The sequence below is a fragment of the Talpa occidentalis genome, unplaced genomic scaffold (genome assembly GCF_014898055.3).
Source record: "Talpa occidentalis isolate TD23 unplaced genomic scaffold, MPIMG_talOcc4v2.1 talOcc4.7, whole genome shotgun sequence".
NCBI classification, from domain to species: Eukaryota; Metazoa; Chordata; class Mammalia; order Eulipotyphla; family Talpidae; genus Talpa; species Talpa occidentalis.
Genome location: NW_023605083.1, coordinates 35,161,326 through 35,233,414, shown reverse-complemented (window position 1 = coordinate 35,233,414; position 72,089 = coordinate 35,161,326). Strand labels below are relative to the sequence as shown.

General features: G+C 37.1%; 1 protein-coding gene and 1 long non-coding RNA gene across 7 annotated transcripts in view; one reads left to right on the top strand and one right to left on the bottom strand.

Annotated features, from left to right (window-relative positions):
• Positions 1-34,017: 34,017 nt before the first annotated feature.
• Positions 34,018-43,591, bottom strand: LOC119232934 (uncharacterized). Its single transcript, XR_005122220.2, has 4 exons — positions 43,381-43,591; positions 37,041-37,147; positions 34,562-34,613; positions 34,018-34,204 (listed from the first exon to the last, which is right to left on the bottom strand). It is a non-coding gene; the product is annotated as an uncharacterized LOC119232934 (long non-coding RNA).
• Positions 43,592-67,888: 24,297 nt separating this feature from the next.
• LINGO2 (leucine rich repeat and Ig domain containing 2) overlaps positions 67,889-72,089 on the top strand; it is a 1,109,656-nt gene continuing 1,105,455 nt past the window's right edge. For 5 of the 6 annotated variants that reach the window (XM_054689320.1, XM_054689315.1, XM_054689312.1 and 2 more), the window contains exon 1: positions 67,889-68,455. The gene's annotated coding sequence lies outside the window, so the exon portion shown is untranslated. Of the gene's footprint in view, positions 68,456-69,169; positions 69,309-72,089 lie in introns of those variants that run through there. The other variant, XM_054689316.1, reaches the window with a different exon arrangement.

Here is a 72,089-nt window from a genome sequence, read left to right as displayed (position 1 = left end):
CTGAGACTCTGTTTCTACAGGCTATGTTCTGAAGTGAGCAGGATCTTGAATCCAACCTCTCTTAGGTAGAAAATTAGTCTTTCAAAGTTCAGGAAAATCCTGTCACCCAAAAATTTACTTCATGGACAAAATTCTTTCCAAATCATTATTTAAAGCTGCCATAAGTCGTGTCTCTATTTCTGAGCTAAGTACCCTGCTTGTATTATTTCATTGAGTAATATAGACTTTTATAAAAATTATCAAATAGATACTACTGTTACTATGATTATCTTGACACTATTGTTTTTTAAAAGATTTTATTGATTTATTCTTTTTTAAATATTTATTTTATTTATGCATACAAGGGCTGGGGTGCAGGCCAGAGGTGTGTTGTGGGGGAGAGGATTCTCAAGACAGAATGGGAAAAAAAACAGGCAGACTGACTGAAATACACTGGAATACACTGCTAAGGGGAGCAGTGGGTGAGACAGGAGAGGTCTGCTGCGTCATGTGGGTCAGCAACCTGGCCAGGGATCAAACTTGTGCTGCAGTGGCTATGGATAGCTTCATAATGCTGACACTTAACCCCTTGCACCATCAGGGAGGCCATATTGATTTATTCTTGCACAGAAAAACTGGGATGCAGGCCAGAGGTTGGGGGGTTAGAGGATTCACCAGAGGCAGAGTGGGGAGCAGAATAGGCATATCTACTGAAATATAATGCTAAGGGGAGCAGAAGGCCAAACAGGGGAGCCTGAGATTCAACTGAGTTCATCATGGTGGGTCTTCCAGGTGGCAGCAATGAGACTTAACCCCTAAGCCACTAAGGAGGCTCCCTCAAGTAGGTACTATTGTTGCTATGATTATCTTGATACTACATATGAAGAAACCAGGACATAGAAAAGTTAAGTTACTTGCTCAATGCACTAAGTGACAGAGATAGAATATGAGCCCAGGTCTACCTGATTCCTGAGTTTGCATTCTCATTGTATTCTCTTACCTTGTGAGCAAGAAGCATGGCCATGGAGGTCAGCACAAGAAAACAGTCTGGACAATTTCTGAGAACTAATTAATACGTTGGAAGAGTAGTGTAGTTATCTCCATTAATCAACAGTTTTAAAGAAATTATAGTGGTTGCTATGTGGATTTCTTAGGAAATGATGTCAATGTAATTGTATACAGTTCAGTCATTTTTAGAGACACAATTTCAGGTTTCAAATATGTTCTGTGTGATCTGTGTGTTAGGGAAACTTTTACTTGTTGTAAAAAGCTGTGGCTACACTGGTAATTAGGATTATCTATCTAAATTTGTACAAAATAAATGGTACCTAGCCAATGAAAGATGGCTACATCAGGGGGCATTCTGATTTTGTCCAGCTTTGGCCTTTTGGTACACCAACCTTCTGCTTCTACCCCAAATTTGAACAGAGTATCAGCTCCTTCCCTGAACTTCTCTTTCTCCATCCCTAAATCTACCTCAAATACAGACCCTAGAATCAGATGTTATCCCTGTTTGCAAACATCCTCATAGGAACTTTGAACATGCCAGATTATCTGTTGTTTTCTGAGCATATAATAAAAGCTGATAGCAGCTGAAGAATCATGTAAATTTCTTTATATCTTGAATACATTTTCAAATATCAAGGTGATAATATGTGTACCTATCGAATGTTAAGTCACACCAATAAAACCTCATTTAGATTCCCTACAAAGGCACAGAGAATGAGCATAGGAAGACATGTTATATTTTGAAATTTTAAAGATTTTATTTATTTATTTTTGCATGGAAGAACTGGGGTTGTTGGCTAGGGGTTCAAGGGGTGAGAGGATTCACCAGAGAAACAGTGGGGAGCAGAACAGGGAGATCTAGTAAAATATACTGCTGAGGGAAGCAGCAGGTAAGACAGGAGAAGTCTGCTGTGCCATATGGGTTAGCTTCCTGGCCATGGATTGAACTCAGGCAGTCTTGGTGGGCCATTGTTGTGATAGTGCTGAACCTTAACCCCTAGGCCACCAGGGAGCCCCGTATTTTGAAAGTCTAAAGGATCTCAAGTTCCCAGACTTGCCTTGATCATAATCCAACTGATCCACTGTTTCTTCCTTTACATAGTGTCTAAAATCATATGATTGTCAGTTTGCTTACTCTGTCTAATAAATATTGTGAACATACCACCCAAACTGAAAGATTATTTTCTTTTTTAATTTTTGTCAATTCTGTCGAGGTATCATTTGTAAAAAATAGAGTGCACCCATTATATACAGTTTGATAAATTTTGACAAAAACAGACTTGGGTAGCCACCACCACAATCTAGAAATAGAGTACCATCTCATCCCAAAAAGTTTCCTGCTGCTACTTTGAAAGTCAATATACTCCCTTTCCTTACTTTATCTGCTTTCTCTCACTACAGTTCAGACTTTTGTGTATATGGAATTATATAGTAGGTACCTGTAACATTTCTTTCACCCAGATTCTTTTGAGACCTATTGTTAAGTTACATGGTTACAAGTATCAATGCTTTATTTTTTTTCCTTTTTATATAATATTGCATTATGGACACAGCAAAGTTTATTTACCTGTTAGTGGACATTTGGTTTGCTGCTACTTTTTGTCAATTCCAAATAAAATTGCAATGAATATTCATGTGCAAGTCTTGTTTGCACAAATTCATTCACTTCTTTTGGCTTAATTCCTGGAAGTGAAATTGTTGGGCTGTATAGTAAGTGCTTAAATTAGATTTTGTAACATGTTGATTCAATATACATATACATTGAGAAATGATTACCACAACCAAATTGCTTAACACATCTATCTCCTCACATAGTTACAACTTTGTGTGTATGTAGCAAGAATATTTAAAATCTATTCCCATGGCCTCCCTGGTGGCAGAGAGATTGAGTCTCAGCACTATCACCACCAGGGTGCCCCACGGCCTTAGTTCAATGCTTGGCCAGGCAGCTAACACACTTGGCACAGCAGACCTCTCCTGTCTCACCCACTGCTCCTCTCAGCAGTGTATTTCAGTGGATCCAGCTGTTCCGCTCCCCACTACGTCTCTGGTGAATCCTCTCACCACCCCCATCCCACGGCTCCTGTCTACACCCCAGTTATTCTATATATAAATAAATAAATCCTTAAAAAATTCCCCATAGGTAATTTTAAGTATATAATACAGTATTAACTATAATCACTATGCTGTACATTAGATCTGTAGAACTTATTCATCTTATAACTGGAAATTTATATCCTTTGATCAAATGGAATTGATCAAATGCCCTCTTTACTTTCCCCAACCCCATTCCCTGGGAACTTCCATTCCATCATCTGATTTTATGAGTTCAACATTTTTAGTTTCACATATAAATGAAATGATACAGTATTTGTCTTTCTGTATCTCACTTAATTCACCTAACATACTATGTTCCCGATGCATCCATATCACAACAAATAGCAAGATTTTCTTCCTTTTGTAGCTGAATATATAATCTCTCTCTCTCTCTCTCTCTCTCTCTCTCTCTCTCTCTCTCTCCACACACACACACACACACACACACACACACACATTACATTATCCATTCATCAATATACACTTTGGGCATTTCCATATCTTGGCTGATATCAATAATGTTGCTATGAAAATGGGAATGCAACTATCTCTTCAAGATACTGATTTCATTTCCTTTGGATATATATACACATAATTTACAGTACTGGATCACATGCTAGCTCTAGCTTTAATTTTATGAAGAACTTCTATTCTGTTTTCTATAATTACTGTAACAATTTACATTTGCACCAACAGTGCAGGTGGGTTCCTTTTTCTGCACACTGTACCCAGCAATTGCTATCTCTGCCTCTTTTTTTTTTTTTTTGTAACAGTCATCTAGCCCTAACAGATGTGAGGAAATGTGTCATTGTGTTTGATTTGTATTTCCTTGATGATTAGTGATGCTGAATCAACTTTTTGATAATGGAAGATACAATAGACTATATTTTGGAACTTGTTTTTCAAGAGAAAGAGGGGGAAATATTTCAACAAAATGAAGGGCTATTACAGATCCTAAGAAAGGCAGCTTGAAATCAGGAAGGCCATATGCTTACTATATAGAACTTTATTCCACCAAAACATCCAAAAATCAACATCTGTACTGGGTTTGTACTTATTTCTACAGTCTAAGTTTCCCTATGGATTAAAAACCTACAACAAAACACTCACAGTTGCATACCTTTCCACATTTTTTTCTGAACTAGAAATAACCCAATACACTCTATTATTTCTTAAATTCCCCAGGAAGATAACCCTTAAAAATTAATCTTGATGGCTTTCTTGACTGTTCCAAAGCAACTGAGCTCCAACTGCACAAAAGCCAACAAAGTCATACAGGTCATTTCTTATTCACATTTGCCATCCTTGAAAAGTTATCCATTTCAATGGAAGAGATGAGCATTATTTTCATGGGAGCCACACACTGCTTATTATGTATCTTTTAATTGGAAAAAAAAAAACTACTAAGACTCTGAAATTTGACTTTTTATAAAAACCCCAATGCTACTTGCCAAATAGTTTATTTACTCCAAATATAAAACCCTATGCTTATAACTTAAAAATACTCATTAGCTATGGGATATGGTGTGAATTCACTTTATAATACAGCACCCCAGAAGCAGGCTGCATATGTGTATCTATCACACCTATTTTCCAGGAGACCTGATTCAGCTATTACTGACTGCTCTGACACTGAACCCTTTGACTTCTTGAGAAACTACCTCTTTGGAACTTTCATTTCCACAATTTTTTAAACCTGCACCTTAAGCTCACCTCATCTTCACAGCCCTTCAGCCTAATTCCATCCAGTGTAAAGTAATCTCATCTGAGAACCTGCAATCACCTTTTATCAAATACATGACAAACCATAGCAACATACCAACTGTTAGAATCTTGTCTTGGCATAAGTTTACATAACATGATAGTTTGCTGACTTTGTGGAAGGGAATCGAAATGAAATCAATGTGCTTTAACAAAGCAAGGTAGCCAAGATCAGGTGCTTCTGTTCCAAGTGCAAAAACAACTGATCTTAAGCTTAAGGCAGAGACATTAATGCAGTAGATGTATTTGTGCAAGCAAACCCTTGGACACTGGTGAGAAACCACCCCCAAAATCCAGAGTCAACTATTATTATATAACATGCGTACCTATACATATATATATTCTTGTATAAATATGTGCACGTATATATATATATATATATATGTATATATATAAACAAACATCACAAAATCAAGACAACTGAGAACCATCAATGCTGACATCACAACAACAAAAACAAAACCGGTAGGTTCAAGATCCTATTGCAAATACTGAACTGAAATCTCTCTTTGCAGGTGTGAGAAGAAGGCAGCTGCCATTTACAGTCCTCTAGTCAGGTGATTGCCTTCAGATTAGTGTGATGCCTCCAACTTTGTTCTTTCTGAATATGACTTTGGCTTTTCAGGGCCTTGTGTAGTCCTACATATATTTTAGATTTTTTTTTTCTATTTCAGTGAAAGATGCCAATAGAATTTTGAAAGGAGCTTCATTGACTCTTTACATCACTTTGGGTTATATGGACATTTTAACATTTTGAATTCCTCCAAGCCTTGAGTATGAACTATTTTTCTTCAATTGTTTCTTCAATTTCATTCATTAATATTACCTAGTTTCCAGTGTACAAATTTTTCACCTCCTTGATTAAATTTATTCCTAAGCATATAATTATTTTGGAGAGTATAACTGAGATTGTTTTATTGATTCCTTTTTTTTGAATACTTCATTTTCAGTGTATAAAAAAGTAACTGGTTTTGTATATTAATTTTGTATCTTGCATCTTTCCTATATGTGTTTATTGGTTCTAACATTTTGGGTTGGAGTCTTTAGCCAGTGCAATTAAACAATAAAAACAAATACAAAAGAGGAAGAATGGCCTCTGTATATGAAATTATCTAAAATAGATAGAAAATCCCAAAGGTTAGATTCTTGATTATAACTCACTTCTTCATGTATGCTCTTTCCCTTTGCTATTCCCCTGCTTCTCCCGTTTCTTCCACACAAAGAAGCCATCACCCACATTCTTGCATCCTGCATCATTTGCTCTACATTATATATAGAACAAAATTTATTCATCTACTTGAGGAGTATTTGAGCTGTTACTTAGGTTTTGTTATTGTAAGTATTAGTACTATATTCTTTTACATGTCTTCATGTATACATATATGATTTTCTCTTGATTTTACAAGATTAGAATTTCTAGTTCATAGAACCTGTCAGTGTCTAAACTTGTAAGTGAAAGCCACAATGTTTTGATCACATCTATCCCCACTATCAATATCAATATTTCCACTATCAATACAAGAGAGATAAAAGGTATATATCACCACCAACACTGGATTCAGTCAAGCTTTTAAATTTTTGCTAATATACTGAAAGTACAGTGGTATCTTACAGTGGTCTTGATTTACAGTGCCTTGAGAATGAATAAGGTCAAATATTTCTAACATATTTCTTAGCATATGTATTTTCTCTGTTGTGAAATACCATTTTGTGTTGTTTGTAATCTTCAAATAGATGGTGCTTTACTTATTAATTTCTAAGAATGTTTTAGCTAGTCTTGATAGAAAAAAATTGGCTGTGTTTATTTCTGATAACATTCTTCCCATTTATAATTTATGTTTTCTCTTAGAATTATTTTTTGGTGAACCAAATTTTTTTACTTTAATATTGTCAAATATTGTCAATAGTTTTTGTGCCTAAAATATGTTTGCCAATATGTTCTACTAAGATGTTCACAAATTTATTTTCAATGTTAAAATCCTTAATCTATCTGGTAATAATTTTATTTTTGGTCACAGACAGTTTGTCAGTTTAATTTATTAACTCCTCTCTTCTTTCCTTAATGAAGACACAGACCACCTTTTGATGTACCTAAATTTCTATGAATGCATCAGTCAAGTTATTAGTCTCTGTTCTATTCCAGTGATCTATTTTCCACCCTGTGCCAGTTATATACTGTCTTGCTGTCTTTATTATTATAACTAATTATAAGTCCTGTTAACTTATATGAATTAACATGCAATAAACTATTTATGTGCACAGTAAAATGTAAAATTATAGTCAAAATGAATAAATTATAGTCACATGCAATATGTATGAGCATAGTAATATATCACTAGGGGAAAAGTCCTAAATTATTACAACTGAAAAAACATAAATTTTATGCATACATACAACAATTAATATAAATTATGTAAGAAGAAAATGTATAAAACTGTTCTTCCTCAGGCTTATATTAAACATCCATAGTATAATTCTTCACACTAAGATATTAAAGGAGAAAATCAATATGATTACTTCAATAGCTGCAGAGAATACATTTGATAAATTTCAAGCTAAATTCATGATTTTAAATAATCTAGTAATTCAAGAATAGATGAAAGCATCATTAATCTGATAAGTATCTTTGAAAACATAAAAGGAAGAGTGGTAGAGCCCCATCCATTTTCCACCAACCACTCCAGACATAAAACATCCATCGTGGATAAAGTAAGTTGGAATAGAAGCCAAATTGATTGAGCCATTTAGGTAATATGACATGGCAGCCTCCATGAAGTCTGTAACTGACCGGGGAGCTGAACTATCTCCAATAAGTAGAGTAATCTTCTCTCAGTTACTTATAAAAAATGTTGTAAGACGCCATAGGTCATTTTAGATGATCATCCCAAATACTAAGTTAAAGAAAGATGTTGAGGGAAAAAAAAAAACAAAACACTATGAGTTCCGAAAAACAATGTTCAGCATGCATATTACATATTGAGCCAAGTGTATCTGTAGGAAATTCAATCTCAACATACACACTTTTGACTATAGCTACAGATGCATCCCTTCAGAAAACGTGTGATCCAGTTTTCTTTGGCTAAGGGCATAAATGGTTCACATTACACAATTTATAGACTTGCCCACTGCTTACTTTTATTATTTTGTGGAATTAGTTTTTATCAGAATGTTTTAAGCAACCTAAGAACACATGTACAAGAAAATATGGGATCAAAGTGAACTCTCTGATGACCAATACTTCATAAATTTCAGTCATATCAGTATAACAAACAGGGCATGTGTATAACTTCTTTTAGGTTCTTCATTTTTGTGCTATATATGCATGACAGTAAAAATAGTTAACAGAGAAACAACATAAGGTGATGGATAGGTTTTCTAAATTTCTTCTGAAATTTTCAATATGAATTCAAATACAATTGCTATGAATATGTATATTAAGTTAATGTATCTTATAGGTATGTATATTGAGTTTCATGTGTATATTAATATGTTATTAAGTTACATAATATTTTTGTTAGTGAATTTCTTAAAAATTAAAAGAGTGTTTACTATATATATATATTTTTTCTTAATATTAAGTCAGTGAAATAAGATGAACAATTAGAGGAGCAGAGAAGGAAGAATAACATTGCTACATTGGAAATGATGTTGCCATTTACACAGAAAGCTAAAAATAACCTATAAATTATGGTTTTGTGAAGTTATCTCGATAATGGTTATTGTACAGAATGGGTTGCATTTCTGCACACTGTCAACAAATAAGTGGAGTGCTTAATTAAAAATATCTTTTATAACAGTGTTAGAAAATATATACTAAGAGATAATTTTAATAAAGCCAGGCAAGCTAATTACTGTGAAAAATATACAGCTTAATAAGAAACATTGATGAATATCCTACAAAAATGGAGATATAATAGGTTAAAGCTGATAGGCATTTAAGAGATTCCTAATAGAAGAAGTATCAATATTTTCTATGGTGTCCTTAGTGGAAAATGATACAGAGTACAATATACAAAAAATCTGGGGGACTTTTCCAAAGTAATAACAATTACTAATATATTCTCTGTAACCCCACCACCTCCTCTCAATCAAGAAGAGCTATCAGGGCCTCCCCAGTGGTGCAGCAGGTTGATCACAGTGCTGTGAAGCTGTCTATAGCCTCTGCAGCATGGTTTCCATTCCCGGCCCACCAGGGAGATACCCACGTGGTGTGACAGACCTCTCCTGTCTCTCACACTGCTCCTCTCAGCAGTACTTTCAGTCTGTCTGCCTGTTCTGTTCCCCACTCTGTTTCTGATGAATCCTCTCATCCCCTTCCCTCGCCTCTGGCCTGTACCCCAGCTATTGTATAATTAAAAATGAATCTTAAAAAAATGAAAATTCACTTTAAAAAAAGAGCTATCAGAATAAAAGAGAAAGTAAACATGTTTAAAATACTGTGCTTTTTAAAGTAAATTACATAGAAAAGAAACAAAAGAAAATATAAACAAGTGGGACTACATCAAACAAAAAGCTTCTGCACAGCAAAAGAAACTGTCACTGAAACAAAAAGACAGTAAGAAGAGAAAATAACTGCATATCATATATCAGAAAAGCAGCGAATATCTACAATAATTCATACGACTCAACAATAAAAAGGAAAGAAATAACCCAATGAAAAAATGGGCAGAAGAGCTAAATAGACATTTCTTCAAAGAAGGCATACAAATGATCAATATGCTCATCACATATTGTCAGAGAAATGGAAATCAAAACCTTATGACATAGCATCTCACACCTGTGAGAATGGCTCATATCAAAAAGACCAGAAACAGGGCCACCCCGGTGGCGCAGCGGTTGAGCGCTGGGTTGCGAGGCTGCCCGCGGCCTCTGCGGCGCCGGTTGGATCCCCGGCTGCTCCCCGGCCACCAGAGGAGGGTCCCACATGGCGCGCAGACCTCTCCTGCCGCCCGCTGCTCCCCTCAGCAGTGTACTTCGGTCCTTCTGCCTGCTCTGCTCCCTGCTCTGGCTCTGGTGAATTCTCTCGCCCTCCCGCGCTTCTGACTGTGCCCAGTGCATGTATAAATAAAACAAACAAACAAATAAATAAATAAATAAAACTTGCCTCTATAAAAAAATAAAAAGACCAGAAACAACTAGTGTTGGTGAGGATGTGGAGAAAAAGGAACACTCTTACATGTTGGTAGGAATGTAGACTGGTCCAGGCCCTATGGAAAAGAGTGTGGAGGTGCAATAAAATATTATACACATAACCCAGCAATCTCAATCCTATGCATTTACCCAAAGAATGCAAAAATATTTATTTGAAGGGCTATAACCAATCCTATATTCATTGCAGCATTATAATAGTCAAGCTATGGAAACAACCCCAATGTGGTAGAAATACACAATGGAATACTATTCAACCAAAAAAAAAAAAAGATAAATTCTTGTCATTTATAATGGCATGGTTGGAACTGGAGGGGGCAATGCTAACGAAATGTCAGAAGCAAAGATGCAAATACTAGATAGTTTCACAGATAGTTTCACTTATGTGTTTACTTATATGTGTAATAAAAAGGAAAAAATAAAGGGCAAAATAAAAGAAAAACCAGTAATACACTCTTTATATCTGACTGTAGAATTAAGGCTACCAGAGGTGGAGGGGGACATCAAAGTGGGTTGTAGACACAACGGACTATGGTAGAGGACTATGGATGTCTTGGCGGCAGGTATGGTGTGGTAACATGCATCTGAAGAGGTGAGATCCTATACTTCTTAATCACATACAATGTTGTAAACCAATGTTACCACAATTGAAAAAATTTTATGTAACTTAAGTATAAACTTAAGTATAAACTTAAGTATCTTAACTGATTTTAGTGTACTAAGATCAAATTTTATAGATTAAAAACCCAGACATGAAAAAAATTTACTTTTAATGACTGGTTTCATCTTCATCTTGGAGTCCATTCTTATTTCATAGTGAAAAGGAAAATTAAATTTACATTCCAATTAATTAAACATCTTCTAGTTTAAAATTTATCATGATTATGTTTAACCATGTTTTTACTTCAGTCCACCTACAATAGGAAATATTTTTGTTCTCATGTTGACTAGTGCAACAAAATTATGAGTATATAGGCATATATATGTATGGAGAGAGAGATGTAACTACTGATATAAAGCTGAACCTGTAATTTCACCAAAAAATGCTTCACTAAACAACAGCCTGTGGGCTACCCCCACATTTCTCTATTTCACACTATTTTTAACCTATAAATTGATTTTAAGATGCACCAATAAATTATGGCCAAGCAGTTTAAAAGATTATGTAAAAATAGTGCTCAACAGTGATTTACTTTAAGCTCAATTAGATCTGGATTTTTTAATCTTCCTTTTTCTGATCTTTTTTTTTTTTTTTCCCTTGATGAAATAAATTCCAATCATCAAGAGACAGGAACAGAGTTTTCAGTGCTGACCCTCATTACATTACCAACTACATACAAGATGAAAGTTATCACCCCAAAGTTGTCAGGTTGTCTCTATTCCTAGCCCCCCCCCCAATTTAATACCAAGAAAGGGTAGAGGATCAGTTAACTAAGATACTGTCTCTAACCTCTCACTCATTCCTTCTCTTCCAATTTCCTTCCTCATTAAAAAAAGAACATTCCATTTCCCATTCTTTTCTGGTATAAATTATCATTAAATTTTAGGCCTTATCTTATTTTGGTGGTATTTGTTCTTCCCATTGCAGAAGCAGTGAGTCCCAGTCTCCAGAACTAGTCTTCATGGCAGAAGAAAAACATCAACAAGAGAACATTCTTGCAATATTTAAAAAAAAAAAAAAGTCCCACTATTTAGTAACAAACTATTTGTTACACATTTCATACTGTATAACATGACATCAGGCAGAAATTTATAGGTGAAAATCACTAAGTTCAACACCTTCAATTCCTAAGGAGTAAATTAGGAATTTAATGAGTAAATTGTGACCCTGAGAGAGGTTTTTTCCCTAAGGCTGCTCCGTTTACTCTGTACTGCCTCTTCTGCCCTGCACTGCACTACAATGTTCCAAGAGGTGCACTCAGATATGTATCTTGTGGGCCAATCAGAGGCAAAATAATAAAATAGGCAAAATAAAATATAAATATTACAGGTATTTCCATGCCATACTCTCCCTGTTCCTTCTCTACCTTTACCAGCTTCCCTATGTCCCCAGCCTCCAGCAAACATTCTATTTCCCAACAGACTGCCTTTAAAATTTTACACTTCATGGACTTCCTGGTAGCATAGGGGTTACCACTAAGTGGTAGCATAAGATCACCACTAAGGCCTGAGTTTTTTGATCCTCAGCCAAGGAACTAACACATATATGGCACAGCAGACCTCTCCTATCTCTCCCCCTGTTCCCCTTAGCAGTGTATTTCAGTAAATCCTCTTGTTCTGCTCCCTACTGTATCTCTGGTGAATCCTCTCACCACCACCTCCACCCCACACTTCTAGCCCAGCTCTTCTACTCAAAAATTTTCAAAATAAGGGGGTTGCAATTGTATGGGGAATATAAAAATAAAATTTAAAAAAAAAAGATATCCAATAATTATTAATACTTTACCCTACATTAAGACTTGTTCTAAGTTTCTACAAATAAAATTTCACTTAATATTTACAGTAAAACAAAGTAAATAAAATTTAAAAAATACAAAAAACTTTACACTTCAGTTAATACAACCTATCACATGATTCACATCCGCAACAAGATAATTTATGTCAGCATCCTGTATCCTGAAAATTCAAATTAAATATCCAGGCCTAGCTCAAACTTGAAGCCAGTGCTTAAAAACACTTACTGAAGCATAGATATGTTCCCATAGCTTTCCAGTCATACCCACTTTCCTAACAAGATAGATTAGCACTGCTGATTAATCATAGCCAATTCTAGTACAATAGGAAGTTTCATTATATATTTAATCATAATTCTAATTAAACTGATACTGTCCCAATTAAAATATTATTACTTTTAAAATTAGGGAAAGGTTCATTTAGATAACAAATGTATCTGATTTTGAGATAATAGGAAGTGCTCCAAGTGATCATAAATTATTTTTTAAAATTAATGTCTATACACAAGAAATTAAGTGAATCTGATTTTACAATAATTACACTAATGAACAAAACATCTCTACCCTCTTAAACATCCACATGTTTAGGAAATAATTGTTTTGTGAAAGGTTGTATATTAATTAGAAAATTAGTACATATTAAATATGCTACCTTAAATATGTTTAATTGCTTCTTTTCTCATTTTGTCATGTTAATATGATAATAACCAGTAGTCACATAAAAAGCTGAGTCTAATAGCCAAAGTCAAATTAGACTAAATCAATCAAATATACCCAGAATTTTAAAAATCTCATTTATGATATTTTGTATTTTAAAATGGGAGTTGAAAGCTCTTGCCCACTGCTTTTCCACCTATTGGCTTTCTCTTTCCAGCATTAGGAATCCAGACCCGTCACTGTGATTTTATGATTGCTCTTCTGAAAGTTGCAGAGGATAAAAGCACTTGACCTACATTTTCCTTTAGCCTCTTCCTTCTGTAACCTGAAAGAAAAAAATCAGAGTTCACAGTGAGAACAATAATCTCTCCTGCACCACCTACACCTTTATTCGTGGGGTTCTGCAATCAACTGTGACAGCATTTGAAGACATTAATCAGTCAGACTCTGAGATTATTGATCCCAGAAAAAGTGCATGAATGATTTCCTTTCCAATTCTTCATATCAGTGGGTAGTTCCAAATAAAAAACACAGTGACATCAATGACTCAAAACCTCCCACAAATTGATGTGTTAAATCATAATAGATAAAAAAGTGAAAAGGTATGATGGAATTTGTGTGATACTATCAACATTTATGTTTAACTTTGAGAGAGGTTTTGGTTCAGGGCACACCAGACCTTTCCCATTAAGGACTAAGTGTACAGGAGAGAGGGTTTGACTACAAACACTCCTACGATTTTCTTATAATTATATATTGATATGTTATAGCTTGAATCCTAACAGAACAAGTCTTTAGATCTAGGGAGAAATGACAGTAATTCAAGTATGATTTTGTACAAGAATCATGTTTACAGATTGGTATAAGATACAGAGAATCTAGACAATAGGGTTTTGTCTCCCCTTTCATTTAAGTCTCCTAAGGAGAGAGATTCAGGGTGCCCTTTATACTCTCTTGCATCCTAAAAAGCCCATTTTAATTTTAAACATTACATTCCCATGAGCAACTAACAACATGCTATCCATTCTTCTTACTTATCTTTGTATTCCCAGCTCCTAATATAATGCCTGCCACATAGAGATAACTTAAAAATTGGGGTTGGACTGAACAAAACAGAGGTACTCTCACACACTACTGAGTTATGAAGATTAAAAAAAAAATCACAAATATTTTGATAATGCAAAATGCTTCCCAATAATGAAATTATGTTTATAAAAGTTCTTGAATTGAATACCCTTTCTAAGGTGAGAATAAGTCATGATTTTTGAGATACTTGCAAGTAAATATCAAAGAAGTAGAACTTATTTTTATATGAGAAATAATATATAATACCTGAGCTAAAGTCTACAACAGAAAAAAGGAAACCAAATGGAAATTTATAAAGTACACCATTAAAATCAATATATTTTTGGTTCTTTAGAACTTTCTGAGCACAAAATCTGAGTCACATTTTGGTAAGACCACTACCTATGTTTAAGGCAGGGACTTAGTTGTGTCCTTTTAAGAAAATTCTTTCTAGGCACACATTGTTAATGTTGACTTGCAAAGATGGTTAACCTAACAATAAGACTTTAGAGAACTATGCTCACAGTGTATTCATCGATACAATTCTCCTTTAGAGAAGAAATTTAAACCTTTTCAAACAAATTTTCCTGTAACCTAGTATAGTTTTACCCCAGCACAGTTTTACAATCAAAGGTTGTAGGAGGCTCTAGAGTTTCACTTACTAATGTCCTCAGTGATAAGATAATTTCCTACCTGTCTGGCTTGACAGGAAACTAAGGAGGAAATGTCATCTTTCCTTTAGAGAACTTTTACTGCCTCTGTTGCAGACATAATGTTCTACTAGCCATATTTCCTTTCAAGGTAACATATCGTTCACAAACCAAGAATCCAGCTGGCAGACAACTGCCAGCTGTTATCTTCTTCAGGGCCTTCTTCAGCTGCAATGGGCCACACTACTTCAATCTGATGTGGAAAAATTCATACAAGCTCTTGTGCCCCACCCCTTCACAACTCCTATTTCTGAGCTACACCTCTCCTTCTACCTTTTTTCCACTGGTATTGATCAATTATAAATTGTACCTTATTCTGTCTTAGTGTCCACTTCAGAGGACTACAAGCTGACAGGCAGTAGATGCCAGGACAGGCCCAAGAATGTGGGGAATAAATAACCAAAATAGATGAATGGATCAAAAAGTTGTGGTATATTTATATAAAGGAATATTACTCAGTGGTCAAAAAAGACAAAGCCATGTTATTTGTGCTAACATGGATAGAGCTGGAAGGGATTACACTAGCCAAAATTAGTCAGAAATAAAAATATATATATATATATATATATTTACATATCACTTATATGTGGAATATAGAGAAACCAAACAGAAGGTCAAGAAAAAGCCAAACTAGCAGCTGACCATAGAAATGATGCATTCAGCAACAGAGGAAGCAGGAAGGGGGCAAAACAAGGAAGGGATGAACACAAGGAAATATGAGGATGGTTCACAGGTAATATGGTTATGGGAGAACTATGGAGATTACAATGATATAAGAAAAAAATAATAAAATAAATTTAAAAAAAGAATGTAGGAAATAAGATGGGGTTTGTATTATTCATTGTCTAGTGACATGAGGACCCCATCACTAGTGGTAGCATGGAGGAGGATGGAGAAAAGGCATACAAATTGTCATTGGACATAGGCTGGCAGTCCAGTTGTTAAAGGTTATTTCACCAGAGATGAGTTAGGGCTGTATACCAGCAGAAGAGTTTTAATGAACACTAAAAGCCTAAGTATTGGATGATTAGTTCTAAAAGTCACTGATGCACTACAGAAGGATAAAGAACAGGTGTGAGTAACAAATAAGTGAAAAACAAGTGTAAAAACCAGAAGGTGTCCTTGGTTGCCTTAAAAGTTTTCAACAGAAGGACAGAAAAAGTTGATAAGGCCATGATCTAACTATTGGTGTGACTTAATTACAAAGAAATTCAATGTCAGATCAAGCAAGTCTGGTTCAAATCCTGCCAAGCCAGGGACTTGGATGGAAAAATTGAAGACTGACATATAGGTGGTCAGAGATGGAATTATGATCTGAAGGAGGAAGTTTGAAAATGGGTATAGGCAGTTAGGAACAGGGTTCTCCAAGCCCTGAGTCCATTTACCAGCCTGACTGTCAAACAATCACAGACCAAGAGGGTATCCCTGCATCCCCCAATTCAATTAAAAATGGAATGCTGAGCACCAACATAACAGCACAATAGCAACAGATCAAAGGTGGCTTCAGAAAAGTAGTCTGGGGAAAGTGGGAAAACTTAGTGGGCCTCAGTAGCCTAGAAGACTCCCAAGGGCCCAGCCAATCAGCAAGAGATGTAACAGAGAGAAACCAATGGCCAACCCCCCACTCCTTTTCCATTGGACCCATAACAGCACCTGCTTCTTGTCACTTCAATCAGCACCCAGTAGGCCCCCTCTCCACTCAGAGAGTCTTCCTGTCTGTATTCATATCTATCAATACATCTCTTGCTTTTCTGCAACCTTGTTCTCCATGCTGAATTATTTCCTCACCAAAGATGAAAACTGAGAACGTGCTTGCCTGGGGTCCTCAGACTCCAGGCCTACTCCCCAAAATCCTGATTCAGTATCTGAATGGATGCCCCTATACGCTTTGACTCACAAGTCTCCTGTCAACATTCTGAGACAGAAGAATTGTCCTGTCTCCCCATTGTACACACACACACACACACACACACACACACTTTCTCCTCATGGCAGGAAAAATGCAGTTTTTATCTTAAAGTATAATAAATCACCTTGGGCCTCCCCGGTAACGCAGTGGTTGAGTGCTGGGTTGTGAAGCTGCCCGCAGCCTCTGCAGCGCCGGTTCAATCCCCGGCTGCTCTCCGGCCACTGGAGGAGGGTCCCACATGGCGCACAGACCTCTCCTGCCGCCCACTGCTCCCCTGAGCAGTGTGCTTCAGTCCTTCTGCCTGCTCTGCTCCCCGCTCTGGCTCTGGTGAATTCTCTCACCCTCCCGCGCTTCTGACTGTACCCAGTGCTTACATAAATAAATAAATAAATGAATAAATAAATAAATAAATAAATAAATAAATCTTAAAAAAAAAATAGTTCTCCTTAAAATAAATAAATAAATAAATAAATAAATCACCTTCTGAGGATTTGAAGCGACCTTTATTCGAGGTCACTATGCAAATAGCCAGGATTAAGTCATACTTTACTCCTTCTAGAGCATTGCTAGACATGTGATAGGAGAATGGCGATTATATCACGTATTAGTTATAACACCTAGCAACACATAATAGCAGAAACCAAGAGAATAAAAGAATAAAGGCAGGATCAGATTCTGGAGGTGTTTAATAAAAGTTATTAAACTATATGTGAGTGGTGCCTCCCTGGTGGCACGAGGGGTTAAACTCAGCACTATGAAGCCATCAGCAGTCACTACAGCACCAGTTCGACCCCCAGCCAATGAGCTGCCCCACATGGCGCGCAGACCTCTCCTGTCTCACCCGCTGCTCCCCTCAGCAGTGTACTTTGGTCAGTCTGCCTGCTCTGCTCCCCACTCTGTCTCTGGTGAATCCTCTCACCCTCCCCGCGCTTCTGACTGTACCCAGTGCTTGTATAAATAAATAAATAAATAAATAAATAAATAAATAAATAAATCTTTAAGAAAAAGAAAAAGAAACTTTATCTTAAAAAAAAATGAAGGAAATTCTGACACGTGTTCCAACATGGGTGAACCTTGAAGACATTCCAGCAAGTGAAATAAGCCAGTCACAAAAGGACACAAGGGGGGGCTTCCCTGATGCCCAGGGGTTAAAGTCTCAGTGTTATCAAGCTATCGGCCAGCCACTGCAGCATGATTTTGATTCCCAGCCAGGGAGTTGACACATACGGAGCAGCAGACCTCTCCTGTCTCACCCGCTGCTCCCCTCAGCAGTGTATTTCAGTCAGTCTGCCTGTTCTGTTCCCCACTCTGACTCTGATGAATCCTCTCTCTCTCTCACACACACACACACACACACACACACACCCTGCACCTCTGGTTTACACTCCAGCTCTTGTATGCATAAACAACATAAATCTTGAAAGAAAAAAAAAGCTATATGCGCGTGCATAAAAAGGAATTTGGTATGCAATCCCAAAATGTTAGAATTAACATTTTGGCAAGGCACAGACACTGCAAAACTTCTACTAGGAGAACACTGGGGGAGTGGGGATAGGGAACAGCAGGAGGTGGTCTTGGATGTACTTGCTTCCTTCCCCTTGCATGTAGTCTTAGAAGCAAAAACGCTATTGGTAGTATATATAAACCATAATTTAAGATTAACAGCAAATCATTACTTACTCTCTGTCCCTGATAACTTCTTTGTTCCAGTCAGCTGTCTTAGCTGCGTGGCAACTACAAAGCTACAAAGCAGAACCATCGCGGGTCTGCGAACACACTAGCAGGACCCTGGTGACAGCGCACGCGTGTTGAGAAGAAAGCAGAAGTCACTGAGACCTTGAGCGCTGGGTTGTGAAGCTGCCCGCAGCCTCTGCAGCACCGGTTCGATCCCCAGCCAATGGCGAGGATCCCACATGGCGCGCAGACCTCTCCTGCCACCCGCTGCTCCCCTCAGCAGTGTGCTTCAGTCCTTCTGCCTGCTCTGCTCCTCGCTCTGGCTCTGGTGAATTCTCTCACCCTCCTGCACTTCTGACTGTACCCAGTGTGTGTATAAATAAATGAATGAATGAATGAATGAATAAATAAATAAATAAATAAATAAATAAATAAATAAATAAATAAATAAAAACAAACTTAAAAAAAAAAAAAAAAGTTCGGGCCTCCCCTGGTGGTGCAGGCGGTCGAGCACCATGCTGTGAAGCTATCTGCAGCCTCTGCAGCGCCTGTTAGATCCCAGCTGGCGGGCCAGCAAGGGTCCCACATGGTGCGTAGACCTCTCCTGTCGCGCCCACTGCTCCCCTCAGCAGTGTGTTTCATCAGTCTGCCTGTTCTGTTCCCCGCTCTGTCTCTGGTGAATCCTCTCACCCTTCCACACATCTGGCCCGTACTCTGGATCTTGTATAAATAAATAAATAAAATTAAAAAAATAATAATAAAAGTAAGATCTCCACATCTGGATGGGGTTTGTCCTCCATTTTCTGAACAAGTGATGAGTGAGGAGGTGTGTTGTGCTGTGGCTGCACCAGGCAGCCCCCAAACCTCTTCCCTTTCCCTTCACATGTAGAAATACATCATCCCTTGTGTTAGTCTCCTTATGGCATGTAAAAAGAAAGTCTCTCAGAGAGACACTAACACTTGAGGTTTCCCTGAAGCTTTCCTTTGCTCTAGTGCTACAGAAAATCTCAGCTTCAAATTCAACTGTCATTTCCATGACAGTTGAGTCCACATTTCAGTCTTTTTTTTTAAGATTTATTTATTTATGCATACAAGAGCTGGGGTACAGGTCAGAGGTGTGGGGGGTGATTCACCAGAGACAGAGCAGGGAACAGAATAGGCAGACTGACTGAAATATGCTGCTGAGGGGACCAGCAGGCGAGCCAGGAGAGGTCTGCTGTGCCATTTGGGTAGCTCCCTGGCCAGCCGGGGATTGAACTCATGTTGCAGTGGCTGAAGATTGCTTCATAAGTTGCGACTTAACCTTTGTGCCACCAGGGACACCCCACATTTCATTCTTGACTGAGGAACTCAAGAACAGCAACGCCCCCAGCCAGTAATGATACTTACATGCATGTAAAAAGTGATACTCATGATGAAGGAACTTGAAAGGATGGAATTGACATGGTAAAGGGTGAAAAGGGGGTTTAAAAGAAAATTTAGAGAAGTGGCCATTTGGGGAAGCATATATAATACATACCCTAAAATCTTCCAGATAACTGACTGTATTTCACAGTAAGATCTAGAGATATCCACATACCAAGGTCATGAGGACTGTATGTTGATATCAGCATCAGGCTTCCTCTGGGCCAGTGTTGATAATGGTAGGAGAGACTGTTATAGAACCTTGTTCACTGATAGCAATGAGGATGCTATAATCAATTTAAGCAAATGATGTTGCTTAAATACTAGGAAGCAGGAGCTTGTTGTTGTAATGACCTATAAGTTTGGAGTAGCAGCCAAAGCAACCTGACCTGCAGAATTTCTGACATGATCAATCATTTTTTTTTTTAACCAAGGAGGAGAAATACATAGTGCCTTTACCTTCAGACAAATAAGAACAAATTACTGAATAGGTAATGGCACTCTCCCCAATTAAAATCATGATTCCTTGTCCAATTTTAGAACAGAACCTGTTTGTGTGTGTGAAAACATTGACTGAAAATTCCCTTACTTCTCTAAGAAGGAGAACCTTGCAATACCATGGCGAGTTCATTAGGTTTTGATTTTTCCAACATCTTTCCAAAATAACCCATGGACATTTATCCCCTGAAAAAGCTAAATGCCTTGAGAATTTGACTGCTGTTGGGCACAGTGTCTGAGTTGGCATTGGTACCCAGCATCCTCACTCTCATTAAGGTACCCATAAAGGAGATATCATATTGCAGGCCAAGTAGTAAGGTGGAGTCTGAGTTATGGTCAGTTCAGTGATGTCACTGGGTCTGCAGACCTACCCACTTGCAGCACTTCTTTCATCACCATACGCAAATTAAGTGCAGTGACATACATGGCTGTTGGTCCATGCCCCATGTTGACATTCCAGAGAACAGAAGGTAGCCCCAAAAGAGCGATAAGCTGAACGACATCTATACAACATTTAATGATCCTGTGGCTAAGTGCATGCTAGATCATCCACTCCAAATTAGGAGTCCAGTAATTGCATTTTGCATATACTACCTAAAAAAGAAAAGCACAGCACCTGGTGTATTTCTTTAGATTCTGGTGGCAGCAATTACACACCTAAGAATACTTCTCAGGTATGTGTACTGAGCACAGTGAAATGCCGCCAGCTTTGGAAGGATCCCAGAATAGAAAAGGGTTTCTGTAACACATACAGGTTATGGAGAAAAAAGTCCTGGTGCGGCTCATGATTTTGCAGATCATTTGGTGTTGCTGATATCCTGGATAGAAGAGATGCATGTGGAGTTCGTAGCAAGTCCCAGTGATAAAATCACAATGTGGGACCCTGGGATCCTGGAGCTAGAACATATTATTCACCAGAGAAAACCAAAACCCCAAGGGCTCTGAAGCAAAATCATGCCAAATAAAGCAAGCAATTACACAACTTAAAAAAACAAACAAACAACAACAACAACAACAAAAAACAGCTTATTGAATGCTTTTGGGTAGTGTAGAGACAGAATATCTCACCATGGGCATTAAATGACCTTGAAATTTAGAATTAACCATCTAGAAATGAGTCTACAGTCAAAAATGTAAGTGGGCTCAGCAGCAACTCAGCATAAGATGATAAAAATTGACCATGAGAAGCACCTTAAGGCACAAGAAACCTGAATGATTTGGAAACCCAGACTGTAATGGTATCTACCACTGTTGAACTAATGCCTATTCCTGAGCTCATGATAATGGTCATATCAGGGTTCTCACATGGCAAGCTGCAAAAGAGCAAGCCCAAACATAGATTATGAATGTGTTGACTCAATATATTGGTGCAAGGACAAAATGGATATGGGCATGATGGCTGTACTACTACCTCACTTAGGAGTGGCCTTGAGGGAAAAAAAAGTTCTAATTTGGGGGTTTGCTACTGATTATCTGTTTGATGCTGAAAAAGAAATGACCTAATACTAGAATTTAGAAGGATATGTGGGGAAATAGTGAAATGCCTGTTCAGTGGATCAGGATCCAGAGAGGAAAAAAAAAAACATTCAAGATGAGGGATAAGCAGATCTTAAGTAGAAGCTCGAAATTAAACACATGGGGGTAGGCATGAAGTGTGAGGATTTTTATAATACATTTTAAAGGCCACCAGAAAATATTCACCATGAGAGAATGAAATAAACACCTGACACTGTGTGTGATTTTCTATCAACGGTGACCTTAATGTACCTATGATGGGCTTATGAATGAAGGGGCCATATTTGCAGATATTTGCAGGGCCATATTTGCAGGACTTTCTAACAAATACCAGAAACCAGGTAGTGTATAAACAGCAGAACTTTATTTCTAACAGTTCTGAAATCCAGAAGTCTCAGATCAGATTGATAGCATGGTCAGATGAGAGCCCTCTCCTGGGTGGCTGACTTCTTATTGTATCCTCAGGAGGAACACTAACTCTGGAGTCTTTCATAAGGGCACCAATCCCATTCATAAGGGCAGATCCCTCATCATCTAATAACTTCACAAAGGCCCTACCTTCTAATGCCATCACCTTGGACATTAGATTTTCTTTTTTTTTTAAATTTATTTATATATATTTACATCATTGCCCATTTGTGTAGAGTGTTTGATTTCTCTTCTCAGGTGTTCTACCCATAAAATTACCATCACCAAGACACCCGTGAACCATCACTACAGACAAGTGCTCCCATTATGATCCTCTTCCCTCTCCCTCCCCCGATGAATGTCTCCAATTTATTGTTTGACTACTAGTTTTTTCTATTTTCCCAATCCCTGGTGTGGTTTCCCTATGTACCTCCTACAAGATAAATCATCTGTTATTTTTCTTTTTTCCTTCTGACTTATTTCACTGAGCATAATCCCATTGAGCTCCATCCATGTTGCAATAAATAGCATGAATTTCTATACACAGTAGGTTTCCCAAATAAGAATTTGGGGGGATGGAAATTTTCAGACCATAGCATAAGATATGCATAGATCCAACAATATGGATACCAAGGCTGATCTAATTATTGCTGTTGATACAAACTAATGTCCAACCTACTGGCAATAGAAAACTCTTAACTCCTTGATCTCTTCTTTAGGTTGAACTTACATAATTACTTCACTATCTTACTTGCTTATTTTATACAAATTTTAATTTCATGGGATTCTTGATCTTTCAGAACTATGTCAACACCTAATCAGTACATAAACAAATACTATCTCTGCAAATAAGCATGTTATAATTTTTTTTTATTTTTATCTACCCTAATGTAGTTACATTGCAGATTGCACACTTACATGGATACTAATTTATCTGCTGACATAAATATTTTAAAATAAATTAATGTTTGGTAGATTTATATGCTATTTCAGACAAGGATTCCTAGGAATTTGTAATGCTGAGGCAAATCTTTTAGTGTTCCTTTTCAAAGCACACCTTTTAGTGTTTTTTGTTTGTTCATTTGTTACGACCAAGGGACACAGTAAAGTATTTTTTAAGAACTTGGAAATGTGATGTGCTGCAATAGATAATTGGAAAGAACAGAAATATGCAAATTTGCTTAAACACTTAAATCTGTAGGACTAAGTTGAAATGTGATTAAATATAGCTGCAAGCAATATGGCAATCAGGAGTATTGGACAGCCATCACATGAAGTGTTACACTACGACAGAGAGAGGTAAGGAAGATTAATAGGAAAATTCTTCAAAGATCATGTAATTCTGAAAAAAAACTTGTTGAGGCCAGTGGAGATATAAAGTCATCTGTTAGAAGAGTGTGATCTCAGGGAACTTACCACAGTATCTTCCATAATGACTACTTAAAACAGCACTGATGTGAACGAGATGATAGAATCAGAATGCAGTATCTAGGATCATCAATCTGTAATGGTTCCCTAAATAGCAAATCTGAAATGTGCATTTTATGGTCACCATGCCAAATTTTATGGATTTTGATTATATATGTAGTGCTTGCTTTTTTTTTTCAAATCAAATGGACACATTGACTTTCTTAAATTAATACATAGAAAGAGAACAAATCGGCCATGCACACTTCAATAATCTGACTCCCAAATTATTTTAATATATTAATGTTAAATAATAATCTGGTTGTATATGTGTCATTTAATCTTGTTAAATTCAAGTGTGACTTTTGGAAGATTCTTCCTCACTGCGCTGACAAAATAGAGTAACTAGTTGTGACAAGCTAAGAATAGATCATAGATGATTATGAAATTTACCACAATTGTTATTACTACCCAGTGAAGTCTCCTGAAAGACATACTAATGACATTTTCATGGTAAAAACCTTGACTGTGATACTGGTCCAATGTGAGGATGGCTTGCTTCTCATGCTAGTATTTCTACACTGCAAAGATTGATGATAGAATTATTATATTAATTTTAGAAAGAGCCAACAGTAAAACTGGTATCCTGGTTTTCCTAAACAGATTAGCTTATTTAACCAATCATACAAGCTTTAGGGCTAGAAGTGTCACTAAAAGTATTGATATGCTTTTACATTTCATTTCATATACTCAGTTTGACAAGAATGGAACCTCAATACATGCTATCATCTCTCTTATAGCTAAAGCTATCTGAGGAGTAAGACCACGTTTACATAATACCATTAAAGTTCTTTTTGTGAGCAAAATGTGAATCAGTTAGGTTACAAAATGCTGACATTTTGTGCACACTCAAGAATTTCATTGCTTTTCTGATACCAACTCAAGTTACTAGTGCTCTTGAGATTATCATCTTTTTTGTGTCTCTGCTATTTCACTATTCTCATTCTTTTCTCCCTTTTCAGCTAGGGTATCCCTCCAAAAGATTGCATTTTGAGGAAGAAGAAACAGGGCTAACCTAAGTACTACTAAATTTAATAGAAAAGAGAGATTCTATTTTCTTTCTATCATCTGATTCTTCCCCTTATTTTGTGAATAATGGGGTATATGAGACCACAAGCTTCCAGTTTAGCCTGAAGAGGACATTAATAGTCTGATATAGAAATCATAATAAACTATGAGTTGATGAAATTAAGCACTTTGCAAAAGTAGAAAATATTGAGAAAAAATGAAGTATATTACAATTCTGTCCACAAAATTAAAGAATGACCCATTAAGGTTTGAAACTCAGAGAAATTGCCACTGTAAGATAAAAGTACCTTAAGTAACAATGATTCTTTATATATATATATATATATATATATGACAAGTTTATAAATAACCAGCAGATGACATGGCAAGTACTCATATGTTTCTTACAAAATGGCCTTGGAAGAAGAATCCAGAAACTTTGTGCTCATAAATTTATAAATTAGAAGTCAAAATAACCTAGACACATTAAGCAAATATTAAAGAAATGACAGAGGGCCTCCCTGGTGGTGCAAGGGGTTAGGACAAGGCTTATGAGGCTATCAGCAGCCACTGTAGCATGAGTTCAATCCCTAGCCAGGGAGCTGCCCACATGGTGCAGCAGACCTCTCCTGGCTCACCCGGGGCTCCCCTCGGCAGTGTATTTCAGTCAGTCTGCCTGTTCTGCTTCCCGCTTTGTCTCTGGTGGGTCCTCTCACCCCTCACACCTCTGGCCTGTACCCCAGATCTTCAATGCATAAATAAATAAATAAATAAATAAATAAATAAACAAACAAACAAATAAATAAATAAAAATATTTAAAATAAAAAAAAAGAAATGACAGAATGCCTTACTTGTCTATTTAGTGAATGATTGCTTCAGGGCTCACCTTATCGACACTGAAGAGACAATTTAATTTTTGTAATAATGGGTTAATTGAGTTTATCTCTGTTTTGTGAGCTTTATAAGTCACATAGCACTCCATGTAAGAGAAACCAAAAGTCATACATCTCTTCCGATAAGGTCCGTGATTTTTCTATTTATTGTGTACCTTAAGGGATTAGAAATATTTTTCCATGATAGCTTTACATTTTGCAATTTTCAAAAAGAAAAAGAGAGGGAGAAGAAGCATGTAATGGTATGCTGCTAGATTGTAATCATAGTGATATAAATCACAAAGGTTTTTTTTTTTCTTTCTCTATTGGAAAATTATTCACATTGTTACTTTATTTGTAGACTAAGTTGCCTATGCTAGAAGTTTGTCTTACTAAAGTCAAAGCATAATAGTTTATTCACTGTACATATGTCATTGAAGCATTTTTTAAGTATATGAGAATTAATAAATATTATGTTTTAGATATATGAATATATGACATGTGGTCCCATGCCAACATTTTCAAGAATAATCTAAAAATTGACATGAGTCACTACCATCAGAAATGGTATCACACATTGCTTCTAGGCCAAGGTCAAGTGTAGAATTGCTATCACATAGTACGTGGAATATGCACTGAAGAAGGTAACTTTCTTTAATGAAAGGTGCTGAGAAAACAGGACATTAATGTACAAAAAAAATGAGCATAGATATAGGCCATACACTCATACAAAAGTCAATTCAAAGTACATCCTAAATAATAAAAATATTAATAATGTAAATAATATAAAGCTATAAAAATCTTAGGAAATAACATAGCAGAAAACCTACATGACTTTGCATTTGGTGTTGTATTTTTAGACACAATACCAAAGACATAATCTATGAAAAAAAAGATAAAACACGTCTCCTTTAAAATTAACAACATTGGCTCTGCAAAAGACAATATTGAGAGAATTTGAAGACAAGCAACAGACTGGGAGAAAATATTTTCAAAAGAAGAAAACATCTGATAAAAAAGAAATAGATAAAACCAGAAAATTAAGGAAAAAACATCGGTAGCAGACCCTCATACACCAATAATCGTCAAATTTAATAGACTGAACTCAGAAGGAAAAGGCGCAGATTTCAATGTATAGCATTGTTAACTCAATTTAAATAAATTAAAAATGAATATATAAAATCACCCAAGAAGCATATATACACATTCATGAGATCTCATCAAATAAAATAAATAAGTAAAATAAACTCTGCTATAGCCAGAGAATTGGATATCATTTAGCACTAAAATAGAAAGAATTATTAATGATTATTACTAAGTGAAAGAGGTCGGTCTTAAAAGTCTACAAACTCTGTGATAACTATGTGACATTCTGGAAAAGGCAAAACTATGAAGACAATAAAAAGATCAGTAGTTGCCAGCAGCAAGGAAGAGCAAGCAAAGATAAATAGGTAGAATTCAGCAGATATTTAGGCAAAGAAAACACTCAGTGTGATATTTTAATGATGAATATATGTCGTTATGCATTTGTCCAAACCCTATGTATGATACCCTAAGGCAAATTATGGACTTTGGGTGATTATGATGTATCAATATAAATTCATGCTAGGTTTAGCAAAAAAGTACCATTCTGGTGAATGATGCTAATAACAAAGCAGAATATGCATGTGTAGAAGAGCAGTGGTTATATGGGAAATCTTTATACCTCCTTCTTAATTTTGGTATAAACCTAGAACTCTGAAAAAGAATAGTCTTATAAAAATAAAGATACAACTATATTAAAATGTAGTACCATATTTCATGACTTAAAACTTAACTCTCAACATCAACCCATTTTCAATATCTAGCCCACTATAGAAACCAATAATGAAGAGACTTAAATAAGGACTTCTCACTATTAAACATTCTTTTCAAGTTCCATAAAAGTACTTTATGTTCCTGTAGGAAGAAGGACCTCATATTGAGAAAATCATGAACAAATGTTCTTTTAAAGTGTCAAAATTAGTAAAAATGGATCTTGCTGCACATTAATGTAGGCATCCTTTGGGAAAAAAATATAAGTTCCCTTCCTTTGCTTTGCCAAATTCTTGGCTAAGAGAGAGGCAGGATGATGGTGATAATTTTTCCCCTATCAGGAATTCATTTTTTCCAAGAGTAGACTATTCCCCCTCCCCACCACCAAATAAAAATTCATTTCTGAAGTGCTGGCTGTCACTGGCTAATATTTTGGCTTGTGCTTGGTAAATGTCACCTCACCGCATAGTTTAAGGCAGTAAGAGGTGAATGGGAGGGTAAGAAGCCCAACATGTGGGGTAAGAAGCCCAAATATGTGACAGATATTGTACGGCACATAAATATTGAGAATGATATTTGGCTACTCTAGTTATATTAATCAATATAATAATTTGACAGCATAAGTGGTAAGATAGTTTTTGTACCCTACCCTTCCAATAATTGAGATTAATAAGCAAAGAGGAGCTTTTAGAAAATTTGTTTATTTGAGACCCACCTATAATCAGTGTGGTAATGACGCACACTAATCCTGTCATTACTAACATGGCTGAATTGTGGTATCTGGCTTAACATCTCAGCACTGCTACTTTAGGATTTGTAACTTTGCTGGATTTATATAACTTCTGAACCTTAGCTCGTTCATCTGAAAATTGGTCATAAGAATAGTACACAATCCAATAAGTTACTGTGATGATTAAGATAACATGATACTAATGAACTAAGTTTCTCCATAAAGCTTAGTTTTCATTGAAGGACAATTCTTTGTCTATTTTTACTGTTATTTGTATTCACTAGAGTGTATTCATTAGATATACTTCATGTATCTATATACAAAAGAAGTTCATTGAACATTTGTTGACATTCAGATATTCTTTAATCCATATATCCACAAAAGCTGTCACAGTAATAAAACATTCCTCGAACTTTGAGAAATCTATTTTTGAGGCAACAAGCAGGCAGCATGGACCCCTTTCCAGAAATGAAAATGCCTTGATTAATATTTTTGGCAACAACATCTCACTATAGATGGGATGAATATGGTCATATGTCAATATGTGATACTATGAAGTTGAAGACCTTAATTTTGAGCTCATCATTGTAAGAAGTGGTGATATAAATATTGCATTTAATTTTACAATATTTCCTTGATTGAGAACAGCCAAATCAGATGTTTATTGCTTGCCAAAATTTCAAAATAGTTTAGGTGCGAAAAACATCCACTAAATACCTGGAATTTGGAATTCTAATGTGCCAAGCTGAATATTGGTCACATGGCCTCTGTATCAATGCTTTTACTCTAAAGGTAGCTTGGTAATCAGAAATGGAAATGGAGGGTGATTTTTTTAAAGATTCTACTACTTGCCACACTTTAAAAAAGGCACTATGCCTGTTCATGGAATCCATAAGCAATTTCCTTTTGCTTTCTTTCACATATCATTTTGTAAAATATTTAATATGAAAACAAAGTAAAAATTCCTTTGCTGAGGCTTTCCTGGTGGCTCAAGGGGTTAAGCACTGCACTATGAAGCAATCTGAAGTCTCTGCAGCAGGAGTTCGATCCCCTTGCAGGGAGCTACCGACATGGCGCAGCAGACCCCTCCTGTCTCGCCCTCTGCTCCCCTCAGCAATGTACTTCGGTCACTCTGCCTGTTCTGTTCACCAATGTCTCTGGTGAATCCTCTCACTAACCCCCACACCTCTGACCTGTACCCCAGCTCTTGTATGCTTAAGTAAATAAATCTTTAAAAAAATCCTTTGCTAATCCTTCTTTTAAAAAAACTGAAGAGCATAGAAGAAGTTTTAACGTTTCATAGATATGTTTTTCCCTTTTACTTTAAAGATGAGATGTCTTTCTAGATACTATTTCTCCATCAATGGAAAGAATGTTACTTACTATTCTTTCTATATTCCTAGCTGAACTACAGAAGGTTTTATTGAAGTGACACTGGCCATAAAATCATGATCTTAAGCCTTATTTAAGATAATCAATTTGCATTTGTTACCTTAGAGAAAAGTATCTCTGTTGATAGATATAATCCACAGACTATAATAATCTATTATATAATAATCCTTGTGGGGACATGAGGATGAAATACCTAGAAATATATCTTGGCAATATGGCAAAATTTTATAGATCCATTTTAATTGTTTTAGCCTAGAGAAATCTCAGTGCTGCTCTGTCTTGAAAGAAAAGATATAATAAAACCTCATACTTAAGAGTGCTTTTTCCCCGTAAGATTTGATGGTATGCCACAAATAAAACTTGGTTTTGTTTCATAGAGTCATTGAGCTTTAAGTATCAAATATTTTATTCCCATATTACAGATGGTGAAAAACCATAAAGTTAATAAACTTTCCTAAGGGGACACAGTAAAATGATAGAGAAAGTTAGAGCTGAACTCAGATGAGATCAAACATTCTGATTCTTCCTCTCTGTGTTTTAGAAATGCCTTCATATAAATTTCAGAATTCAGCTTCTAGATACTTGGCATTATTGATCCCTTTGCCTCCTTAGTACGAGGAATTAAGTACAATACTATGTACATGGCTCGCCATTCCACGTTGTAAGTTCTATTTACTTAGAATTTCAATTATGAGAACTGAATTACCTTCACTATAAATGGCTCTCATGCCATAGGACTTTTTAGTGTGGGAGTGGGTAGGAGTGGAGGAGAAAAATATTCAACTGAACATAACTGCTGAAATTTTGTTTGCATGTAGCTGTATCACTACCTCATAAGTGTTATGAAAAAGTTTTGACATTTATGAAAACAACCCTATATGAGGGAATTTCCATTAAATTGGTTTGTTTATGCTAATGTACCAAACAAATAATCACATTTATGAGACAAAATAAATTTTAGTGTATTTAACACTAAAACATCATTTATTACATGTTAATTTCTGTGTATATAGCATACTCAATTCATATTTCATTTAAGTAGGTTTGTCGTCATGATTTTGGTCAAATTCTACTTATAGTAAATATTCCTGACTCAGGAAATAGGATAAGTTTATTAAGTCCAATAGGCAATGAATCATAGACACCAAAGCCTTTGAGAAAATGACTGCTGCAGATAAACTAAAGATTAAGAATTGCTAATAAGGGCCTTCTTGGTGGCACAGGGGTTTAAGACCCAACCTATGAAGCTGTCCACAGCCACCACAGCACAAGTTCAATCCCCAGTCAACAGGATGGTGACCCACATGGCTCAGCAGACCTCTCCTGACTGCCCCGCTGCTCCCCTCAGCAGAGTACTTCAGTCAGTCTGCCTGTTCTGTTCCCCACTCAGTCTCTGGTGAGTCTTCTCACCCTCCAGGTCTCTGGCCTGTACCCCAGTTCTTGTATGCATAAATAAATAAATCTTTTTTAAAAAAAAAAGAATTGCTGGGAGTCCCTGGTGGCACAGGGGGCTAAGGTGCAACCTATGAAGCTATCTGCAGCCACTGCAGCACAAGTTTGATACCCAGCCAGGGAGCTACCCACATGGTGCAGCAGACCTCTCCTGGCTTGCCCGCTGCTCCCCCCGGCAGTGTATTTCAGTTGATCTGCCTGTTCTTTTCCCCACTCTGCCTCTGGTGAATTCTCTCACCCACCACATCTCTTGCCTGTACCCCAGTTCTTCTATGCATAAATAAATAAATCTTTAAAAAATGATAATGAATTCCTCTAGATTGATTTGATATTTTAAAAATATTCCTTATTTGTGCAACATCTAAAAGAACTGTTCCTCATATATTTCATTTATGAAGACCATGTAAGTTTTTAAGACCTATATTTTTCAAATTTATTCTGAATACAAACATAAAGTTTCTGGAGCATAACAGATAATCACTTATTATTTTTTAAAATGATTTTTATTTATTTATGCTTACAAGAGCTGGGGCACAGGCCAGAGGTGTGGGGGGTGAGAAGATTCACCAGAGACAGAGCAGGGAACAGAACAGGTGGATTGACTGAAATACACTGCTGAGGGGAGCAGTGGGCGAATCAGGAGAGGTCTGCTGTGCCATATGGGTATCTCCCTGGCAGGCCCGGGATGGAACTCATGCCATAAAGTGTGCGGACAGCTTCATAGTTGGCATCTCAACCCCTGGGGGCACAAGGGAAGCCCAATATTCACTTACTGACAGCAAATACTTACTCCAGTTCCCAGTGCAACACTTCCCTCCTACTAGTAGAACAATGCAATGAAACCTAGTTGAGATACCATGCTACCTGCAATGGCGTTTGCAAGGAAACCTAGAAATATAAATGTGTGCTTATACAAAAAAGTGGCAAAGGCAGTTTTCCCTTCTTCTGCCCCCTGTATTTAATGCGCAACTTTCAAAAACAGAGTATGAAATACTACTACGTAAATGAGGACATTAAAACCAAGTTTGTTTGTTTTTTTTAATTAATTCTAGGTATATGAGTTTCTTCCTTCTTTCCTTTCTCCCTTCCTCTCCTCCTTTCTTTCCCTTATTTTTGAAGGTATGGTTGGAAAATACTCAAATGTTTTTCTATACTTTGTTAAAATAAATAAGTATATGTTTACTATGATTTATGTGTTTCCGAATGACAATTTAATTATGTTGCAAAATATATGGATTTGAGATGCTGTAAAGTACTCTCAAAGATAGTTTAACAAACCCACAAGAGATACTCATGATGTCATTATTATTCCCTACCATCATTGCAGAGCATTGACTTATAGATATATATCCAAACGTATGCCCTAATAATCTGTGTCCTGTAGAAAATTGGATCTTTGCTGTCATTTTGATATAGATCAGAGTTTTCTTGTCTAAGTGTAACTCCCCACCCCCACTCCAGGTTTTTATTGCATTCACTAGAAGGACCCAATTGTTACTCCTAAAGGAGTAATTCTTCAATCCAACCTATTAACTCTTTAATGTCTACTCTCAATTCTTAGCTCTTAAAATAGAACTCAGTTTGTTTGAGGTCCAAAAATCAAATAAGGAAATATGGTCACCTCTCCACAATATCTCTCTAAATTAGAATATTTTTAGTCAATTAAGTAGCATGGGACAATGCAATCTCTGAAGCAGAAAACAACAGATGTGAAGACATACGCTCTTTGCCAAATACAGCCTGGGATTTCTACTCAGCATTTGCTGTCTGAGTGAAGGTACAAAAAGCCTGATCCCATAACTCTTCTGTGGTCTAGAGATGGTCACTGCAGTAAATATGTCAGCTGATATGACACTTTAAATATGTATTCATGAATGTTAGAAAATAAGAATGTTCAGCAACTGATCAACTTTCAGTATGATATGACTATATAGGACAGATTATTGATGACTATGAGGAAGTTCCTTTCTGAGTCTTTATTAGAGTCTTTGTAGACTGTTTTAATTAGGAGACTATCAAGGAAGCAGAAACTTGTGAGGGATAAGAAATAAAGGTATTTTTGTAGGAATTAGATCTTACACAGTCATGGAAGACGCTTGTCTTTGCTTGTGGTGATGGACTTGAAGTGCCTTTAGGTTATGAGGAACATTAATCAGGGAAAAAAAAAAAAAAAGAGGTAGGCATGAGGCAGCAAAATTAATAACAAACTGGTACCCATAAGGAAAAACTCCCTCCAATCTCAATGACTTGAGTGACCAGCAGAAAATCTGGAAAATTTACCATGAAATTGTATCAGTACCTGTTCTAAAGCTAAGTGATGTTAAAGGAGAGCTGGTGGAAGCAGAGAGAACCACAAGATTAGTAGTGCCCTATACCTAGAAGGTAGATTAGCAGTTCAGTGACATTTTGCTTGAGTAGCAGTGATGCCTGGTATCTCACACCAATTTTCAGCCTATAATGATTGATGCTTCACTTTGAACTTTCAACTTCAAGTTTTTCTTTTGACAAACCCTAACCTGTGAACATAAAGACAAAGGAATTTTGGGGAGATTTTTTGATCAGTCAGGCTAGCACAGTATAAAACAATGAGATTCCATAATTCTTATCAAACTGATATCCATGCAAATATCTTGCAACTATATTTAATTTCCAAATAAAGACATTAATAAAAATTTTCTTCTTCCTGGCTTGATGCAATAATTCATTGTACAACTAAAAATATGACTGTCCAAAATGAGGAATTTAATTTCTGTCATTTTAACAAACTTGGGCATTGTTCATTCCTTTTCTTACTTCATGTTCACAAACCCGTTTTTAGCCAACAGCACAAATGCTGAAATAAAATTAAATGCTGAGATAAAATTAATATTAATATATTTTAAATGGCAGAATAGCAGATAAAGAAAGAAAATAATTAGCTAATACATGCATCTATTTATATCAAAATAAGAAAATAGTAACTATAATCCGTATTTCTGTAACTATTTATATGATTGTGGCAGGTACTTACATCTTTTTCATGTTCTCTTTGATCTCAATAAGCCTCTTTTCTGGTTGTGATTTCCGCCTGGTTGGAAGACCCCACTTTTCATTTTTTTCAGAGGAAGAACAAGCGTCTGTAATAGAGCTTTCAGGGTCTATGTCAATAGAGTACGACATATATCAGGTTGTTAAGGTTCTTCAATCACATTCACCACAAGATCTGGGAAGAATAAAAATATCACAAAGGATGTCCTGTACTCAAATCATACTTCTCTCCCCTGCCATTTTAATTGCAACTCAGTTTGCAGCATAAACTTTGGCAGCATAAACTAATCACCTCAGCCAATAAAGTAGCCCTTCCTTTTGTTTACTGACTTGAGGAGAGCAAAATGACCCCCACAGAGCATCAGGACCAGTTCAGAAAAAAAGGAAACCAAAATTTCTTTCACTAGACTATCAATAGGGGTTACAAAGGTGCCACTCCCATATATAGCCCATCTTTCCCAGTTATGGAAGAAACAGCATTGTATAGTAGTCACTGATTTAGAGCACGTAATCACATCATGTAGGACATTACCTGTTTTCCCAACATGTCACTTGTCTGCCACTCTAAGTCTTCAAGTTATTTGCTTCAAAATAGTAAGAAACATGTTAAGGTTAGTGACTTCCATTAGCACTAACTTCCAAAAGCCTGTTGTCACATTCATTTGCTATAAAATGGGCTCTTTGTTTAGAAGCAATGCTGTGTGAAACATCATAATGGTGAATCAGGCATTCTCACTGAGGGTGTTTTTGATAGAGTATTGTAGGCTTGGAAAGTAAATTCATATCCAGAATAGACTGGAGCTATTTTAGGAATTTATGTTTATGTTACAGTGCAAAATTTATTCCAGTGAGGAAAAAGTGTTGGCCTTTCTTTGATGAAAATGGCCTAATATAATTAATTTGTCACCAAGTGGATGACTAATAACCCCAGGATATGATGCCATTTAGAGATTCAATGCTAGGATCAATTGTTAGCAATTGGGCAGTCAGTCAACAGCGATTGTAGCAAAGTTGGCCTCGATGAATGGAAGTCCATGTTTCTGGGTCTGGCATTGAATTCACCTGCCACTTTGATTACTTTGTTTGGGAGTTCATGGAGCAAGGAAGAAATAACTGAGGAAAGAAGCAGATATCTACAGAAATGATCATCTTGCACATCTGATTATTAAGATCCTCCTCTGCTAAGCTGCTCTTCAATGAACATTTATTTGGGAAGCACAGAACTACAACCTTTCTACTTAAAAATGTCTTTCCACATCTAATATGTTCATTTCTAAGTGCTTGACTGCCAATCAAAATCTCTAGGTTTTGCCTATGAATAGCACAGACATATCTCCTTCTATATCTGGTCATATTTCCTTCTTGGTAAAACAAACCACCAATTAACTGCTTGGAATTCTGCACCCTGAGGTTTCCCTTAACCATACTCATCTTCAGGATCACCCATAGGGAGGTCTGGAATGCTGGTGCTGTTTTTTTTTTTTTTTTTGCAGGTAATGCCAGTGTAGTATATAGAATCACTTATAAACTAATCCTAATTTTTTCTTCCTGAGTAACTGGTCATAGGGATATTCCTGTAAGGCTCTGTGTGCAAACTGAGAGTTCAAAAGCAGTATATCAGGGATAGGGGTCAGGAACACCTATAGCACTTACTGATTCAACTTACTTGTGACTTTTGACCTGCTTGAACCCTATCTCTTACCCACTGTAGGATATGTATCTGTGTGATGGCAGAATGCATGCCCAATATTAGACTTGATAAATCAGAAGACATCAACTCTGTGATGGGACGCTCAGGTTACATCATGATATAATGGTCCATAGAAAGTCAGTTAATTTCAATAAGAGGCTAATAATAAGCCAGAAGCTATTTTTCAACAGTTTTTCTAGAAACAATCACCTAACTTTACAAAACACCTTGAAGAATTGGCCCTGGAATTCAATTATGACAAATCTAGATCACAGTAGGTCCTACATAAGAAAAATAGTCCTGTAACAAGTAATTAAATATTCTTTATGAAAGAGTAAAAACGTCATCCCTAGAAAAGGGGTCCTTCTACTGACAAATGCCGCTTAGTGGAATTTGAGGATTCAAGATCCCTAGTTTCAGATTTGCACTTACATAGCTCATCCACTTTCAGGGTGAAACTCCTTTCCAATCAATGCCTAATTTTAACATACAAGAAAGCAGAAAGTTGAGAATTCAATTGGATTGAATCAGATTTGTTTTCCTATAGACTTTAAATTTCATTTTCATTTCATTTCAGATTGTGATCCTGCAGCAATTAGAGATAAGAGTTTTTGAAAGAATAGGAGATTTCAGCTCCTTTATCTGGACCTTGTGCTAGGAATTTAGAAGTGATCAACCAATACCAATACCATTCTATTTTTTCTTTAACTAAAATCATTGTGGAAACACATACTTGGTTACCTAAAGATTTTCCTTCTATGGAAACATGATTAAATTCATCTACAGGTTGGAATTTAAATAATTTTCTGTCATGCCATAAACTCTCAGTTTCCTCTTTATTAATGGCAACAAGATCACTGATTCCTTTAAATATAACAATTTAAAAAAAGTTTCAGGGAGCCTCCATGGTGGTGCAGAGGGTTGAGCACAGTGCTGTGAAGCTGTCTGTGGCCTTTGCTGTGGGAGTTCAATCCCTGGCTGGCCGGGGGGCAACCCACATGGTGCAGCAGACCTCCCCTATCTTCCCTTCTGATCCCCTCAGCAGTGTATTTCAGTCAATCCGTGCCTGTTTTGCTCCGCACTCTGTCTCTGGTGAATCTTCTCAATGCCCCCTGCATCTCTGGCCTGTACTGCACTTCTTAAAAAAAATTAAAAGATTTCAGATAATCCATAACTAGTATATATAAACCATCCACACATTTTTTCTTTTCCCTTGGAACCCCTTTGTTTACAAATTTCTGTACCAGTTAGATTCAATCAAGGAAGCACAGCTCTTAGAATGACATTGAGTAAGTAATATACTGTAGAAATAGGACTTTACACAGTTGAGAGAATTGGTGAAGAATTCTACACAGTGCTGTTCGCTGTATGTCTGTCTTGGGACATGGAATCCTAAAGGTGAGCAGGATCAGCTCTCAGGAAGCAAATCTGAAAAGAGACAGGAAAGTGAGGACAGATGTAACTTTTGAAGACAAATGGTCTCACACCAGTTTCAACTTTAACAACACAGGTGATCTGCAAAAGAAGCTGCACTTTTTTGCCACAGAATTGCACTCAATCCTGGTCCATGATTCAGAGATGCTGCAAGAGGCAATTGAGATAGGAGCTGAATTGTGCTATTCTTCCCTTCCATTTCCTCTGACTTTTCTCTGAAGAACTGTCTTAGAGGATGATGACATAGATAGCAAAGTGTCTACACTATTAAACCACACTATTTTCACTGCAGTTTTCTGTATTTGTTTCAAATCTAAATTCAAATAGCCTGTCGGCATTTTTCTTACATTCTCTAAGAAAACAAAACCTTGAATTGGCTTGAGTTGTTGTGATTTTTAGATTCCAGTATTTACATGTTGAAATGCCAAAGGCATATAAACTAAAAGAATTTTGTGGAGAAATTCTTCCTGCTTCCTTTAATGTAAAAAAAAAATGATTTTATCTTATTCACCAGTTATAGAGCTTATAATTATAGAGCTACTAGCTTGAAGGAAGAAAATATTTCTAAGATGTTTTAATAAATGAAGCATGCTAATCTTAATCGAATTTGAAATAATTTGACAGACTGCAAAGGGTTCTGGAAGTAAAATTGCTAAAATTCATTGCAAAGAGAAGAGGCACTAGTTAAATGGAGACTAGCACTGAATGCAATTGTTGGTTTTCTATAAAATATAGTATGTTACCTTGGTAAAATCATACATGAAGCACCCACTTACTAAAGGGGAAAACATAAAGCAAGAAAATTTCAATCCAGCTCAAGATCAGTGAACAAAAAATGAAATAAACTAATTATTAATTTGACCCTGAAACTTATTACTATATGGTATTATGTGAGAATTTATAAAAGTTGTAGAGACAGTTCTTGCCTTCAAGCTGCCTCCAATTCACAAAGGAAGCAATAATCTGGATGTAGCAATAAAGTATACGCTGTAACATGTTCTTTTCTTGAACAACCCACTTTGTTTGCTAGCTGGATGATTCCCTTGCCTGCTTTTGAATCGATGTAATTTTCACTGAATAGAAGATATCTCTTTTATGCTATGTCAGAACAAAGTCTTAGTTTTGTTTGCTCCTTGCAATAGAGAAGTAAAGAAACAACTGAGTGAAAATACCACAGATTTTATTTTGCATTTTTTAAAAAAAGATTCTTCTTTTTCTGTAAAGAGATAGAAGGGACTCAAAATAAAAAGAAGTGGTTTCTGTATAAATAGTTGTGTCTAGAGCAGTGCATTAAGACTTGGTCTCTTCCATTCTGTGCTAATGAAATGACACCATTGGCCTTTGATGATTTGTGACAGTCAATGCATTTCAATTGTCTGAATCCAGCACTATCCCTTAGCATCTTCCTCTTTGACATGAAAAAACATACCAGGTCTGTTTTATGAGGCCTGAGATATCTCAAAGCTTCAACTGACTTGCAGACCTCTAGGTGTCTAGACCTGTCACTAGTATTTGTACTGAAAAAAATTTTCAGCAGAGTTTAATGTAGATACACACTCTATGTACTGTTAGTAGGATAATTCAGATAATAATTTGTAGTATGATTAAGTTTATATATACCTGAACTAAACCAATGTTGAATGCAAACTTCTAGTAAGAATTTATGTATGACTTGTGAATTTCCCAAGCATTGCACAATACAGTAGCAGTGGGAAACTGAAAAAGAAAGAAAATTGCATTGTGTTAAAATATAAGGATGGTGTCAGAGATAAGAGGCCCAAAGACTCATATAAGTGTTAAAACATTGCTTTTGTGTGTACTTGGAGAATAGCAGGTAGTATCCTTCAGATTTTTACTATTTGCACTGGTTGGAGTTGATTTATATTTGCGTTACTTCAATGTGGTTATTTTTTTAAGCATAAAAGTGAAAAAAAACTCCTGATAGAATCAAGGAAATCAATTTTGCAAGTATTTTTTTTTTTTAGAGTATATACTATTTTCCCAACACTATAGTAGATTCTAACGGGAATATAAATATGATATACAAGTAAGTAACCATTTGGCCTTAAAAAAAACCTATAAACTTGGTAGACAGTCAAGTTAATAACCATCAGAATGCAAAGTTAAAAATGATCAAGGACCACAATACGTGGTTTTGAAAAGATATATGCTTTTCTCAGGGGAGGTTTCCATTAGGAAATGTGAAGTTTTTACTAACTTAGCAGCTGCAAGACTAGATCAAAGATGACTGTGATCTATATGATAAATTCCCTTTTGGAAATGTCTCCTTCAGATATCATGAGTGAGCATAAGCAGAGGAAGAAACAAGCAAAATGCCCCAGCAATAAGACAGAGCATGATGTCAGGGCACAAATCTTGTTCATTGGTATGGTTATTTTAGTGGTCAGACTGAGGGACACCCCAAGATCCCCAAACCTGCATGCTTTTAATGGGTTCTACCATCTGCCACATAAGGACAAAACTTACTGCACTAAGACTTTTACTAGATTAGAACTTTAATACTATTAGTGTGCGCTAGAGAGAAGAGAAAGAATATAGTTCAAAATGTTTCCCATGAGACACCAAAGTTCCCCATCCCCTCATGGATAAATTCCCAGCCACAGGTTGGCCCAAAGCAGGGCTGCTAAGGGCCCAAAGATTGTCACAAGTCTAAGACACCTTCTGGTGGAGAACTACAGGAAAGGAGCAAAAGGGGCCAGGGAAGTCTGGAAGGAAAAGAGCAAAATCAAAACACAAATCAATTAAAGGCTCACAGTGTCAGCCTCCCCATGGGTCTCTCACCTTCATCTCTTATGCTTTCAAGTGCCTCCTTCCATGCCCCACGATTTCCTGGTACAAGTCCAATGCCAAGAAGTAAGCATGGCCTCTTCTTCATATCTCTCCTCCAAGTGCCTCCTCCAAGACTTCTCCTTCCTTTATCCCCTTCCAAGTCCTTTTCCCAGTCTTTTCTACCTTTTCTTCCCTCTTCCCCTCCTTGGGTGGGGCAGGGAACCCCCCCCCTTTTTATGGGAATTACACTGTTAAAAGTTCTCTTTTCATGATGCCACCCACATTGGGACATGGGCTGGATTCCTGCTCTCTGAAGCTATCAGTACTCTCCCATTTGACATGCAAGTAAATGCAGGAAGTTCTTCATCATGAAAGTATTCCTCAGAAGTCCTCTCCCCAGCAAAGAATTATCATCCTTTTCCATGACCTCTTTGCAGTCTTCTCCTCAATAATTCTAAATAGAGGATTTTTACTCCTAACATTCAGGTGGCTTTGTTTATTTACTAAATAAAATATGCAAAGGAATGAGGGATCCCTAATCTCCCCGTTAGTTTTATTCCATTTTCTCCCCTTGTGAGGTGCTCAGTCCGCATGGTTTGAAAATTTCACTTTGAATTGGGGATCATAAGGCTGTTTAGAAAAAAAATTATTGAGGTCCCAGTCAGATGCTCTTTACCAGATCTGTGTGTTCCTCTCCATTTACTGTAAATGTTGGCTATCAAACATCCATAGCTGTACCCCTCCCATAAGAATAGTCCATGATAGCCACCCCCCAAGAAATGCCTGGGAGGATATTTCTATCAATAGTAACACATAGGTAGTGCACAACCTGCTCTAACAGATTCATTATGGACAAATCTATGGCACCAGAGCTGCTTCAGGTTCATACTCTATGAGTCTGAGCATAGACTGCAGTTAGACCAGTGCTTCTCAAATTTTGGTGGGCAAAAGAATTACCTGGAGGGCTAGTAATGATGGAGGAAAGGAATTAAAAAAAACAAAAAACAAAAAAAAACAAGCTGAAAAGGAGGTGTGCCATAAGACCAGAACCTGACTCACACAAAGAGGTGGGGGTAGAGGAAAATAACATGACCATTAACCTCGCTGTAGAGGTCATGACCCTTAGACACAAGTTCCTTATCACAAGACAAAAGACCCAAGCAAGATCAGACTGCTACACGGAGTAGATAACATACCTGAGGGTAAAGATACAGAGATTGTGCCCATCCTGGAATCTTCTCTGCCCAACCTGGAATTTCTGGTCCCTTTTGGATTTTGCATGGTTATCCAAAATCAGCAACAAACCGAAGGCTCATAAGGAGTGACCCCTCCCAAACAGAAGAAGACTATATGAGTATAGTCTCTGCACAGGCTTGGGGCAGCAATCCCACTGCCCACCTGTGGCTATGCAGGTGCCTCTTTTCACCAACTGTCTCCCTCTGCAGGGCAGCAGACTTCCTGCCTGCCCGTGACCTGTCAAGGCCGCCCGCCTGCAACCATGCAGGCCTCTCAACAAACCTTTCCCTTCTGGGGCAGCTCTTCCTGTCCACTTGTGTCTATGCAAGTTTTCTTTAACTGTTTTATCCCTTCCCTAATAAACCTGCCCTTTCAATATATCTACCGTCTCTGTCTCGTGTAGAAATTCACCCGGGAAACTCACCGCTGTGTCGCTGAAACAGGACAAGTTTCTGGTGAAACTTTTCCAAGAGTGAACCCAAGGACCCCGCACTAATTCCAGAAACTTCATCAGTAAAAACAGATTACTGGAGCCTAGAGAATTTGAAAAAAATCTGAGGCTGAAAATTTGCGTTTGAACACATCTTATGTGATGCTCAAGTCTATTTTGAAAACCTCTGAGTTGAACTCTTAACTTTACCTACACCCTTCCCCTGTCCTTACCTGACATACTCATTTTCTCTCAATGGTTCATTAGCATAAGAATTCCCAACTCAGCCTCTATTTCCAAGGACACTGATCAAAAACAATAGTTTATGCTAAATTTGCCTCAAAGGGCTTTTAAAAAATGTCTCTTTTGCATATGTGCTACCAACTGGAATTTCCATAAAAAAGGGGAGGTTCCATGTTCCTTGCTCCACTTTTTAGAGCTGAGCCCTAAAAAGTAGTGGAGAAAGGGGGCACACGAGGAGCTAAGACCTGTGAAGGATGGCTTTCCTGCTCCTCAGCTTTGGACTTGCGCCAGGGACTTGGGGGACAAGGAACGAGAGGTATGGATTTGAGATATGTAGAGACTCTTGGAAGAGATGTGGATGATAGAAATGGTGGGAGGCTGGCAATTGCAACCTAAAACTTGATCTGGTTTTTGTTTCTTTCATGCCAGGCTTAGCTGGTCCTTTCTACTCCTTTCCAATGTTTCCCCAGCAAAAGGTGTCTTAGACTTGTGGTGAGCTGTAGGGTTTCAGGGGCCTTGCTTTGTTCCAACCCTGTTTGCCTGGGCATTTACTTTGGGTGTTTTATTGGAAAACTATTATCCTTTTCTCTCTCTCTATGCACACTATCCTATTAAATTTCTTTCATACTAAGAGTATGCTTTGTCTTTATGTAGCAGATGGCAGAACCCATTTAGAGTGTACAAGCTTGGGGGTTCTGAGTTACCTCTTATCTGCATGCTAACATATGCATATATGTATATATGTATATATGATGAAAAACATGATAGTACCCTGGAAAAATATGCCATTTAAATTTATTGAAAGCTACATGGACATTTTGTACACATGAAATCACGTAAACAGTAATAAACAAAGTTTTTCTAGCTTAATAATTCTTCCTGGAACTGCTTCTGTGACTTTCTCAGTGAGCATCAGCTCCAGTGCACTGAAGCATCCATAGTTGCTAAGGGACATGAAGCTTAAAGAAAAGTATGGGAATGGGAGATAGGAGCAAAAGCATCTCTCCCATTTGTGTTAACCCTGTTAGAAGAATCACAAAGCTCTGTTACAGGTGACTCCACATTTCACAAGCATGTTGAAACTATTCTTGCAGAAATTAATGCCAGCCCCTTTATTCTCAAACTTGGAGATCAATCTGTGCAAGTGTTATAGGACAGGGAGAGGGTCAGCCCAAACCCCGCAAACCTGTCTATTCTAAATGGGTTCTGCCATCCGCCGCATCAACACAAAACATATAAGACTTTAATGGGAAGGAACTTTAATAAAACTAGGAAACAATACAGGTAAGGCAAAGAGTCTAGTTTTTAAATGAAGCACCCAAAGTTACCCGTCCCCTCGTGGGTAAAAGTTCATCCAAATGGGATCGGCCCAGAGCAAAGCCCCAAAGCCTGCCACAAGTCTAAAGCATCTTCCAGTGGGGACCCACAGAAAAGGGTCACAAGCAACCAGACAAGCCCGGAAGGAAAAGAGCAAAATCAACATCAAGATAAAAGCTGCCATTGTCACCTCCCCACGGGTCTCACCCACATCTGTGTCACCCAGTCCACGACCAAAAGACAAGCGCAGTTTTTTCACATGTTTCTAGGCTCCATGCATCTCTTCCAGGTCTCCTTCTGGCTCCATTCTGCTTCCTTCCTTCCTCAGTCTCTTCCGCAGCTTCTCCTTTTTCTGCTCAGCTCCACCCTTCCTTGGGTGGGGCAGGGAACCTGGAACCTCCCCCTTTCCTGGGGACCACCCTGTTACACAAGAACACAGAAAAGTCACCACACTTCTCAAAATTTTTCTTCTCACAACTAAATCTTCATTTCTGAGTCATTCTTATTTGAGCTTTCCTTTTATTCTCAGGTTGAATTGAGAGAGGAGTTCTTTATCTCTTATGCAAATATATTTTTTATGATAAGTCTCTAAGTCTCCCTAAGATTCAGGCTGGGAATCACTATGTAAGTTACTTGTTTATATGAGAAATTAGATTTCATGGCTTTTTTTTCCTTGTAAAGGAATTGTTAGGGGGAAAATGATGTCCTAAAGCTAATTCCATATAGGCTTTGTGGACTCCACCCCCACCCCAGACCATAGTCATCAGGACATTGGGAAAGACAAACCCCATCACCACCAAAGGGAAGGTTGCTGGAAACTGAGGGTGGAGCTAAGCAGCCAGGTTTGGTATAAAACCGGACCCGTGGGCTTTGTGGGGGGGCGCCCTTTTGGCTCTCCAACACCTCGGGGCTCTTGGCCAGCTCTCAGAGTGCCTTTGGGTTTCCAGGTTGGCGGATCAGGTAGGATGCATTTAAGATTTTATTTCCCTATTTTCTCCCTGAGTTGTACATTTCCTCACTTCCCCTTCCCTTGTAAATAAACCTTTTATTAACCTTTTGTGTGTGTCTGCAGTGGAGTATTAATAAGTACCTTTTAAGTGCGCGGGTGAGGACCCACAGCCAGGCAACCTGTTTTATATTGGGGCTGCTCTGTAACAGAATGTCTTTGATGACACTCCTGATTACATATTACATTAAACATTTTCATTATTTTATATTTAGTATTATTTTGCATCACACACACACACAAATACCAGAATACCAGAACTATTTTCCATCATCTCTTTGGCTACCAGTAGCACATTTAATAAGTGAAAAATAAATTCTTAAATCCCCAAATGTGTAGTTCACAATTTCTTTTCCCTATGTGACTACCACAAAGCTGCATATCTACTCCAAGAGTGAGTGAGTGGCTAAGAGAGCAAATATCCCATTCCTCACAGAGCAATGACTGACCTACATGAAAGAAAGGCCCAATGCAGCCGAATGTGTCCTACTCTCATGTACAGAAATTATTGAAATCTTAAAAGGATGGATAAAATTCCTGTTCCTATTGCATAGGTGTTTTTATGTCACTTTCTTCAATTTACTCTAAGTTGTACTTAGGACAAATATTTGAGTACCAACAATATAAATGATTTAAGCTCCAAATTAATTTACATATATTTGGTTGTAGAGCTTTCAAAGCTTTAAGCCACTTCCCTTGGAGTTTAAAAAAAAAAAAAAAAAAAGACAGCAGATATGCTTGCTCCCTACAAGATAAAAGGGAGTCTCAGGGCTGAGTGGTGGTATAATTCATCATGTATTATTTTGCTTCCATCCTTCTTAAACCTTGGCTAAGTTCGGAAGACTCAAACATTTTGACTCAATCAGATAATAAATGAATTAACCCTTCTGAACAACCTGGTACATAAACAAGAACAATTTCACTACTTATGACATTCAGTAGTTTTTATGTCTGTGCCACCAACAGGATTCCTTACCTTACTGTTTAAAAATAGTTTGTGCTCAAATACTCCATTTATATAGTGAACATTACATATTATAATACTGGAATATGCTCTTATAAAAGGCTGCATAATTTTGAATTTGGGGGTTAGATATTTGTAGTGGGGAGAAATCTTGTGGTGAGGACAGAGATTGTGGAGAATAGAAAAGGAAGATTTATTGACATACACAGCTAAAAGAAGCAGGGGGAAAGACAGTAGAGGTCTGGGCTCCAAGAAGGACTTGGGGTTCCCTTTTATAACCTGTTTTCCCAGGCTTTTCATGACTGGGGGAGTTGGTTTGGGCCAGTTAGCTCTGGGATGTCTGATCTTGGGCATTGACCTTTAACACAGACTGTGTCTTGGCCCTGCTTCCACATTCCTGGTCAATGTGATCAAGGTTATGGTGTGGTTTCCATAGCAACCTTATCAATTCCCTTATCTATTGAAGTATCCCAAACCTTCCTGCTGAGTGAGGTTTGGGGGCTTAGTTTTTAAACTTTTTAAATGATACCCTGGCAATATTAGGGTGTCATGAAGTAATTCAGAAAAGAACAGTAAATACTTGATTATAATAGTAAGCTTTTTTCACAAAGTTTGTGAAAATCTCAGTGTGAAAATCCCACTAACTTAATACCTAATCAACATAAGAATGTGACTTTTGTCTTCACAATCTCAGATTTTGGGGGTGTTAAAGCTGCCTTGCTTTATTTTATCTTTCAGAGACTGAATTGTAAGTATTCAGATTGTGTTTAATTGAATTAACTTCTAGATCTAACTTCTGTATAATGATCTGACAGATTATGATTTGTCCCATGTACTTTACTTGAGAAGATATAGTAATAAATTATGAAAAGTATGAGGGATTAAACTCAAATATCAATCTAGTTGTAGTTGGTTTGAGAAATATTTTGATGTTTCAGCTTTCTTGTACAGTGAAAATATATTTGATATTTATTATTAGTTTATAGTAACAAATTGAGAAACACATGAATTTGCCATTTATAGAATGGCACCAAGAAATAACATCTCTGGACTCTATAGGTGGTAGTGAAGTGTTATTTTTGCATGGCATGCAACCAGACTAATTTCACCAAGTGTAGCAAAAAAACTATTCCTAAAATTGGGAGCTACCTTTATTCCCTTATTTTCCATTTTGTATATGTTGCCACATAAGTACATGCAACAAAGATTCTTTATTACTTCTCTTCTACAAAGGATTTATTCATAAGTGAATCTGGCAATCTCATAAGTGCATGAAAGGTTTATCAAATACTTGATTCTTAAGAATATGCAAGTATAATAAGCAGAATCCTTACTGCAAACTAAAACATAATAACATTTTAGATAAGGCAACAAAGATTAGTTAATAATTGCTTATATCAGAAAGAGTCTGATGAAGAGACACCATGCCTTAATATGCTATTGTTCAGGCATATTGTTACTCTTTCATTAAGCTCAACTGTGATGATGGTTCTCTATATAACACATGCAGTTCTGTGGGAAAATGTCAGCACTACCCTATTGAATATGATGAAGTAGCTATCAATACTATTCAATAGCATCTATCATTTAGACTGAGAGATAGTAAAATAGAACATATTGAGCTTGTTTGAACATAGCACTTTCTTCTAATTGCCTAAAACTCTACACTATTATTTAGAATGTTAATTTTCAAGCCGTATGTAATACCAAAAATAACTAATTGTGAAACTGATGACTTTATAATGCCGCTCACAACTTTGTTATTTCAGGAGATGTTTGAATATTTTTAAGATAACAAATATGCCATACTTCTGAAAAAGTCTATTATTTTATAAGTAGAAATATATATTATGTTTAATTCTAAGGACAATTTATAATTAATAATATTATAAGTAACATCGGCATATAGTATTCCCCTCACCGTATTATTTATTTCCTTGGAAATTTAAAAGCCAAATAGCTGAAGAGAGTGAGCCATGTGATGATTGAATATATATTACATATATGTTGATTATATATTACTACATATATATTACATATATCAGTCATATAATAATTTAAACCTATGATGATTTCAAGGATTTTGGTCTGTATTTTTTAAAGAAAAATTTCTGTAAAATGTTAAAATGATAGTATTTAACAGTCATGTATTAAATACTGGCCATGTGCTAAGCACTGATACAAGGATAAAATGGAGATAATTCATGGTTTCTGCTTTCAAGGAGTTTTCAGCATAGTAAAGGAGAATTAAAATATAGTTGAAATGGAACAGGTTAACTAATAAAATAAAGTGAGGCGTACAAGAAAGAATCATCAGAGATTTTTTGGTAAATGTAGAGATGGCTTCACAAAGGAAATGAATGGCATTTGTGCTTAGAGAGGCAATATGTTTCATGGTTATAACTGTGGTTCTTGACAAGGTGGTAGAATTTCCAGCCCTGTCACTTATTAGCTGTGTAATGAATGAGTCAAGCAATTTAACCATTCTGTCACTCAGTTCAAGTTAAAGATACTCAGATTTTAATAAATGGATTTATCAATTTTTTTAGGATTAAGTGTATTGATACATAAAACACTGAAATCTATGGTTGATACACAGTGTTTTTTTAAGTATTTGATATTAACATCTGAAGGGGGAGGGACAGTTTTTTTTTTTTTTTGAAGATATATTTATTCAAGCATACAAGAACCAGGGTACAGGCCAGATGTGTGGGAGGGTAAGAAGATTCACCAGAGACAGAGCAGGGAGCAGAATAGGTAGACTGACTGAAATACACTGCTGAGGGGAGCAGCAGGCGAGACAGGAGAGGTCTACCGTACCATGTGGGTATCTCCTCCACTGGCGGGATCGAACCCGTACTGCAGAGGCTGTGGACAGCTTTACAGTGCTGCACTCAACTGCCTGCACCACCAGGGGAGGCCTAACTGTAGAGGAACAGTTTTTTGAGTGTGTAAGCCTGGGATGAGTAATCCAGATAAAGGTAACAGTATAAGCAAGGGCAAGGAGTTAGGAAACTTATCTTGAAAGACCTTTAATCCATACAGAAATTTAAGGACTTTATTTTATGTGTATCTTTGCAAATTATAAAACCAAATGTTCGAAGATGATAAATATATCATACATTGATTTCAAGGATTGTGTTTCCAATTTTTTCAAAGAAATGTAAAATATTCCAATCTTTGCAAAATATTAAAATGACAAAGGAATCAGCGAAGAGTTACTGACAGATTATACACTTTGTGAAGAAGCTCATTTTGGAGCCAGTTTAAGCAAAAATTTGGGGATGTTGAGATTTAAGGCAATGTCCAATTAAGAAACTGCTATGACAACATCAGGGTCTAAAATATGGAAAGAGTAAGAAAGATAAATTAAGGCAGTAAAAGGGAAATTTTGCAGGTAGAATAAACTGAGCATGGAATATTACGCATCTATAAAATTAACAATGTGGATTGACCTAGATGGTATTATGCAAAGTGAAGTAAATCAAAAGGAGGAAGACAAATGCTTTATGATTTCACTTGAATGTGGGAGATTAAGAAACTAAATGTAAGAATGAACAAAACAAACCTTTTATATTATGAGATCAAAATGATGGTTAATCAGAGAGAAAAGGGTGTGGTTGGAAATTAGAATTTTGATGAGGACTATGGTGCAGAATATACAGATGTGAAATTTTAATGCTGTACATCTTAAAACTATACAATATTTTAAAACAAAATTGCTTCTATAAAATGTTTTAAGAAGAAAATACTTGTAGTTATGGCAAAATGTGAATCAAAATAGGTTATCAAAATATAAGAAAATTATAAAAAATATTTTCACAAAGTTTTATTGAAGTAACTTTATATTGTAGTATTACATAAGCTTCAGTGTTCAACATTATAAATCAATATCTCTGTAACAGTAAGCTCACCACTAAAAGTCCAGTACTACCCTTTGTCATACATTTAACACCCTTTACTGATTTACCCAATACCCAAATTTCTCACAACAAAACAAATCTGTGAATCTATCATCTATTACTGAGAACAATTCTCACCACTGTAAAGTTATGTAAAAAAAGTACTATGACTCTGGAATTCAATAGAACATTAAAGAGAATCTCTGGGACAATAAAATTTTCTAGCATTCAAAAAAAATTGTTAGCTTATATTACAATATAAAAAATGCACAATATTCCAAATTATCTATTATGGTAATTTACATTATAATTTTGAAGCTAAACCATTAATAACTTTGGAGATGACTTGTCATACCTCTGCATTTTACAGATAAGAAGACTGAGACCATGACTGCTAAGATTTGAAATCAGTAGTTACTGAAGTGGAACTCTGGTTTTCCTTAATCTAATGGCTCTTTCTTTTACAAAATGTGATACAACTATTGTATACGTGATGTATATGAAATAATAAACATGATATATTGTTTAGTTGTCCTTTAATCAGATAACTTCTTTAACCAAGAAGAGACTGCTCATGAGCATATATATTTTTGAATTATAATGAAATTTTAGATCCATAGACATGAACTTAGTATTGGCCTCTCTATTTAAAAAGTTAGGTTCAGAGTCTGTTTTTTCTTGGCTAAAAATGTCTATTAAAAAGAACTGACTTTGAGTATTGTGAAAATCCAAAATGAAAGTGGGTAATATTATGTTGAAGAATTGTCAAGTGCTATTTTGAAAATTGATATTGCTAATACTTTTTTTGAAAATATTAGATGTCAGATAAGCATTAATGCTTGCAAAAATGCTTGCTAGAAGTGGGCTCTGGAAACTCTTCACTATGACTAGTTAAGTATGTACTTACTCTCCTTTTAGATTTTTAAACCAACAATCAAATATCAGTCCAAATGAACTGACAAGTAGGAAACTAACCAATAATATATTTTGGAACTTTTGTCCCTAATATGTAGATATCTAAATACTCAAATTATCCAAATCCTTCTCTTAGTTATCATTAATAAGATAGAGGCTGCTGCTGCTGCTGTTGTAATCAATTTTTTAAAAGGGAATTGTAAAAGAAGATGGGTTATATAGGCTCCCCACATGAACTTTCAAAGTGACTGTTCCCAAGTTCCTTAAGAATTGTAGAACTCAAATTGGGACTTTAGATTTCCTGGTCATTTCTCATTTGTTGGTGGGAAATCTTTTGAAGACATAATCTTTTTATAATTCCATTTGAATGAACCCATATATCTCTGCATGGAGCATGAGTTGCTGGACCAAATACTGCAAAATACAAGGAGAGACAAAATAGGTAAATGCCGTGTCTTGCAATGGATTCTAACATCATAATGTGTCCTTTGGTGCAACACTCAAGTCCCATTGAACTCTCCCATTCCTCATATTCATATATGGACTTATTTCATTGTATTGAGTGTTAGCTAAATATATATGGAACAAAATTCTGTTCTCTCTAGCAAGTAACATCTAAGGAAAATATAGCTTTTAGTTTGAGTGTCTAGTGAGGAGAGGATATAAAATAGATAGGAGACTATAGCAATTAAAAGCACAAACTTAGGAGTAAGACCCTCTGCATTTTGTTAGTGATTCCATTTTTAATTAACTGGTGATTTCTTAGAAGAGTACCATTTTAACTTCTCATTGTATTCATTTTCCTCATGTGTAAAGTGTGGTTAATAATAGTTCCTATGACACTAGGTAATAACATGTGCAAAGCAATTGTTTTTCAGTAAGTCTAAGCAATCTTATTTAATGTCCTTTTGAAGGTTTTTAGACTTGACATAGTATATTATGCAAAATCAGGGATAAAATTATTAATTTTCACATGGTTCAGTTTATGAAATTGTGAAGACAAGGTCTGGAAAATGACATACTGAGAATGGCTTTTTTATTAATATTTAGGTATGTTTAGTCTTTCATTCTTATGAGGTAATGTCCTTGAAAAATACCTCTTATAAATATGGTCTAGGAAGTTTGGTTTCTAGGCTAAAGTAATTTACACAATGATACATCTTGATTAACATGTCTTGTGCACTGCTTACTGAAAATCTATATAATGATTAAAATGAAGTGCTTTAGCGATACTATAGTTACTTTAGCAACTTGTTGCAATATGGATTGTAAAAAATTCCCTCTTTTATATTCTGAATGATTTAAAAAAATATTATGCCATGTAACTTAATTTGAAATGACTTGATGACCCCATATTTTGGTATTTTAGTTTCATAGCAGCAATATTAATTTAGCTATAACATAGTGTTCATATGGTAATTTTATAGTTACCCTATGTAAAAGCAATATTTTTCTAACTCAATAACTTCAAAAAAAAACCCCTATTTTTTGAAATTGGTGACAAAACAAAGTACTTGTCCTTTTGAGCTTAGATTCCATGAAGAAAATGAAGGTAATGCAATCCAGGGCTATAGTAAAAAGTAATGGGAATTAGCTTTTTTGAAGGCATAGTTTGGAAAACAATTGTGTAGACCTTTACGACTGGCAGTGAGTAGTGGTCTATGGGGTGATAAACAAAAACATGCCAAATACATATTTAAAAAGCTAAACAAGTTAAGAGCAGGAAGAATGACCTGGACTTGGAAGTAGAAAATGTGTGAAGACATTCAAGGGCAAGTTTCTAATTTAGAAAGTGGATCAAAATGTTCTCCTTGTAGAGGTAACATTTAAGCATACAGTTGAATGAAGTGAATAGACCATGAAAACATGGTGGAACCAGTTACTCCAGGCAGAGGAAAATGAACCTAGCAAGATCAGGAAAAGAATGAGGTCAGGTTAGGTACCGATGAATGTAAAATGAATAGAGCATAACCTGGTTTAGAATTTTCAAAATTTACTCTAGTTGCTGTCTTTAAACAGGATGGAGTGAAGTAGGGATCAACAGGGAACAAGAGGCAAGAGTGGAAATTGGAAGACATCTAGAAAGAAAGTGCTAGAATATAAACAGAAACTGAAGGTAATGTAATCCAGGGTTATAATGAAATATAATGGTAATTAGTGTTCTTGAAGACATAGTATGTAAAATAATTGTGCAAGCCTTTACAAATGGCAGTGGGTAGTGCTCTATGAAACATATCATCAGTTTGTAAGAGTTGACTTTGACTTCAATGTCATCTCATCCATTTTCTCAGCTGCATATGGATTTCCTTAAACACTACATGCAGGTTGTCGTTCAGTCTTTGTGAAAATAACTAAGGGTAACTTTTATTTTTCTTATATTAAACCTATAAGCCTATAGGTTTCTACTTGTTTCTCTTTTGAAATAGAGTAGGAGAAATTTGCTACTTCTCTTCAACTATCATTTTTTTGTTAGTGTGTATTTTTCTTTTTGACTAAGGTTTTTTAAAGGCTTCTGGGAAAATGTGTGGTAAAATAATAAGAAAATACCACATTCTATAGTCTCCCTTTAAAATGTCACTAAGAATCTGAGTAAAAATTTGAAATCTCCTCCAGTAAAGAAAACTTTTCCATTTTAACAATGGATTCTTTTTTTTTTCCCCTCTGCCACAAAACATTTACATGGTAAAAATAACTGACTTATTTAGTTTTCAGAAAATTAGTGTATCTCATAATTTTTATAATTGACAAGGTACATACAAAAATATGACAGATAATTTAAGAAAAAAGTCTGATAGTGACTGAGTAGCAACATATTGTCTGTGGTTATTAATACAAGGAATTGAAGCAACTTAAGACTGTGTTAAATGTGTTCTAACCATATCACATCATTAGTCGGAATAAAGCAGTTCTTTCCTAGGAAGCTGATGTTCTTAGCGTACAGAATGGACTTGGAATTTGTTAGATTTCAACAAGAACCCTTTTATCAGTTTGATATTAAGTTGTTTCAAAAAATCTTAATTCATTTATGCTATCAGTTTTGAATTCAGACAAAATTCATCATGTTATCCCAAAGGAGGAAATTGGGGTTGTTTCTCTAAAGTAAAATATATCTTTATTATGTAATCACCTGATCAGTCTCTTCTCCCATTAAAACATATGCATTCGTTCACAGACAATATGCTTAGTGTTCTATGCTTTTTGAAATTTTCTTATAGGTTACTGTCCGCTATTTTGCTGTGAATAGGACTTCTCTTAACCAAAATGTATTTCTCAAGATTCACAGCTGCTGCCTGTTGACAAAGCAACACATCTGTTAATTTTCCTTTTTAATCTTTCTCAGGTACTCTCTGGTTTCTCAGAACTTTTGAAGTTATGTTTATAAGCATTTTGATAATGTAATTAAATAATCTTACAAATTCACATCACTTAACAGATGAAACTGATTTTCTGCATGTTGTTTCACTGGAGGTGAAGGGAATTTTCACAGCAGAGAAGAAGTGGAAAGACAATTAGAATTGGACCATAATTAAATGAGTGCAAAAAGTAAATATATAAATGGATTCTTTAAAAGAAAGAAGAAACTGATCTATGGTTACTATTAAATTCAATAGTAAGCAAGACAGGCTTATATCATGCAAACTCTGCTATGGTTTTGACAACTCTTCCTACAAAATATCGTTCTGCCTTACCCAAGGTGGGAAGATCACCAGCACTGCATATAATATTTTTAGGCCCTGACACTGTTTTTGTTAGCATGTGCACAAAAAACAATGTAAGAACAAAAAAAATTATAAAATATGGCACTTGGAGGGAGTTCCTCCCAGATTAAACAATATTAGAAACTGTTAGAAAACTTACCAATTCAAAGATACTCACAAATACACACACACATACGTACACACATGTGCATGCATGCACACACATTGTTACCCAAATCATGTCACATAAGGCTCTCCCAACTATGTGTGGCTCTAATCTGGCTTAATAGTATCAGTTAGAATGCCTTAGAGGGAGCTTTGATCATGAGAAACTATTTCCACTAATTTGAATGAATAAAATATATCAGCACTTCATATATAGAATGCCTAAAACATACCTACTTGCAACAGTAAGCTGGGATTTATTTAAATACTCACTGAGCCTCTACTGTATGCCAATAATTTTTCTGGGAACTAGAGAAACAAATATAAATATGACATTATCTCTGACTTCACAGATTTTAAGAGATAATCATGTCTATGAATCGGTCATCTAAGTCTTAATAGTAAATGTCAGCAATGACAATAGATTCCTGTTTAAGATATAATTCAGTGATGAATATGTTTGACTATGAAAAAAATACAATAATGCCATAAGAAAGAATACTCACATATTTGCATTCTTATAGTCAGGGGTGGGGGATAGGTGTAAAGGGATAGCAGACAGAAAACTTATTTATTCTATAACTGAAAGTTTGTACCTTTTGATCACTTTAGACATCATCCTGACAACTACCAATATGCTCTCTGTATCTATAAGCTTGATTTTTTTCCTGTTTTTTTTTTTTTTTTTTTTTAGGTACCATGTATATAAGATCATATGGTATTTGTCTATCTCTGCAAGATTTGTTTCAGTTAGCATAATGTCCTCAATTTCCATCCATGCCATCACAGATGGAAAAATTTCCTTCTTTTTTATGGATGAATACTATTCTATTATACATGTATTATATATTTTATATATATTCTATATAATATTTGCTTTATTCCCTTGTCTATGTATACTTAGGTTCCTTTAATGCCTTAGATATTAGAAATAATTATACAATAAATATGGGGATGTGTTTGTTTTTGAGTTAGTATTTTCATTTCCTTCAGATAAATACCCAAAAGTATAATTTGCGATTGCGAATAAAATATACAATACTGTATATTGCGAATAAAATATACAATATTTTATGTAGCATTGTTTTCTATAACACTGATAAAACAGATGGAGGAGATATACTATTCATAAGGTATAGGATGAATGTAGTAGTTTAGTTCATAAATCCTTCTTCATTTGTCATTAGTATATTAGGGTTACAAAAAAAATTTAAACAGGAGGAAGAGTAAAGTAACAGATAATACCAATGACAAATGAGGAATTCTTTTTGTGTGGTGACAAAAAAATCAAAGACTCTATTGATGACTCCTATAAACAAATAAAAATTGTACAAAACCATATTAAAATATGAACAAGAGCCACAAATAAGCACTTTACAACAGGGATTGTGAATGCTAACACATATTAGAGATGTTGAGAACTGTAGCAGATCAAAGAAATTCAAATAAATATCACATTAAAGAGTTGTCAGATATCATTTTGATTGACACAAATGACTATTCTTCATTTTTGGAAATGTCTTATAACCACATGATATCTGATACATTGCTGCTAGAAGGCAAACTTGTGCAAGTATTTTGGAAAGAAATGTGAGGCTTCCTTCTAATGTTGAACAGGCATATTCTCTATGACTCAGCAATTATTCAGGTACAAGTACATTAGGGGGCATTTATTTATAAAAATGCTCATAGCAGAATTGTTCACAGTAGCAAATATGTAGGAATCACTTAAATGCTTTCATTGGAGAGTGAATAAATTGTGTTATAATCACATGAAAGAGTAATAAAAAGAAATAAACTAAACCTGCATGAAATATATATGTTTACAACAATATCTGGAAAATAAAAGTTCCAAAAGATTAAATACAGCCAGATATTTTTTTTCACAGCATTAAACAAACAGATTAAATTATCTTTAAGAATAGATACAGATATAAGAAAACATACAGAAAAGGAAAATGAATGATAAACATAAAATTTAAAATCTTTGGAAAAGATAGAGTAGTTTAGATATGGAAGGACATATGGTTAGATATAAATTATTTCAAGATCCCAACTTTTGTTATAGGTACTGAGTTTATGGCTGTCTCTTACATTCTTATAAAAATAAAATACTCAGTAATTACATTAAAAAAAAAAAAAACTAGGCCATGATAAAATCATCTGTTATGCCTTTCGCCTTCTGGATTATCTCATTTAGCATAATCCCCTCCAATTCTATCATGCTGTTGCAATGGCAAGATTTTGTCTCTTTTTATAGCTGAGTAGTATTCTATCTCCTACATCTTCCTCACCCATCATCTGTCATTGGCACTTAGGTTGTTTCTACAACTTGGTTATTGTAAATAGTGCTGCAATGAACATAGGAATGCATATCCCTTCAAATTAGTGTTTCTTGCATTCTTTGACAAGACACCAAGTAGTGAAATTGTTGGATCACATGGCAAATCTATTTTTAACATTTTGAAGAAATTCTATGCTGTTTTTCATAAGGGCTAGGCCAGTCTACATTCCTACCAAGTGTGCATGAGGGTTCCTTTATCCTTAGAGCCTCACCTCAAATACTTGAATGATTTCACTCAATGTGGAATATAAAGAAACAAAACAAAAGGAGAGACAAAACAAAACTAAAAGAAACCGTAGAAATATGACTGCAGAATTGAGGCTGCTAGAAGGGGTGAATAGGGGGAGGGGCGGAAAGAGAGGAAAGTGGGTCAAATGGTTTATTGTGGAGGATTATGGATGCTTTGGTGATGGGTGGGATTTGGTAATATACATCTAGAGAGGTGTGAGCCTATGCCCCTAAATCATATATAGTATAAACCAATGTATGTCAATTTAAAAAAAAAAGAAAAAGAAAATATAATATCAATAACAATAAAATAGTAATATAATAATAATGACAGATCCTGCAGAAAAATTCATGTATAGGACAAAGGTGAGAGTGTGTTATGAACCAAGAATTAATATTAATAAAATTCTATGAAACAGTATTCTTGCATACATATACATATACAATAATTGAAATATATGAAATTTTGCTAAATATCCTAGGACAAGTCAATAAGTATATTTATCAGTGTTGTGTATCTCAGTGCCTTATATATTATTGTTAAATAATATTGCATTTTATTTATAACGAGTTTTTCTATTATATGCTTTAAATTCATCTTTTGTTTATTACAAATAAAGTTTTTGTGGACATCTCTTTACAAGTCTTTGTATGGACTTATGCTATGTTTCCCATGGGGGGGGTATAAATATCTAGGAATTTGTTAATTTTTTTCTATATTCTTTATTATTTTCTGTCCTAATATTGCTTTTGGAAAAGCAGAATACGGTTTATCTTGGTTGTGAATTATGTTTCTTTCATTTCTAGATAATATTGACCGTTCCATATTTCACAAAGTCAACCATACTTTCTCTCCCACATCCTGTAACCAGTTCTTGATGAAAACTATGGGAGTACTATAGGAACCGAGTTGTCTTATTACCGTTTTAGTGAAGGAAAGAGTAAATCATAATGTCTTTGGCAATTGTTCATCTACCACATAGGACTTTGAGGATCATGTTGTAATTCAATAATTTGAAATATAGTGAGAAACAATGAACAAATAATAACCTCCGGGATTCTGTTGATCAACTTGGGCATGAAGTTAAAGTACGTGCTATCTTCTCTATAATTATAGTTTATATAACAGAAACTCTAGTCAACACTCATTTAAAAAGACTGAAAAAGGGGCCTCCCCTGGTGGCGCAGTGGTTGAGCGCTGGGTTGCGAGGCTGCCTGCAGCCAGCTCAATCCCCGGCGAAGGTCCCACAAAAAAAAAAAAGATTGAAAAAAATACAAATAAAAATGAAAAAAAAAAACCTTATAGCCCAGAAAAGTAAATGTAACACATTTGTTAAAATTTTACAATGTACTCTTTTTTCCCCCAATCATTATCCTGGGCAAGTAGGCCTTTGATTTCTTGAAATTTGTCAACACAGTCAGCAACTAAGTCTATCACCATGTTGCTTTATCTCCCCACTAAGATCACTTGCATGTTGGCACTCTTTCAGAAAGACTCACATTCATCTTACTGTCAATACACTTCTTGGAATAGAAACTATACTTTGTCTTCTTGATGTTTACAAAGCTTTAGAAAACCAACGTCAACAGGCAGAGTTGAGGCATGCTATACAACATTCCATTTAAAGAAGGAATTTCTAATTGATGCTTTATGCTATATTACTGACGTTAGAATAATATTTTAGCAATGTTTTCTTCAGAGGTATATTCTCTAAAGAGACATAATTTGGTGGATGTAGGAGTATGAAAAAAAGAAGAAATGGGTGAAAGTGTTTTAGAAACTATAAATATTCAAGTGACAAAAGGTTATTTTACTTACATTATCTCCTACTCTATGTGGCATTGTCTGATAGAGACTTTGTTATTTTTAACCTCAGATTATATTACTCATATAACAATTTACCAATGAAAACATTTCCAAATCTATTTGCTTTGTACTTACTTATATGAAAAATAAAATCCCATAATATTTTAATATATGAAAGACTTGGTATGATTTTGGGAGAATCAAATTTTTGTGAGGACAAAAAAGTTTTATAATTTGAGACGAAAGAACATAACAAGTAAAAAAGAGCTTAAAGGAAACTTAAGGATAATTACCAAGAAGATATGTATCTAACATTTTTGATAAAATGAATTTAAGCCAAAAATACTAGTGCTGAGAATGAATAGTTTCTAACGTGAGTATTTATTTTCTCTTTAGCTTTCAGTAAGTGATCACCAATTATCAAGTGGTCAAGTCAAATGACTAAAAGAGTACATTTCCTCTAATCTGTCTAATTCAGGTTCCAAATGTTTACAATCTGGGTGAAGATAGGTTAGCAAAAAAATCATGTGGGACATTCTTGCAGATGCCTTTCCACCTTCCTCCATTTTACACTATCTCTTAACTGGGGTTGGCTCTGACTTCTTGGAGTACAAAATGACCATTTAAGTGAAAACTACTAAGATATAGCAGGACAACACAGGGCCTTGTGATTCTGACAGAATGGAGAATCCATATAAGATCTGCACTGCTGACTCCAGATTTTGTTCTTACAGGAGAAAAAAAAAAAAAGTATATTGTTCAAGTCAAGATGTTATTCACAAATATAACTAGCCCTTATTAATACTTGACTCATAGACAATAACATGTATGCCAAATACATAATAAATATAATTTCCACCTTAGAATTCAATACTCTTTAGAAGTTTATTGAAATTTAGTCTCAAAACAACTTCCAACTTACATTCTTTCGCTAATTGTCTTGTCCAACCAATTTTTCTTACTTGATCTCACTATATCTTGGTTCATTTTATGCCATATTAATTTTCTGTATCTTCCATTCAATTTCTCATTATCAAATGTCACATCCTTGAGAAACGATTGAAGCCATTTCAGTCATTTGTATTCTTTTTTGATTTTCTCATTTAAGGAATCCACTAGCAAAAACTGAAACACAATTTTCTTTTTTTTAACCTTTTTCCTTTTTTCTTTCCTTCTTTTTTTTTTTTTTTTTACCTCCTTTGTTTCCCATCTTAGAAAAGGGTGCTTTTATTTGGGTACTCTCTGCCACTTCTTACTTCAGATCAATGCCTAAATTTTGTTATTTCTATTGTCTTTATCTCTCTGGAATTTTTTCTATATCTATTTTCACTGTCTGAGTTCAGACTACCTCTTCAATTACTAATTGGCCCAGTCTGCCCTCATGTATTCTTCTGCCTCTAAAGTGATTTTATGAGAATTAGCTTACTATTGTTATCCCAAAATTAATATATATATATATATATATATATATATATATATATATATATATATATATATATATATATATATTTCTCCAGGATTTTGTCAGTATGTTCTTTTTGCAATCTAAATATAGTTGGCAAGTCCTATCAATAGTTGACTTCAAACTGACTTCTCCACCACCATCTTTTAGCTGAGCTCCTCTTTGGTATTATTTTGCCAGGGTTTTCATAAAACACCACCACAAACTTAAAATAACAGAAATGTACTTTCTCATAGTTCTGGAGGCTAAAAATCCAGATCCTCTGGCCTTTCTCCTTGTCTATGGCTGCAATCTTGATCACTTGTTATGTGAATCTCTGATAATTTTCTGTGTCTCTTAATCCCAGTCAGAACAGATTAGGCCTAACCCTAATGGCTTTTCAGTTTATTTGTTCTTATTTTCAAATAAAATTACTTTCTGAGGTACTTGGATAAATTTATGTCCTTATTAGACCTTAATTTAAACAACTGTCTGTAGTTACACCAATGGTGAAAATAACAGTAGCAATAACAACTATAAAAGCCCCGCTTTTTCATCTCTCTTTTTTTATACATTTCCAAGCCATTTTTGAAACTTTGCATAGATTTCAGCCCCTTATTTATACATAGGCTTTACCAACTAATGCATCCCTTAAGGTTCTGCTTTTAATGTATTCCTTTGGGTAACTTTCTCAGCATTTTCCTTCCTGATCTTTTCACCTGGTTCCCCTAAAGTGATTTTTACAGAATCCTGTTATGTGCTAATATGGAATCTTCTATTACCATTGAATGAGTTTGAACAACCAGCAAGTCTCTGGCAGAATTCGAACTCAGCCTAATCCCAATTTCTATAGGTAACCACTTTACAGATTTGTATAAATCTAGAGATAAATTGTTTACAAGATCACCATTATAGTAAGGGTGAATTTCAAACTCCTACGAGTGTTATGCAAGCCTCACTAATAACTAGATTCAGATGACAACTCCTACTCATCCTTTGATTTCCATTCTAAGCACTGCTTTGTCTGGAATTTAGAGAAAGAAAAATATGAATTAGGATAGAAGTAAAAGCTTTCTCTTGGTTGTTTCTTTATTCAAGTGTGCAACAGAGAATGCCATTTTGAAATTTTATATAATAACTTTATGAATCAACCCAATGACAGAGAAGCAGTTGAAGGAAAACAAGCTCCACCTCCGTGTAAGAAATAAAATGGGCCAAAATTGTTGCCAAAAGAAAGGAACATTTTTCCTGATACTATCTTGTTTAATTTTTTCCCTTGTCAAAAAGAAAAAAAAAAAATAGCTACATAGCTACAAGGCTACTCACTTATCTTAGAAAGCTGACAGTGGTTAATCATTGATCTTTAGTTTCTTCAACGAAAGTTCTACCTGCTTAGAAATATTCATTCCAAGTCCATGTTTAATTTCTGCTTATTTTTTCATGTTGGTGCATGACAGGTATGCAGGAAACCAAAACCATTAAGGGGTGCACAGCCTAAATGGGGTTTAGCCATTGCCACACAAAGGCAAAGGAAGCAGACTCTTAGTGTCAAAGATCTTTATTAGAATTTTGTGTAATAAGGGAGAGATTACTAATAATAGTTTTCCCCCAAAACTCCCCAATACCCATCCCCTTGTAGGCAAACCCCCAACCAAAAAGGGTCAAAGTGGGACAGCTGAGTCCCAAAAGCTTGCCACAGATCTAAATTACTTTTTGTAGAGGAAACACAAGAAAGGTTTAAAGCAGGTCCCAGAATGCTGGGATAAAAAGAGAGAAAAAATTCAAAATCAGAGTACAAATCAAGGTAATAGCTGCAATTGTCTCTGCCAAAGACAGTCTCTCCATGTATCTCTCTACCACATGTCTTTTCTAAGTATCTCTTCCAAGTGAGTCTACTTGTCTCTCTTCACGTGTCTCTTCCAAGCTTTTCCCAGTAGTACGAGGGTGCAAGTCAGATTGTTGAAACAAGATCAAGAGATGGGCCTGCCTACCTTCCACGTTATATAGCTCCACCTGGCAATCCAGCTCTGGGCTTCTCAGTATCTCCCCTATTGAGGCGGTTCAGTTCATGGCAGATTGGGACTTAAAATTCAAGATGGTTGCATGTAAGTGGGGGTGGGGGGGTAAATGGCACCCATGCTATCCTCCTTCTCTCTTTAACAGTTGTAGCATGTGTTTTAAACTGCAAAAATAGCAAGGTTACTTAATTTAACCAAGTGACTTAGTTGCAAGTATAACATTATAGTTTTTAAAAAAAAAAGCTTAATTTAAAGGCAGTATGGCAGAATGGTTAAAAACAATACGTTCTGGGCTTAAATACTGGTGTTGTACTTAGTGGATGTAAGATTTTAAGGAACTAATTAGCTTAATATAGACCAGTAGTAGAATAACAGTAATAGTGCCTAACTCATGGGATTTTTAATAAGGTCATGTATTTGTGCAATCAGCACAATGCACATGGAATATTCAGTAATGTTAGTAACATTTATTCACCTCCTTTCTCTCTTATTTTTTCCCAGTCAAGAGTTATGTACAATTTATGGTCTGGAATATCTATGATGAACCCTACAGCCAACATTCTGTTCTAACAGTTCTCACAGCACATAAAGACTCTTCTAGTGGAGTTTAAACTCTGGACTCTGAATTCAGAGTGCCAAAGTTCAAATTAGCCTGTACCACTCAATTTGCGGTGTGAACATGGCAAGGGTACTTCACATCTCTATGACTATTTCCTCATCTATAAAATGAGAATACTACTATACTTGTCATTAGTATTAAGTGAATCAATAAAATCTAGTTTTCTTAGACTAGTGCCTGGCACATAAAAGAAGTTCAATAAAGATTAGTGACAATTTGAATTAACTTTTTGAGCTACTTCACAAGACTGGATTTTTCAAATCAGACTGCCATGAATCATAAATCATAAGCAATATCAACATAAATGAAATCATTTCAAGGCTACAAGGAAGAGGTTCATCTAGAATGACTCTAGGTTTTTCCTTCCTGCAGCAGACATGTCACCCTAGTCTAGAATAGATAAATGAGTTTTGCATGGTTTTTCATACAGTCAACAGCATTTAAATTATGAAACATCACCATTTTTTATTCCAGAATTAGACATCCTATATGACATTCACTTGAGAGCCAGGCCATTATAGACCTCAGTTCTTTTCAATATAGGTATTCTTTAAGCCAGAGACATCCTACTAACGGCACTTCAGTGATAGGCCTCTTCGTTCTAACAAATATCATTTGTCTAGTTACTAAGAGGTGGTCTGGTTGATAACGATGTTAGACCTGATCACTTGCTGTCATAAACTAAATGTTTGTGATTTACTTCCCCTCCCCTCTTTAGTTCACATGTTGAATCTCTGTTGCTCTCAATATGATGATATTTGAAGAGGGACTTTTGGAAAGTGAAGTTAGGCTATGTGATGAATGGGGGGGCCTTCATGATGGGATTAGTGCCCTTATAAGAAAGGAAGATTTCTTTCTTCCCTCCTCCACCCTCTCTTTTTCCATGTGTACTTACCATGAAAAGGCCATATGAAAACATGCAGAGAAAGAAAGTTGTAATGAGAAGTCTCACCAGGAAATGAATCACTTGGCACCTTGGTCTGGGCTCCTCAACCTTCAGAGCCAGGAAAGAGCTTAACCTTTTGAGCTATGAGGTAGCCACAAAAAATAAAATTTCTGCTTTTTGGCCACCAGTTGGTTGTATCTTGATAAGGTAACAGGAACTAAGAACATCTCTTTGGCTTCTTTACTCCAAGGTCTCCTCCTGGTAAAGGGAGTGAATGATGAAATGTAGCGAAGGTCAGGTTCTTTAACACCTTCCATTCTCCTGTTATTATAACTTTTCTTTACATAATGGTAGAAATGCACCTGTTATATTTTTCTTCCCATGTAACCCCTCAAACAAATTTTCTTTTAAATGATGAAACTGTCAACACAATACCAAAATCAGAAGAACATATGAGGTCTCACCTTAACTCTTGACAACATCTGCCTTCTTACTACTCAATCCTCAATTCTTTCATTTATTTGTTGTTGTTGTTGTTGTTGTTTTCACCTAAAAATAACATGGCTACATATCTTGTTCTTTTCCACAGCAGCATAGTTTCCTGAGGAATCAATGTACTCTGTCTGTACCAAAATATATCAGAATTAAAAAAATGTTTTATTGTGTGAACTTCTGGAAATGACAGCCACATTTCTGTGGCATGTTTCTATGCTACTCTATTTTCATTGTTCTCTGTGTTCCAGGCACTGACTTTTTTTTTTTTTGGGATAAGAAAACAAAATGAAATCTACTCTCTTAAATTTTTAAGTGTACAATACAGTAGGATGAACTATGGAAACAACATTTTAAAACAGATTTCTAGAACTTACTTATCTGCCCATACCTGGAATCAGAATAGCATTCACTTCTTTCTTCTAATATAAGGATGGCAACATGGAGATAAATAAGGGAAATGTTTTCTATAAATGCAAATTCACCTGAACTCACTCTTCAACCTTCATGGAAACTTGCAACTTAGCATTTGGCATTCTCACGGTAACAATGCTTTGAAGACAGTATCATATTTTAACATGAGAGCCACACTACTCCAGTGTTCCTACATTTAAATGAATATTAAATTGCATAAGAGTTAAAGATTTTATTCTAAATTTGACATATTTCTTTATTCAGCATTAAATATGTATCATTTCCCTTTAACTTTGAATAATTGAAAATGTGGTGACTGGCTATTTGAATAGAGCAAAGTAGTTGAGAGTGCAAGCTTCAGAGTCAGGCAGATATAGATTTTGCCTATTTTGCCATTTATGGTCAAAAAAAAAAAGCTTTGTGGCCTTGGGTCAATCAGCATAAGCACAGATTTACATATAATTTCAGGATATAGGATTTAGGTAAGTGGATTGTAAACAGGATCAACTGAAAAATGCACAGAAATCATCACATGGTAGTTACTTAATGGCAGCTTTTATCATGATCATCATAATTCTGGGCCAGATGTTGGGGAATAGTAAAGCATAGGACACCATCCTCGCTCTCAGAATCCAAGGTATATTGGAAAGGCATGCCTTAATCTATAGCAAAGCAATATATCAATATGTTGAATGCTCTTTCAAGGAAAAAAAAAGTGTTCTGAAAATACATTTTACAGAGTGATTATCTTGAGGAAATTAAAGGTTCAAGGGAGTCTCCACTGGAAGTGATATCATGTATACCAACTTCATTTTTCACTTGTCAAAGAATACAGAGAAATATACAAAACTCAAACAATGTAGTAGTTATATTAATTTGAGCAGGTGGAATTGGAAATCTCTTGAATCTGACAGCACCTTTGATTCTTAGAAACTTCTTGATGATGTGCGTAGATGTAAGAATATAAGGAATGGAGTGAGCCCTCTTACTTCCATATTTTTCCTCTTGTTTATTGTTAAATATTTTCCCCATAAAAGCAAAGCGTGAAAAGTGGAAGGGAAAAAGGTGATTTCTATCTTCCTCCTCCTTTTTGGTATAACGAATAAAACATGTGAGTTTAGTTTGACAATAATCAAAAGTTGCAAAGGAAACTCCACCCTTTCAAAAGGAGTGATAAGTGACTGCTTCTAGATAAGGATCTATAAAATACATAGTTTTTTTATCTTGTTGAAGGTACTTAAATGTCAAGATTATACCCTTACTGAACAAAGACCACAGTTGTCTAAACATTAGAAGCCAAAATACAAGACAACAGAAAAATACTCATTTATGGCTGACACATGACTTTCCAAACATTCCCTAGAACTGTAAGACAGGATTCAGGTATTACATTTGTAAATAACCTGTGTTTATTAATTTTAAAGTCAGGCATCAATAGCAGATAATGGGATGGACACCAACAGCAACTACAAAAGGAATTTCAAAGCCCAAATCTTGGGGGCCAGCTCTGAATTCGGAAATTCTTTCAACAGACAAACCTCTTGATCACAGTTCTGTAAGTATTCTCTATTGCCTGCCACATTATTCTATTGTTAATCCGTAGACATGTAACCACAACTCATATGTATGGTGGCATTTTGTTGAAAATGGTTTGTTGTAAGTCTTATTGTCACTTCACTTTAGTATCAGGAATAGTCATTTATCAATGAGGAATAAGAACTGGAACTTCGAGAAGCATCAAAACTTGTGGGACGTGGATAATTTATATCAGGTTTGAATACACTTAGAACATCTTCCACTTGAAATGCTGCAGAAAGACAATGTCCAAGATACACTTTGGAATATCAAACCTAAAAAGTCAAAGCTGGTAAACAAATGCACATAGCAATGAAACGCTTCTTTATCCTTCAGCACCTCACTCTCCTTCAAGCCAACTCCGCCTTTCAGCTCCTAGCTTTCCTTTCAAGGCAAGGCAAGCCGGGCTTCGGATCTGCGCTCTCAGAATTCCCGGTGCTGGTGTCTGCGCGCAGTCTTGTGCTCCAGAGTAAGTTAGCAGCAGTGTCCACAGCGATGCCCTCCATCCAAGGGGCAGTCTCCACGGAACCACCAACCCCTAAAACCTACAGCTCCTCTCAGTTTCTGCTTCTTCCACAACCAGCTCATTCCAGAAATTCAGACGCGCGCCGGGGAGCTACTGGTCCGCATCCCCGGGGCTCTGCTCCGCTCACCTTCCAATCCTCTGGGGCGATTTCTGAGCTGCGAGTAGTTAGCTGCGGCTCCTATGGACACAAGTTTCATCTTTTCCACCACATCATCCTCTAGTTCCACATTCGCGCTTCGGAGACTCCACGTTCGGTGTTCAGGTACCCTACTTTGGGCAAAATCTACCGCCTTTCAACTCTGTAGCGAGCGCGTCAAGAGCACCTTGTTGCACCTGAATGGAGACCTTGGCGGAGCGGCGCACCTAGGGCTGGAGCAAAGGAACCTCGCAGCATCTGCACGCGTCGCAACTTTTGTGTTTTCTTCCAGCAGGTCCCAGACTAGAGATTCGCGAAGTCGAGGAGTGAAAAGACCCGCGGCAGTGCTCAGCCTGGCAGGACGTGGGAAGGCAGAGTAACACTCTGGTAGGCGCAGCGACCGGACACAGCACGAGGGCGAACCATGATAAAAAATAAAATAAAATAAAATAAAATAAAACAAAGACAAAAAAACAGAAGGCAAAAGTTTACTTTTGGTGAGCAATTCCAACAGCCCAGCATGGAGAGAGTCTCCCTCTCGGAGGCACATTCCTGGGTAGCTGTGAAGTCCGGAGTGCTTCTGAGAGCGAAGGGTCTCTGGCTTGGGGTCCCCCAGCCATGCAGCACCCCGCGATCCCTCTTGGCTGTCGAGGAAAGAGAAAGGAGTTGGGATCTGAGCTAGCCAGAAACCTGGACAGCTGCTCCGGGTGCAAAACCCTGGAAATGGCTGCTAAAGGGGCTGGGTCTCCAGACTCTTAATCCCGCCCCCTTTTCCAGCAGAGCCGTTCACCTGCTACCGTCCAGCCTGCAATATAAGCGTAGACCCTAAATCAGTCCGGTCCCCAAAGCCAGGCGTCACAAATCCTTAGACATATCCTTTTAAAGAGACCCACAGTGAGCTTCAGGAACCCCTTGGGGGGAAAATGTCCCTTGAGGAAGTGGACAGAAAAGGTGGGGCAAGAGGGGGTTGTGAGCAGGAGAGGCAATCCAGGCTCCTCTATTCGAAGGATCTCGGGGAGCCCCTCAGCTCCTGTGCTGGCAGCTGCAGCCACTTCAAAGCTCCCCCCTCCCACCCCCAGCGGCTGGGGCGGAGGTGGCCCAGGAGGGTGGAGGTGGGAGAGGGTTAATTTTCAGTCCACGACCTCTCCCGACGCGCAGGGTGTCAGGAGAGTAACTGGCCTGAAGCAAAGGTCTGGGACCCGAGATGCCAGAGAGGGTAGAGCCCCGGGAGGTGGCTGGGCGGACTTGAGGGCTCCAAGGAGGCGCTGCCAGCCTGCAGCAACCCCTCACCAGTGTGGGGCGGCTGAGTTCTCCGGCCGTCCGCGTCCTGGCAAGCTCTGCCCCTCCTGCCTCTCCCCACTTCTGGCTCGCGAGTGGCCGGGGTCGCCGGCGCGGGCTGGGCGTGCGCGTGTTGCACGGCGCGCGCGCGGGGGTGTGCGTGTGTGCGCGCAGCCCGTGCGCTGAGCCGGGCCGCCCGGACTCCGCCGCCCGCCGCGTGTCCTCCCTGAAGCCGCCTCCTCGGTGCCTCCCCACCTTGGCGCTCGCCGCCTACCGCCTGCCGCCCGCCGCCCGCCGCCGGCCTAGCCCCGCTGCGCCCTGTGCCTCTGCCCAAAGTTTCCTCTGCACAGACGCCTTGGCGAAGGGCTGCCCAGGGCGACGGGTTTCTGCAGCTATGCCTTGAAGCGCTGCTGCTTGCAACACTCTCCGCCTGGTCTCCACCGAAGGCGAACCGGGAGTGCATTTTCCAAATTAAGGGGAGAAAAAGGTGAGGAGTACCACCCAGAGAAAGAGAGCGGGGCGCCCGCAGCCGAACCATATCCGTTTCTTCCCTGCCTGCTGCCGGAATATTAACTGCCAGGCGTGTGGTGTGGACGAAGAACATTAAATAGAAAGCCAAGTTGACCGAGGAGGGACTGGGGAAGCCTCCGGATGCCGGGAAGGAAGGGTGTCCCCGGCTGCGTTTCCACCAGTGTGGAGATTTGGAGGCGCCTCTAGTGCGAGGCTTTTTGTGGACCCGCCACCCTCTCCTGCCCCCCTAGAAAGGAGACGCCGGCCGAGCTGGGAAGTCCAGGAACAGCCTCCCGACTTGGGTGCGTCGCATCTTGGCTTTGGATTGTAAGGACCTGGACGAGCACGAGCTGCGTTTCCAGGTAAGAGACAGCCAAGACGCTCGCCTGGCTTGCCAGCAAGAAGAATAACTTAAAATAGATGTCGGGGTTGGGGCGGGGGCCGGGTTGAGCCGAGTTAGGACGCGGCGTGGCCCCGGGGCAAGTCGGGGAGCAGCCGGTGCCACGTGTGCCCAGTTCCGAGGCGGCCGAAGGGGCTGTCCTGACCTTACACTTTGGAACCGCCTGGAAATAGGTATCCTGCGCGTTCGTCTGCCCAGGTTGATTTGCAGCTTGGAGGTGTGTGTGTGCGCGCGCGTGTGCATGTGCGTGTGTGCGTGTGTGTGTGTGTTTCCGGCGAGCTTTTCCCCCCGTTGGCACCGCAGACCCACCCCCTCGAGGCATGGAGCGTGTGGGCGCGGGCGAGCGCAGCCGGGACGCGGCGGCAGGTGAGCCCGCTCAGGTGGGCAGGTGGGGCGGAGGCGGCATCCGGCCGGCGGATTTGGGGGCGCGCGGAGCCGGCGCCTTCGCCCGCGCCTCGCGAGCTCCCTGCAGCCGCCGTGCGCTCCCGGGCGCCCCGGGTCTGCTGCGGTTCTCTTCGCCTCCGCTAGAGGCTCCCAGCGGGCGCCGCGGAGAGGTGGGTGTGGGGGCGCCGGGAGGCGGAGGGGCGAGCGCTGGGAGCGAGCGTGCCCGCGGGGTGGCGGAGCGGGCGCGGCAGGGGGAGGCGAGCCGGGCTAGGGCGGGGGACGCGAGCCGGAGTCCCGGCGCGCCTCCTGGCTGCGCGCAGAGCTGCGGAGACGCGGGTCCGAATCCGGGCTGAGCTCGGGAAAGCTGTGCCCTCAGCTGGAGCCACTTCACCGATTGATGCTGGCCCGATCCCTGGGGGCAGTCCCGGGAGGTAAAGTCCTCTTTCTCCACTCCCCTTTTGCACCCTGGGTCTCGCTTAATTTCTCTAGTACCCCAGGTAGGAGGGAGTGCAGGGGCGGGTCTGTGGGGTCTGTGACTAAAGGTGCCTTTCCGTCTGGCTTCGTGGAGCTCCGTGCAATGTATATTCGAACTAAATCCTAATTTGGCCCGCCTCCCCCTGAATAGCTGCCTGCTTTAAGGGAAGTTTTCTGCAGAGAGGGCCGGCCTCCTCGGAGGTGTGCAAGGAGACCTCCTGTGTTCCCCTGAGCCGCAGTGGGCTGGAGTGCTCCACTCAAGGGGTGGGGTGTGGTGGAGAAAGGAGTACCACACCCTTTTCTTTTCCTGCCTTTTCCTTTTCACCTGATGGTGAAGTCTCACCATCTAGCTTTTTTACCGATTTCCTTTCCTTGCCCTGGGGATTGACTGTGAGAACAGAGCAAAGCTGCTGAAACACTTGGAGAGAGAGAGAGAGAGAAGCATGAGTAGGAAGTCTTGGCCAGAACATCAAGGGAGCAAGGAGGGTGAAGTTAAGCTTGTGTGTAAGGGAGGAGGGGCATTGCTGGGAAATGGTTTTGGAGTTCAGGTTATTTGATGAAGTCTGATGCATTTCCCAGTTCACATTGTCTTTGAGGTAATCCTTGTCCAAGCCACTAACAGAAATCGTTTCTGCAAGGTACTGCCTTGGGCACAGTGGGCAACTGAATAGGTTTGATGATTGTGTGTAAGTGGGAAAGAAAAAAAAAAAAAGAGTGGGTATTGTTTGTGCTTGGCATGATTAATCCGTGTCTGTCAGATAACTGGTGATGTATGTAACGTGTGATGTGCTGTTTGTGCATACCATATGTGGTCCTCTTACATCCAGTAATGCAATTTGAGAGTCCTCTTAACAAACATGACTTGTGATATTAAACCTCCTGCAGAATAACATTGAAAGGAAGACAGAAAATAGGAAGGGGGCATGGAATATTCTAACAATACTAAATAAAAGGCGAGATCCTGCATTTGTGAAATATTGGGCCACATACCGAAGGAGTGAAATATATTTTTTTTAGAAATGGGAAGCAGTGGTTAACATTTTAAAAGCAGGGGATGTTCTTCAGTGTACTATCATCATCATCATCCAGTAGCATGCATTACTTCCAACACAGTTAGAGTGTGAGGCAGAAAAAATGAAGCACTTTCTGCTGAAAGCCAGTGAGATGTTTTGTGAGATACTGTCAGTTATTTCATCTTAAGAATAAGAATTTGAATGGAATGGCTTGCATACTGATGGGTGGCTGAAGTGGCTTGTGATTGTTTATGTGTAGGGCATCTACTCTTTTTGGTTAAAGTAAATATGTAAGTTAATATTATATAATAAGAATAATTTAGTGAAAATAGAAGCAGGCCAATTTACTGATTTTTTAAACAAAATTTGACTAATACATAGCATGATCTCAAGGAAGATTTATGTAAAGTTTGTCATTCATGTATTACATCGGATCGAGGTCTGTATGGAAGGCAAGAATAAATAACTTGAATTCTCAAAAAGGATGACATGTTCTTAAAATGTACTATTTCAAAATTTTATATGACAAAATAATCACTACTCATCTAAAAAGTTATCTGTATGTATAGACACAAATTATTGGTTGAATGCGAAAGACAAATACATAATATGGACTCAGTTTTCTTTCTAAGAGACACCTCTGAAACCAAAGAGAGATCAGCTAGTATTAAGAATCTGTGATGCAAGATAGATATTGTGGTTTTTGACAGTTAGTTCACTCAAATTAATGAGGCTGGTTTGTAAGCTCAAATTCAGTTTTAGGACTCCATTTCTAAAGATTTTTTTTTCTGTTCAATAATTGTGATTTTAAAAGAGACCAAACATTGAACTCATCCAGGGATGCCACGACCAGAAAACCATTTCTGTCCTCTGAAACTTCATGTCAAGAATAATAAGTGATAGAATGTTGTCACAAATTAATTGGCTTGATGCTGCAATTAAAAACTGATTATTCTCTGGCTCGGGTAGTCATTATGGTTGATTTCACTTGGTCTCTAGATATTCTGTGAAAGGACTCTAGGTGGAAATGTTTTCCTGTAGTACAAGGAGAGGAGGTCACTATATGCAGAAAGGTTTGTCAGTTACTGATTTTCCAATTTGGTTGCTCCAATTTGGTTGCATTTTATCCACAAAACAGCAAACTAGATTTAAAAAAAAGTCAGTTTTTTCTTTTTATATTTATGTGACTATTTCCTTCTTTGTCATAGCCCTCAGCCTCCAGGTACTCCATTTATTATTTTGATGTGGAAATAGGTCATCAAGTTGCTTCCCATTAAGGCTTAGGAACTACTGTGATGTTAAGAACTTTAAGAACTCTTTAGTCATAAAAAAGATATTTTCTGAAAGAAAAATCACTTGAACTTAAACATGATGTTTTATAAGGAAATTAAAGGAGAATAGGAGAAACAGTTCAAATACCAGTCATCAGTTTTACTCCTCTAACTTTGAGTACCTCTATTCTTTCAGCAACCATTATTTTTATTTTAAAAAAGCTTTTTCTATTTTTTTATTTTCTTTCTCCCTCTCTCCCTCCTTCCCTTCTTCTTTCCTTCTTTGCTATTTCCCTCCCTCCCTCCCTTCATCATGGTTAATTATCTCTTGGTTAAAATGTTTTCTTTCAGAGAGAAACCCATGTCAATGTGTAGTTACTGTATAATTATCAATCCATAATTTATTTTTAAATGGGAGATAGTCTTAAAATATTGATTAGTTCCTTTTTTTGAA